The sequence below is a fragment of the Lathyrus oleraceus genome, chromosome 2, assembly GCF_024323335.1.
Source record: "Lathyrus oleraceus cultivar Zhongwan6 chromosome 2, CAAS_Psat_ZW6_1.0, whole genome shotgun sequence".
In the NCBI taxonomy this organism is placed as follows: domain Eukaryota; kingdom Viridiplantae; phylum Streptophyta; class Magnoliopsida; order Fabales; family Fabaceae; genus Lathyrus; species Lathyrus oleraceus.
The window spans coordinates 112295004-112367092 of record NC_066580.1 but is presented as its reverse complement, the minus strand read 5'-3'; the positions used below and the strand labels follow the sequence as shown (position 1 = coordinate 112367092).

The window sequence follows — 72089 nt, the reverse complement described above, 5'->3', positions numbered from 1 at the left end:
GCATATTCTTTTTAAGTGTGATATGTTTTAGGAGCATGGTTCATAATACCATGTCTCTAACATGCATTAACACTAAAATTTCTATTTCCCGATCTCAAATAGTTGTGACTTCTACATAAGTCCAATTACGATTGCTTAACATAACGCTAAATTGTTGACACAAAAGGCATAACATTCTAGTAAGTGAGATTGTAAGTCTCCCCTCTTTCATGGTATTGTGTGGAAACTTGGCCTTTTTTCCTTCCTTTGGAAGATGTCTTGGCTCAAGGATCCATGCTTGTGAATAGTGGGTTGAGTGTTCTCCAAAGAATGACTTAAACAAAATAAAAGCAAAAGCAATACTAACTTCTAATCAACTAACAACTAACATTTAATTTCAAGCCATTTACTTTTATGCACTTTAATTTTTAGTCTTATTTCATTTTCCATTATTCATACCATTCAATTTATTTACTTTTAATGCCATTTTTACTTTGCTCATTTGAGCCATATCTTGTGAATATATTGTGTTTGTTTATACTTGTTTGTGTTGTGGTCTTTTGACCTTAATGTACATAATAACAACAAAAACTCTAAAAAACATTTTGTGTGCACTGTTGGATTTGATCTGAGACATTAGACTTAGAATTAGGCAACACTCCCTATGCAAAGGACTTGGCCAATGCCAACTTTTATGAAACCAAGTGCTTGTGAAGTGAGATTTCATCTGATATAAGTATTCAAGATCCATTTGAGTTCATCTGCAACATATTGAAGTTGTTACTTTGAATTTGTGCCTAATGCATATCTTTGAGTTCATCTGATACATGGGAAATTATGAAGAAGATCATGGAGTTTCTAAGCTTGGATGTGGCTATCTTAATTTGATGCCTTGCTCTTCACCTTGCTATGTGTGTATTACCATTGCTTGATTTTAAAGTCCAAGGAATATTTGGGTTTCTATATGACATTCTTCTCTATTGGATTGCAGCCCATTGGTCAAATCTTTTCAACTCTCAACTTTTAAATTTGTGCTTAGGATTAGTATCTCCATCTCCTCCCCACTTCTTTAATTTCAAATCTCTCCCTCCTTTTAAAATCTTCTTTGTTTGTGATTTCTAAACTTAGACTTTATTTCCCATTAGAAAATTTGGCCTTATGTCATTGCATTTTCAAACTCACTTTCTTAATCAAACTTGTAAATGAATTTAACTATACTTGACTTAAAATTTCAAAAGGCAAAAAGAACTAACACTCATTCAAACCTTTTTAGGCCTCTTGTGCCTTTGTAAAATTCAAAATTTTGTTAAAAGCAACTCATTCACTTTGAAATTTATACCACGAACTACGAGGTTTTGATCCCTCATTTTTATGTTGGTACGTAGGGACAAGTCCGAAGGTCTTGTCAAACACAAAAATAATTAATGAATTCTTTCCTCATCCCCACACTCTATTTATTGCAAACATCATTTTTTACAAAAACACATATGCACACAAAAAAAGGCTCCCTAGGAGTACTTAGGACACTTTGGGTGCTAACACCTTCCCTCTGTGTAACCAACCCCCTTACCTGTAATCTCTGACATTTTATTAGTTTTGATTTGAAAACTTCTTATCTTTGGGCTTTGTTCGTACTTTTCCCTTTTCCCTTGGAAATAATAAAAGCACGGTGGCGACTCTGGTTTAATTGACGTCTAGCTTATCCATAGCTTGATGGTCATGAATTTACCCCTACAACAGTCAACCTCCATAATCATCCAATAATAGCCAACCTTTAAGATCTTCTTCACCATTGTCATACGGTGAACTGGACCTTGTGTGTTTTGCTTTGTAAAGCAAATGTCGCGGTTAGCAAGAGTCGCCACCGACTTTTCTTTTATCCCATAAGGAAAGGTGGAAAAGAACAGGAAAGACCTTAATTAGATTTTGGGTTCGGGAGGTACATTATACAAAGGGAAGGTGTTAGCACCCTTTGTATCCATGGTTATCCATGGGCTCTTAATTGCTTGATCACTTATGTTTGTCTGAAAAAAGTGTTTGTGAATTGTTTAGAAATTGTTTTGAAAAGAGAATTTAACTTTGTAATGATTCTTGTATGAATGTATACAAAGTGGTTATCTCGTTTGGTTTTGAAAGTTGTTTAGAAAAATATAACTCGGTAATGATTCTCGTATGAATGTATACCAAGTGGTGATTTTCTAAAAGATGTTTTGAAAGGTGTGAGGTGTGAAATGTATTTTAAGTCGTGAGTAAGCAATTAAGAGTTATACCTATCCGAGGTCTTTATAAGTATTTCCTATCCTTATGAGGGTAAAACTGTCCTTACTATTGAGAAGTAAGTAGTTTTATCCTTTGGATGTAGAAGGGTCATCGTAGGGTCATCGATTGGTCATTGAAGGCAACAGTTGTAAGGATACCTTAGCATTCGAAGGGACAATCATCATTTAACCGTAGGCTATATCGAAGGGTCATCGAGGGACAAAATCATATATTCGAAGGCAACATCCGAGGGACTATGATTTATTTTATAGGGACATGATGATTTAATCGAAGGGTCTTCGCTAAGGGTATCCCCGCATTCGCGGGACATGACCGTAATATCGTGATACCGGAAGGCAACAAAGAGAGGTCCAAGATCACATATTCAAAGGCAATATTTTACAGTTAATTAGGTAATTAGGATGGATCTCCACATTAAAATCAATTAGGTAATTAGGATGAATTTCCACATTAAAATCGATTAAGTAATTAGGGTGAATCTCCACGAGGGTATCCCACAAATAAAGCGGAATACCTAGCAATCTATCTTTTCCAGGAATATGTGAACCCTTACAACATTCAGCACACAGGTCAGAATACAGAATCAGGGTGCAATCGAGGATTGTACCACAAAAGGGATACAGCAGTGGAGATGTCAGGTAAAATAACACATGGTTAGCATAAGACAGATCAGACAAGCATGAGACAAAACAGAACAAAAAACAGCGACTGTCACGTTCGCTCCTGCCTCGCCTAGCGACGGCTTAGCGAGTGCTCGCCACAGGCTCGCTTAGCGATGTGCTAGCGAGCGGCTACGAGTTTTGAGTTTGACAGCAGTAAGATTTCCGGAACTCCGACCCTATGGCATTCAATTACAGAAATAACATGGTCAAACATTCAGGATATTCAGGCATACTGAAATTCACATGCAAAATCTAATTACATATCCAAAAATTTAATCATGATGCATTATGTATTTTAGAGATTACCGATTGGAAACATAAAATAGTAGTGATGCGCAAACCTGTTTGCAATTGAATTGCAATGTTGAAGGGGCTGATCACTCTTGGTATCGGATTGAGTTGGGCGGAGGTAACTTCTGTGCAGATGAGTTGCCTTCAAGATTTCCTTTAGGGTTACTCTGAATTCTCTGGGTTAGCCTCCAGGGTTTGCTGTCTATGCCAGGGTTTCTGTCCGTCTTCATCTGTCCATTTTCGTGACTGAAGTGTTGGTATTTATAGTGATTGTGGTGACCTAATGGGCTCAGCATGAAGCCCAAAAATTCTGATATTCGCAAGCTTCGCTAGGCGAGCGTGTAGCGAAGAGTTCGCTAGGCGAAGGATTTGCTCGCCTAGCGAGCAAGCCAGTTTGGGCCATTTTCTGGATTGGGCCCCTTGTGAGCTGGGCCTTTGTTCCTTTAAGGTCAATCCCTTGAAAAATGAGTTGGAGTGCTTCGAAAAATGTTTTGCAAGATTAACGGGCAAATTTTAGGGTATGACAACCATAGTATGCCCGCTGGCATGCGTCTCAAAGGAGCCTTCATGGATTTCCATTATGATTTGGTTTGCTTCTTGCTTGTTCACACATCTTAGCAAAACCAAATCATAATTTCTGTTGTACAGTACCCATCCGCTTAAGAAGAACTTAGAAGACAGTTTCCGAAGGTACTTCTTGTCAGTAGTGGATGCGTCCTTTGGATATTCTTGGCATTCTAGGAATCTCATGATGTCATAGAACCAAGGATAATAGTCGACTTCGTCTTCGGCTACCAGACAATAAGCAGGCTCGTCCAAGTAGTTGAGGTGAAAGGATGATGCTTCATTCTTCCACTTGACCTTAAACATGGATGCCAAAGTTGCCAAGGCGTCATCTAGTTAAATCTCCCTTCGAGGGATGTGATGGAATGTGACCTCATCAAAGTAGGGGACTAGTTTCAAGACATGCTCATTGTAAGGGATGAGCTTGTGATCTCTAGTATCACAATATCCTTTGACTTAGCTAATCACTAAGTCTAAATCTCCGTAGACTTCAAGGATTTGATCCTAAGATCAATCGCAGCTTCAATACCGAAAATACAAGCCTCGTATTCCTCCATATTATTTGTACATTCAAAACACAACCTTCCAATGAATGGGGAGGTGAAAACCAGTTAGGGAGGTAATAACTGGCCCAATGCCATTGTCGTGAGCATTAGAAGCTCCATCAAAAACCAAAGTCCAACGAGACCCGAGCTCGGGTCCTTCCTCAAGGCCGTGGATGTTGCAATCCCTAATCAACATGATATCTTCATCGGGGAATTCAAAACGCATAGACTGGTAGTCTTCCAAGGGCTATTGTGCGAGATAGTAGGACAATACACTCCCTTTGATGGCCTTTTGAGTGACCTGTTGGATGTCGTACTCGGTTAATGCCATTTGCCATCAGACTACTCTACCGGTTAGAGCAGGCTTCTCAAAGATGTATTTGAAGGGGTACATCTTAGAGATCAACAGTGTTGTATGAGTGAGCATGTATTGTCTTAAGAGTTTGGTATCCCATACTAGTGCGCATCAAGTCCTTTCAAGCATTGAATATCTACTCTCGCAATCGGTGAACTTCTTGCTTAAGTAGTATATTGTGTGTTCTTTCCTACCAATCTCGTCATGTTGACCAAGGAAGCATCCCATGGATCCCTCTAGGACGGTGAGGTACATAATCAATGGTTTGTCGGGTACATGAGGTATTAAAACAAGAGGTTCTTGCAAGTACTCATTGATCTTCTCAAAATCTCTTTGGCAATCGTCGTTCCAAATGACGGTTTGATCCTTTTGAAGAAGTTTGAAAATCGGCTCACAAGTGGCCGTAAGGTGAGATATGAACCTGACAATGTAGTTCAATCTACCTAGGAATCCTCGGACTTCCTTTTTAGTTTTGGGTGGAGGCATAACTTGTATGACCTTTATTCTCTTAGGATCTACCTCAATGCCATGTTGGCTGACGATAAAACCTAGCAATTTGCTGGATCTTACCCCAAACGTACATTTGTTGGGATTTAGCCTCAGTTTGAACTTCCTTGTCCTCTCAAATAGCTTTTCCAGATTGACAAGGTGTTCCTCCTCGATCTAATATTTGGTTATCATATCGTCAACATAGACCTCGATCCCTCTATGAATCATGTCGTGGAAGAAAGGGATCATGGCTTGTTGGTATGTAGCATAAGCATTCTTTAATCCAAAAGGCATAACCTTGTAGCAGAAGATTCCCCATGGGGTTATGAAAGTGGTTTTCTCCATGTATTCTTGAGTCATGTGAATCTAGTGGTAATCGGAGAAACCATCCATAAAAGAGAAAACAGAGAACTGAGCAGTGTTGTCCACTAACACGTTAATGTGAGGTAGTTGAAAGTCATCTTTAGGACTTGCTCTATTCAAATCTCTATAGTCTACACACATTCTTACTTTTCCATCCTTCTTGGGCATGGGCATAATGTTGGTAATCCATTGAGAATAATTGGAGACCACTAGGAAACCGATGTTGAGCTGTTTTTGTACCTCCTCTTGATTTTCATAGCCATATGGGACGAGTCCTTCGTAGATTTTGCTTTACTAGAGGGAATTCTTCCTTAAGAGGCAGATGGTGGACCATGATGTTAGTATCGAGGCCAGGCATGTCTTGGTATGACCATGCAAACACATCCATATACTCCTTCAAAAGCTTGATCAGTTTTGTCTTCACCTCGTCTTGTAGAGCAGAGCCTGTAAGACCCCAATTTTGACCCTAAGATCCCTCATGCTATCTCATCATATGCATTGGCATTTAGATCACACCTTGGTATCCTCCTTCCCCCTTTGTTCATTGGGTTTTCATTGGGAGAGATAACCAAGCACATTTGATTGTATCATACTTTGTTTTTCATTATTTACTAACCAAAATACCAAAAATATGTATATATATATAGTTTAACTCTTTTGTAGGTAGTGTGTATGCTCACCTATGCTCCATCAAGCTCATATCTAGGGTTTGAGACCCTCAATGCAAGGAGACCAATCAAGAAATGGTTCATAATGGCTCAATACATCATATATGGATCCCCATGGTCTTCACATATCATTTTGATCAAGAATTCATCAAGAGTTTGAAGTTTGTTAGCCTTGGAAACCCTAATTCATCTGGGTGTCTTGTATGACTTCTTCAACAAGTTTCATCAACATTTGATCAAATACTTCAAGGGATACTTCATATTACATCATCCTACACATATATGAACCTCCACGAGTCCCAAAAATCAAGAGAATGTCAAGCTAGCGAGATGGTTCATGGTGGTTGACCAGAGAGAGTCAATTGGTCAAAACCGGGGTTCCCTAGACCCTATCTCCTAAAATATTTGTCATATGAAAATTATTCCAAGAGAAACGTTACTAATAATGCCATTAAAAACAACTTTCATGTTGAAGTCAAGAGCTAGTTTTTCTTGGAAAGTCATTTTTTATGATGAACGATTATATGTCATTTTGTCTAAACCCTAGTTAAGAGGTCAACTTCCCAAGATCATAACTTGCTCAATTTTTATGAGATGAAATCCCTTAAAATTCCATGATCAAATTAAATATATATACTTAGACTTTTATGTTTGGAGGAAGTTCAGATTCAACTTTAAAATGCATGTTCCAAGAGGAAACATTATAGGTTATTTTGGGCCATTACCATTGAACAAGTGATTTTCCTCAACTTCTAAAATGAATAACTCCTTCATTCCAACTCCAAATGGAGTCAAATTTGTGACCAAATTGAAAAGGTTTTAAATAGCTATAACTTTTATGAAATAAGTTTTTCCATTTTAAGTCCATAACAAAAGTTATTCAAGGTGTAAGAAGTCAACATATGGCTTGGTACCTAGAAAATTTTCATATATGTTTGATTTTCCAAACTCCCACCTCAAAATTCATCATGATTTAAGCTTCAAATGAAAACTTGTTCAACATGAAAGTTGTTCCCCTTGATCTCACCTTTCCAAAAAGTCCAAGATCATCTTATTTGGATCAAAATTGAAGGACTTGCACATAGGTGCAATGTGTGGTACCATTTGGAAGATTTTCATGATCAAACTCATTCCAACTTTGTATGGATTAATGCAACACTTTCAGCATGACCTATGCATTATTTTGGACCTTTAAAAATGATTGTTTGGGCTTTGTGCATGCCCATGCTATATCATGAAGAAACTTGCTATTTTGGAACATTTGAATGGAAGTGTGTAAACAACACATGCATTGGCTATAAATAGGAGTGCATTGTGATCAAAACTCCATGAACACCTTGCCCAAGCTTTTCCTGACCAATCCAAACCCTCCATTCCATAGAATTTCTGAAGATTTCTCTTGAAATCGAGCTTGAACTTCATCTTTTGTTTGGAAGTTCAAACTCCAGAAATTCACTTCCCTTTTCATTTCAATTGGCTTCTGCAAGCAAAAGGAAGAGAAAGCAAGCAAATCCAGATCAAGATCAAGTGAATTTGAAGCAACTCGAAGGTAATTTTTTAGAAACTTCACCTCTTCGATTCTCTCTCAATTCTTCACCATTCTTTGTGATTTTTGGTTGTCTGAAGTCCTACCAATGTAGGCAACAAGATTGAGTTGTTTTGAGGTCAAATCGAAGCAACTCAGTTCATGATCCTCAAAATTCAAATCCCTGTATCTTTCTATATACTTGGAATTGGAGAAAATTGAGGCCAGATTCGACCTCTTGAGCATTTCTTCTTTGAATCCATGTCCTTGTTTTTTATTTTAATAATGGTTTATGGTGGACCAGTCCGGTGAGGTCCACCGGAGATGAAGACCGGATCCCTAGCTCCGGTGGTGTATTGTCACGCCTCTTAACCATCAGATCATGTTTGAATGTTCTAATCCTGACCGCTCCTTGTGATTACCACACCTATGACGTGTTGACTGAGGTGTATAGTGTGTAGCGCGCGCTTGGCCATCAGATTTGTCACCTCAATTAATGAGGGAGATCTGATGACCCTTGTTTTTTTGTATTTTCTGATTTTTCATTTAATCCATTTATTTTGATTAATTCATATAAATTTCATTTTTAATCCAAAAAACATGGGACTTTCACCAAAACTCTTTAAATATTTTCCTCTTTCATTTTCTGAATTAAAATTATTTTTTGGATTAATTTTGATATTTTTCATGAATTAATTGTTTTTGTACATATTTTTAATTATTTAAAAATACTTCTGACTTTTCAAAAATCATGAATTTTTTTTGTCTAAGGTCCTTTGACCTTCATTGACCTAAGATAAATCTCTTGGCCATTTATTTGGTGTTTTGAAGAGGTTTTAGGTTTTGGCCAAATTAAATTGAACTTAAATGCATTTTTAATTTGATTTTTAATTGATTAATTGTGTAAAAATTATGTTGAGCCATTTTTATTTACTTGTGATGTTTGACTATGTGTTTGGGCCTTGGTCAAGGTTGATTTGACTTTTGTTGAGTTAAAATCATTGGATTTAGGGGATTGATGAAATGTACATTTCATCTGCCAAAATGAATGGATGATTTTAATTTGATAAAATTCCTTCCATGACCAATTTGTGTTTCTTTTATCTCCCCTCCCTATTCATCTTTAATCCCATTATTTCCCGTCCCTTTCATTGACCAATGAAATCTCAAGATCCTAAGGCTAATTGGTTCATCAATAACCTTGTGTTAGATGAACCAATACAAGTATGGATGAGATATGTCCACCCCTTTTGATCCCTTTTTAGTGTGTGGTATGTTTTAGGAGTTTGGTTCATTATACCAAATCTCTAACATGAATTAGCACCTAAATCTTTATTGCCCAACCTCAAATAGTTGTGACTTCTACATAAGTCCAATTACGATTGCTTAACATAGAGCTAAATTTTGACCCTAAAGGCATAACATTCTAGTAAGTGGGATTGTAAGTCTCCCCCCTTTCATGGTATTATATGGAAACTTGGCCTTTTTTCCTTCCTATAGAAGATGTCTTGGTTCAAGGATCCATCCTTGTAAATAGAGGGTTGAGTGTTCTCCAAATAATAACTTAATCAATTAAAAAGCAAAACTAACTAACATCTAATTAACTTTGACTAACACTAACTATTATTAACTTTGATTTACTTTCAAGTCATTTACTTTATGCAATTTAATTTCAAGTCATTTATCATTCATTGCCATTTCCATTTTATTAAACTTGTTTATGTTTATGCCATTTTCACTTTGCTCATTTGAGCCATATATTGTGATTGTATATATTTGTTTGTGTACCTTGTTTGTGTTTGTGGTCTTAGGACCTTAAAATACTTAATAAACAACAAAAAACCCTAAAAAAATGTTTTGTGGACTGTTGAGTTTGATCTAAACTTTTGGACCTAGGATTAGGCAACATTCCATATGCAAAAGGACTTGGCCAATGCCAATATTCAGAGACTAAGTTATTGTGAACTGAGCCTCCATCTTATGCAAGTCTTAGGAGTTATTTGAGTTCATCTGCTACATTGTCTTGATACCAACTTTTATTTTGATCTTGTGTCTGATACTTTTCTCTGAGTTGATCAAGAAGTATTTCATCTGATACATGAGAAGACAAAAGAAGACTGCTAGCTATGGACTTGCTTGCTTGGATGTGGCCACCTTTATTTGATGCCTTGATCTTCATGATGTCTGATATTGCTAATTGCTAGTGGATAATTCCTTGATTCAAAGTCTAAAGGGAAAGTGTGTTTTCTATATGACATTCTTGTCTATTGGATTGCATCCCATTGATCAGATCTTTTCAACCCTTAACTTTTAAATTTGTGCTTAGGATAGACTCTTCATCTCCTCCCACTTCTTAAATTTCAAAATCTCTCCCCCTTTTTTCAAAAACTTTCTTTGCTTGCGATTTCAAACTTAAACATGTTTCAAGTTAGAAACTTTGGCCTTATGCCAATGGGTTTTCAAACTTTTTCTTAAATCAAATTTGTAAATAAATCTAATCATATTGACTTAAAATTTCAAAAGACAAAAATAACTAACACTCATTCAAACTTTTGGTCCCTTTGTGCCTCTTTTCACTTAACTTTTGATTAAAAGTAATTCACTCATTTTGAAATTGTTACCACGAACTAAGAGGTTTTGATCCCTCATTTTTATGTTGGTATGTAGGCACAAGTCCACAGGACTTGTCAAACACAAAAATATAATCAATGGATTCTTTTCTCATCCCCACACTCTATTTTTCTCAAACATCTTTTATACAAAACACACTTACACACTTAAAAAGGGCTCCCTAGGAGTACCTAGGATACTTTAGGTGCTAACACTTTCCCTCTGTGTAACCAACCCCCTTACCTATAATCTCTGACATTTTATTAGTTTTGATTTGAAAACTTCTTATCTCTGGGTTTTGTTCGTACTTTTCCTTTTTCCTTTGAAAACAATAAAAGCACGGTGGCGACTCTGGTTTTATTGATGTTAAGTTCATTCATTGCTTAATGGTCATGAATTTACCGCTACAGAGCCGACTTGGACTTCTCTTGCTTCCTCGTTTGTTCCAAGGTTAACCACTTCCACTAATTCTTCATCCGGCTAGATGGCCTTTTCCTCTTGCTTGAGCAGTCTTGCCAATTCTTCAAGGAGCTCGACATCTTCCTCATAATCTTCATCCACTTGATTAATCGGGTTATCAAAGTCACGCGAGACTATAATGGAATTGTCAATGGTGGTTGTTGAGGGCGATCTACACGATTTAGGGTTCATGTTTTTATTGATGTAAAAGAAAAAATGATTTAAAAAGAATTTTTTTTTAAAAAATAAAATAGTCATTTTGAAAAGGTGAAATAATAAATGAAAGACAAGGATCGCAAAATTGACTGCGAAACATGGATCTTTTCATTAATAATTAAAGAGGAAATTCAACGGGGCCCTACAAATGGTTCCCCCATGCCTTGGGCTTGACATGGGTTCTTTTTTATTTTGATAAAACGAAGGGAAAAAACATAGGAAATTACATTTAAGTCAAAGTTACTTTCGGTATTTCAATCTCGGTCCACCTGGTGGCACCCCTTCCATCAGTCTTCGTGAAGATTAGTCATATCTTCAACCTTTTCTTCTACAGCACATACACGGTCATCATCAAGGTAACCAACACTTGAGAAATATTAAGATAGTGGGAGCACTGATCCCTTTGTAGCTATCAGCGCAGGCTTCTTCAAGTTCTGAGAGTTGTATCCCATACCAGTACGGTCCTTATTGGCAGGAAGCTCAAGCATCCTTCTCCAACCCAAAGGGTGTCCGTTCCATATGATGGTTAAAGCATCCTGGAGAGAGGCCATTGGAAATTTAGCTTTCTTGGATTCATCCCTTATCGGACAAACCATTTTAACATTAACTACCTTGAACGATTGAAATGGGATTTCCTTTATCTCCCTCTCTCCTTCAATATAGTGGAACGACTCCAGATGACTCACCAGAAAATATTCTTCACATTCCACCACTACCAGCTTGTTATTCAATACAAATTTCAGCCTCTGGTTGAGCGTCAAAGTGACAGCTCCAGCGGAATGAATCCATGATCTTCCTAGTAGGCAACTGTAAGCGGGGTGGATATCCATTACGAAGAAGGTGATAAAGAAGGTATGGGGACCAATCTTATGGGAAGGTCTATCTCACCAATCACGATCCTCCTCGACCCGTCAAACACTCTTACCACCAGTTCACTTGGTTTCATGACAAGTCCTTCAATAGTCATCTTAGTCAAAGAGCCCTTAGGAATCACATCAAGGGAGGAACCAATGTCCACCAATACTCTGGAGAGACTTGTGTCCACACACTTAATGGAGATGCAGAGGGCCTTATTGTGGTTTCTTCCCTCAGTGGGGAGCTCTGTGTCATTAAATCTCAAACTCAAGTCGGTGGCTATATTGTTGACTACACCTTCAAACTGGCAGACCGAGATTTCTTGGGGTACATGGTCAGCCTATAGGAACTTCACCAGAGCATCTATGTGGGCCTCTGAGCACATCAGTAGAGATAACATTAAAATTTTGGAGGGTGTTAGTTGAGTTGCTCGACCATCTGATAGTCACTTCTCTTGATGATACGTAGGAACTCATCTACATCACTGGTTGCCGAAGGTGCCTGCCTTAGTTGGGAATTATCAACTTGCTTGCCCCTGTCCTGGGCTGATGGACCACCATTCTCAATCGGAGGTGGTGTTGGTGCAAATATTCTTCCATTATGGTCATGTCGCTGGCTCCATAAATACTTAATAACGGGTCATCGGATTTGATTGGTTCTGCTTGCACTTTCTGGCCGTGGATGTAGATTGGTGGGTCATACATCCAGGGGACTTCTTTGGTGTCGTTGTACGAAAATAGCGTCAGAACTGTTACAATCATTGGAGTAACAGGCTTTTGTTGAAAGAGTCAATTGAGAAAGATTATATGGTATTTGCAAGGGAGGAACTTCATCGTACAAAATCTCAAGGGTTGAGACATCCTTGATTGTGGAGGTTCGATAAATTATCAATATTCCTTGGTCCATGAGAGTTTTAATAGAAGCCTTCAAAACTTCACATTGTTGCGGGTCCTTTAAACAGTATTCACAAGTCTGGGCACACACGGAGAACGCTTCGCTTCTCAATAAAACATTCTTGATTTCCAAAAGTGGGGTCTTCAAATCATTGATAGAGGTTATCACCTTTCTTCTGTTGTCCAATTCCACCGTGTTTACATTTGTCTTACCATGGGGAGGCATAGGATTATTGTTTACGTTTGGGTCGTTAGGCGCGAACATGATTTCCTTGGAGTCAATCAGATCTTGTACTTTGTATTTAAACGCTTTACAATTTTCAATAGAGTTCCCAGGAGCGCCAGAGTGGAACTCACAACGGGCATTTGCATCATATCCGGGAGGAAGGACTGCTGGTGGGGGTCCTAACTCTCTCAATTGTACAAGCGATCATCTTATAAGGTAAGGCAAAATATATCTATATGGAATTGGTACTGGTTCAAACCTCCTTTCAGGTTTCCTTAATCTTTGTTGTTGTGGTTGATATTGTTGTCGTTGACATTGTTGTTACGGTTGATAACGTTGTTAATTTTGTTGTGGTTGTTGACATGATTGATATTGTTGTTGTTGTAGCTGTTGAATGGGAATAACAAGATTTTATTATTGTTTTAAACGGGATCCAAGATGGCTACTTATTGATAGTTTGGATTTTTGGTTCTGATGAGGGTTGCGACACTAGTCTCGCCTTCTCTCTTTTTACCATAAGGAACAAAGGGTTTCTTCGTTGCACCTGATCCACTTGCAGAATTTTGGATCTTTCCCATCTTGATTATATTTTCAATCCTTTCGCCGGCTAAGACTAGATCAGAGAAACCCGAAGAAGTTCTCTCCACCATTCTGTCAAGATATGGGCCTTGTAGGTTACCCATAAACATGTCTATTAGCTCCTTTTCCAGGAAAGGGGTTGTACCCTAGCCGCTAACTCCTTCCATCATTAGGTATACTCCTTAAACGTTTCCTCATACCTCTGCGTCAGATTTTGCAGCTACTTTTGGTTAGGTACCATATCAGTATTATACTGATAGTGCTTGAGGAATGCCTCGGCCATCTCCCTCCAGTTGCGAATATGAGTGCCCTCGAGCTGCATATACCAATCCAAGGACGCCCCACTAAGGGAATCTTGGAAAAAATGCATTAATAGTCGGTCATCACCAGAATAAGCAGCCATCTTCCGATAGTACGCCCTAATGTGAGTCCTCGGGTCGCTGTTTCCCTTATACTTTTCAAAGTTTGGGACTTTGAACTTAGCTAGAATAATAACACCGGGAACTAGGCACATTTTCGCTGCGTCAAGACCCAACGCGTCCGTACTTTCAATTGCTCTGAGCTTCTCCTCAATAGCCTTCACCTTCTTCTCTACCTCGTTGGTCATCAGACCGAAGGTATCATACTGAGAGGTAGCCCTTAGGCTGAAGAAAGTATCGTGTTGATCGTCTATTCCAACGATGAGAGGATGAAGGTTGACATGTGGAACACCGTCGGGTGCGCCAATGTGGACTGGAGGGTCCACTTGAGGAGGAAGAGGAGGAGGATGAGGAGGAGTCTCAACCATTGGAGGAATATGAGGATTTGTAGCATTAGCTCACTGACTCATTTCTTCGTGCATCTTTTCCATGATCTCTTGACCCCTTGCGACCGCCTGTATAGTCTATATCAGTTGCCCCATTTGGGACCGTACCTGGGATACCTCTTCCTGAAGTGCAAATTGGTTATATTGAAGTTTCTCCATGACTGCTTGCTGGTGTCTTCGTCTATTATACCGGAAAGTCAGATTTAGAATTAGGGTTTTGGTCAGAAAAAAGGGAGGATGGATGAGTTTTTATGTTTTTATGTTTTGAAAAATGCAAATGATGCATGAATTTTATTTTTTATGTTAATGCAAATCTCTTTTAGTTAACCGTGTTTATTCATTGCGAGAATTACTTAACGATTTACATTCACAATCAAAGATAAAGGAAAAACACCATAGAGAGAAACACAAAGCTTTTATTCATCCTTTGAAGGGAAAGATAAGTTACAATACATGGAAGTTGTAGAGTACAAGTAGTGGAAATAAACTAACTAGATGTAAACCCTAAAAGTGACCTCTTGAGACTTGCGGAGAGCCTCAATGTCAGTAATGAGTTCGGCCATCGTCTTCTTGCAGAATTTGACGAAGTGATAGACCTCCCCAGGGGTATCATCTGGGCACATGATCAAATCAACCTCCTTTATCTTGTGGGGAAAGTCTTGAAGGGCATAGTTAGTCAATACCTCCATGTTGGCGTATTTGTCCCTCCATTCATTGTAAAGGGTTTGGAGATTATGGATGATTCCATCCCTCAGAGCAATGGCAGCTTTGGCTCCACGGCAACACTCATCCTAAGCTCTACAGTTGTTCTGCAACTCCACATAGGCTTGGTCATAAATCCCCCTCTTCATGTTCTTGATTTTCTCGCAAGCTCATCCAAGGTTGAACTTCTCACGCAAAAAACTTTGGTGAATCTGCTCTCTCTCTCTCTCTCTCTCTCTCTCTCTCTCTCTCTCTCTCTCTCTCTCTCTAGATGTTCCTTATCTAGGAGATCCTTACACTTCTTGAGAGTGGCCCTCAGCTCGAGGATCTAGGCTTCATAGTCTTCCCTCGCTACTTTCTTCATTGCATTTGACCTCTCGACAGTTTTCTCAAGTTCCCTGATCACTCGGTGAGCTTGATCCAACTTGTCATTACGGAAGTCTAACTCATAATTAGCTCCTTGTAGAGCTCCACCAACCCAAACTCTATGTCTTTCGGCTATTCGGAGCCTCTTCTTATTATCCTCGAATTTTTCACAAACTTGCTTACCCTTATCTTCCAAGACGTGATTACGTTCCTTAACACGATTGAGTTAGACTCGTAATTGAGTGTTCTCCAACTCAAGCTCTTTGATTTGGTTGGTAAGCTTGTCCATGTCTTCTTGTAGGATATGCTCGGGCTCAGTCATCAATAGGAATGATGAAGGATCAAACAGAAACGACATCCTAACAACCCTAGCCCTCTCTTTTACCCACACAAAGTAGGGTTCCTTGGCTAGGATATTTTTCTTACCCCATTCTTGGTCAATACGGACTATGTTTGTCCAAGCTTTCCGCACTCTCTTCACATTTGAATCGAGCTTGTATACGGTATTAATGATGAAAGGAATGAAGTCTCTTTCCTTTAGAGGACTCAACATGGCGTACCCCAGTTGTCTTTTGAGTATAGCAGGGTTGTAGTTGATGCAACCTTGCGTTCCTATTAAGGGTACATTTGAGAACCCTCCGCATCTTGCAATGATGTCTTTCGTATCCCATTCTCTCTTGTACCATAGGATTGAACTAGAGGATATAGATGTGAACTTATGAAGCCATGTTAGATTGCTTTGAGTAAAAGTCCTACGTTGAGGCATGCGGTCCCTCATCCATAGATGCAACATAGGGGCACAACAAAGGAAAGTACATCCCTTCTTTGTATGCCTTGTATGAAAGGTATGATAGAAGTCGGCAAGTAGAAAAGGTACTGGATTCTTTGTTAGAAAGACTTCAACTGCCAAGTGATCCACAAACTTGTCCATATTTGGGAAGAGAACAATTTCGTGAATCAGGAGTGCCAAGGTTGCACTGCAGAATTCAGGTCTTTCTTCCTTTAACATTTCCTAGGCATGGGCTTCGAGGAATTTTTGGGTCAATCCCTTGACTGCACCTTTAATGCCCCAGTTGGCCACTAGCTTGTTGGCGTTGATAACCAAGGCAAGTGAGAGCTCGTCCAAACAGAACCATTCTTCCAGTTTGGGAAAGGGGTTATATTCTTTGATCGATCGGTTGAGGAGCCTCTCAAGGTCTTCCAAAGTTTGAGAGATTTGGAAGTCGGGGAAAGTGAAGCACCTTAAGGGGACATCATATTATTGGGCCATTGTAGTGATAGCACCGTAATCAACCTTCTCAGTCAGAAGATCTATGATGTTTCTAAAATTGGCTATAAACTTGTTATCCTTGAGGGTTGTCACCTTTGAGCTGAGGACCTTCAATGAGCTGATGTCAAGACTCTTGAATTGGAAGGTAGAGGTGTTTTTCCTTGTTGAAGTATCCATGATTATGTCGGAAAAAGGTATTGTAATTCTGCGTTTGAACAAATGAAAATCTTTAAGAACTTTTCTTATTATTTTGATGATGCATGTATGCATGAATGAATGGTTTTTATTTATTTCCACAGGTTTTAGGCATGGGTTCAAGGTTTCAGACCATTGTGACGAAGCATGGAGTTTAATAATGACTGCTTAGAAAACCAAGGTTCCCGCATTGTATGATCTAGGGCTTTTGGAGAATTGGGTGTAAGACACTGCCCCTAGAGTCATAGACTTCCTTGACTGTCAGTCGCTTATGTCAATTTACTTACCAGGAGACTGCTCTATCAAGGTCATATATTCTAAGTGAGATCTTTGTATCAACCCTTACGAGGAAGGCACGTCGGTGGCCTATACTATGTGACCATCGGTCTAGGCTGGCCATGGTTAAAGGTTCTACAAAAAAGGGGTCTTAGGGTCACCGACTCTAGTAAAGGAAAGGATGCTTACACCGAAAGCACGATGGCCATCAATCCCCTTAAGAGAATCTACCACTAAGTGAGGTTCTCGTACGACCCTAACAAGGAAGGAACCGCGCAAACCAATACTACTCAACATCTCCTATCTCAGGAAAGCTCTCAGACTCGGGTGGAGAGTATTTCACACAAGGTTTTCTTTGTAACCATTATTGCTTCCAAAATTTCTTCGTCACAGTACCAAGGATTTGGATCAACACACAAACAAAGAAAAATATGTACATGTTAGCAATAAAAATTAATATATACAGAAAAATAGACGACGGATAAATCTCCACATTCGCAAAATAAAAATAAACCAGACTAGGCTAGACTCGCTTAGGGAAAACCAGTTCTAACTCCCCAGCAGAGTTGTCAATTGTCACTATCGGGGTTTCGGATAACGAGGGAATTGGACGAACTGAACAAAAGATCAGTAGAGTCACCACTGAATTTTATTTTTATTCCTCTGTTGGAGGGGCGAGGGGAAATCATCGATAAAACCCTCAGAGAGATAAGCGCCCAGGAAGCGCTATAAAAGGGATAAGGTATCCGTCTCGCAATCGAGCTTTGGGTTCGGGAGTCGGTTATGCGAGGGGAGGATATTAGCACCCCTCACGTCCATGGTATTTCATGGGAACCATTTGGGTTGTTTTACATACGTGGGGATTTATATGTCATTGTTTTATTTTTCAAAAGAATGTGTGAAAGAAGGGGTGTTTTTGTTATTATAGTGCTCTCCAAGGATTAGGGCCCTTGTGCATACGTATCATTCATTCGAGGATGAGGAATTATAACTCCTAAGTTCGGAGTAGAAAATATTTCTGTGTTGGTTGATTTTACCTTTGAGAAAAGGGTTTTCGGGTTGGTGCCCTAAGGCACACAAAAAAAGGTTTGATGGGTTGTGTTGTTTTTACCTTAAACAGGGGTTTATGAAAAGAGTTTGTGATTAGATTGCACTAAAGTCTATGGACGGAGATGATTATTCTAGATAACAACTCAAGTGTCTTGCATCCAAAATAATTAGAGTGAGGGTAGGAACGCTCCATTCTCACTCATTCTCCACCACTTAAGGCTCGTGGCGCACAATACTTATCGTAGTTATTAAGTATTTTGAACTTGATTAAGAAAAAAAGCCGCTTGACGTTGGATCAAGGGTTTATTTATTTGATTAAGAAATGTGGCTTATGCAACATGAATGCAAAGTGACCAGCAAGGAAATAAAAGGGTCTCATTGTAAGGTAGCCCAAGAGAAAGCATTGTGTGTGCAAAAGTGTGACATATGCTAAACAAATGATAATGGTCTTACAAACATGTCCCCCTAAGGTGGTGCCATGATGTCATTGTTACAACCAGAATGTAAGTTACATATGAAACCCAAGGCTTACAGAGTATCAAAATGGAAATGAAAAAAGTTCCAACCAAAGGTCCTAAATGGAATCCTTTGAGTCCAAGTGATTAAGTGTTTTTGGTCTTTTAATTTTATCATGTTTTGGTTGTTTTTGCATGATGACAACAATAAAAGAAAATAGTAAAGTGTGTATGATGAGTTTGTACAATGATAATGATGATGAACACTTGAATGTAAAATGACATAATAAGTAAATAGCAATGAATAATAACAATAATAATAATAATAACAAAGGTTAGTAATAATCAAAGTTAGGGTTATGGACAACTTTTGAGGATTATCTATCTTTAGGTCATTAGATTTAAAATATGGCGCATCGAGGGATAACTTATCACTGATGCAAAGTAAGGAAGATGATCAATGGATCAACTTACCCTAGATTTGCAACAATGGAAGTTGTTTAACCTCAAGTCCGTCTATCAATAGATTGACAAAAAGAAGACTATACCATCCAAAATTGAATGATTGATTTTAATTGTTTTAGCAAGTTATATTGAGCCAGATGAAATACTAACAAGTTAGGTGGTTAGTATAAACAAGTCAGAATGATAAATAAATAAAGTATAGAAGGGTTAGTGGGCTAGCATAAATCAAATGGAAAGGCAATGTATAAGATGAATCCATAACTTAACAAAATTTGAACTTCAACCACAAGTCAAATGACCAAGTTGCTTGAAAGGGGGCAACCTATCCATACTTCAAAGTACCATGGATAAACTCATGGTCATCTAATGGTAGATTTGAAGTATGGAAGGTTTTTATCAACCCTAAATCAAGCACGTCATGACTTAAGTGATTTTCATGAGTCCTTCATTTCAAGACTTTAAAATTCTATCATAAATGATCCAAACAAAATAAATAAAATCACGATTAAAATCTAGAGGCAAAAATAAGGGGGATTGATGTCCAACATTTTCCAAAATAATAAAAATAAGAGGGTTAAAAAATAAATCAAAAGAGAAAATAAAATTAATAAAATAAAATAAACAAAATAACATAAAAGTGAAAAATGTGGTCAGGGTGCACACACTAGATTTGAACCCCTGACCTTGGGGTCATGAGGGAATCTATTCCCTCACCCACTGGGCCAATGACCCAGTTGTGATATAGAAACACGCTCAGTAAATAAAAAATAAAAATGCAAGGTAAATGAGATATGCGCGTAAAACAACCAATCACAGAGTTCCAACATAAATATTCAAATTCAAAAAACATGGAAACGGTCGTCTTCAACCTCGAACCATCCCAAAATCAAACCTCCAAAACACGTGTATTTAGTCATACTTTTCCATGGAATCATCTTCCCCAATCAAAAATAAACTAACCTCCACTCTCATGAGCCATTGATTGGCTCTGAGTATGGAGTTCTTATGAATAAAACAGATGAAAAACTTTGACCTAATTTAAAAATTAAATGATGGAAATGGAGTAATCAAAGCAACAAGGTTATGGTTAATGATCAGTGAAAGATTTCGAGAAAGAGGTAACTTGTTTGAGTGAAAGATATGAGTATTTCTACCTGGTCATAAACAACTCGGAGAAGGACTCCGACAACTGAGCTTAGCTCAGATGAGGCTTCGGGAGGATGAGTTAGGGATTGAGAAAGCTTGAGTGAAGGTTTCTGGATGGTTATTTGGGATTGAAATAACTGGAAACTCATAAACACGATCTATGTTATGGAGGCTTTGGTTTAAATATGGAATGAGTGTTTAGGGCCTTTTTCATTGTGGTTCTGAAGTGGAACACCTTCCCCTATCTATAGGGAAGGTGATAGAATGGTTTGGAGGGAGAAAAGAGGTGGCTTGCTCAGAAAGCACATGTGACTTGAAGCATGTTTGAAACCAGATTTGAGGGGACATAGAATGGTACACTTTGAGCTAGTTTCCTTCACCAACCACTTGGTTTTAGGTCTTAACATCAATTAGGAACAAACAAGGGCATTGACATGGTCTGCTATGGTTTTTACTTTTTTCCATTTTGAGAAATTTATGATTTTTCACATGGGGCTGGGTTTTATCCTTGGCATGTTTTGGCCTGCAAGTTGACTTCCTACTACATCACACTACCATATGTAACATGTTTGGGGACCATTGGAATCAGATTGAGATGGTTTGGACACTTGGTGCAAGGTTTTTCAAATTCTGACTGACTTGTTCTGGTATGCTGATCAGGATGGACACCCATGTTTGAACCAATGCCAAATAAAATTGGCTCATGCATATTGCTTCAATTTTGGGCAATTTGTTCCTTTATATGAACTTGATTGAATGTAAAAAGAACCAGGTCAAAAGGGCTCGTGGTTTAGAAATGGAAACATGTCAAAGTAGTGGTCATGACATGATTTTAGGGCATGGTAGGCATGTTGGACCAGCTTGGCCAATAGCAAAATTGAACCCCTTACTCAATGAATTAGGTCTTGAACATTGAAACAAAATTGGAGAGGAAGTTATTTAGGAAATTTGACTCGAAGTGAAATTTAAAAATCTTGAAAAATGAAGAAGTTATGGTCTTTGGAACTTCTCATAGGCCATTCTTTGCCAAAATGTGACCAACCAACATGACCTAGTTTTAGGGTTTTTTGATTTCTTGCTTTTAAAACCACAATGATGGATGTTTTGACCTAAAATGATCATATCATGATGGAAAATAAATTTTGGGCCTTTGTGGAATTATTTTAGGTCAAATTGGTGGGTGGATCAAGTCATGAAAAGTTGAAAAACAAGTGTGAACCAACTACTTGCAACATGGATTGAATGGATGTTTAAATGGTTGATTTGGATTGTAATGGAAATGAAATGATGTTGAATTAATGGTAGGGTTATTTGATGGCAAATAATGATCAAGCTCAATGGTCAAGAAGCCCCTAAATTAGGGATTTTTGAGCCACAAGTTTCATCAAGAACCATGGTCAGATGAATTAGGGTTTGAGTTGTAGGGATCCAATTGAGATGTTTAAAGGTCACGGGGCATGAAAAAACTTTGGATTTGAGGGTTCCTTAATGGAATGGTCAATATCCATGGTGAATCATGACTTGTACAAGCCAAAAGGTAGGTCTGGAGTCAGGGTTTGGTCCTTGGGTGACCAGATGAATCTTGAAGCTTCTTCAAAGGGGACTCACCACCTAAATTGGTCTTGGGGAGTGAGTGATATGTCTTGAATGATCCTCCAAACTATGTGGGATTATTGAGGATGATATTAGGGTTAAGGTGGCTTGGGCATACCTCAACATGACTAGAGGATCCTAGGGCTTTCCAGATGAATCTCATGCCTCGGGCTTGTGGATTTTTGTGACCATTAAGTATATATGCATATGAGATGATGTGTATGGAATGCATGCTTGGGTTTTAAGGCTTAATAAGATGATATGACGTAGGGTAAATTTAAGGGTATGAAAAGAAGAAGTAGGAGATATAAGCATTCTTGGATCGATGGTGATTCAGGAGACCACAGAGAAGATAAGAGTAATCTAGGAAAAGTTGAAATAGGCTTAAGAATGATAAAATATTTATGCCAATCAAATAAGAAGACCATTGGAGTTTGAAGATGGAGACCAAATGTTCTTGAAGGTTACTTATAGACTTGAACTAAAAGGACCTTTCAAGACCAAGAAGTTAAGCCCGAGATACATTTGTCTTTATCAGATCATGAGTTGATTAGGAAATGTGGCATATCAGTTAGAATTACCATATTCTTTATATGAACTTCATGAATTCTTTTGTGTATCTCAACTCCATAAGTTTGTATCGGATCCTTTTCAAACCATTCTTCCCGAGACAGTTGAAATTTTCGCAGATCTTACCTTTTATCCCCAACATATCCATATCATGGATTATACGATTAAGACACTTCAGAAGAAGGAGATACCTTTAGTGAAGGTGATTTGGGCGGAGTCACATCCAAGTGAGGCTACTTAGGAGCTAGAGCCCGAGATGCGGGAGAATTGTTCTCATCTTTTTAGGTATATTTTAAATTCAGGGATGAATTTCAACTTAAAGGGGAGGATGTAATGCTTCAAGTAATTCTAAGAGCTTAATGTTCACTAATTAAATGGAATTAATCAGTAACATGATAACTAGAATCGAAATTTGGAAGTTAGTAGTATTATAGGTGATAAAGGGTAGAATTGGAATTTGTGGTTTTAAATAGGGAACAATTTAGTAGTTTTCTAATTAAGGCCTTACTAGTTATTTGTTTCCTTTCCCTTTCATTTTAATTTTTCCAAAATCAGAAAGTAAAAGGAACATAATGGAAGGGAGGTGAAGGAAACACGGAAAGGGGAGGAAAGAAGAAAATGGAACTTTTTCATTTTCAAATTTTGAAGCTTCTCATCATCAATCACCATCATCACCTCAAGATTCATTTTCGAGGTTCTTTAATTAATACGAGGTTCTTATATTTAGTAGGGTTCAAACTAATTTGGGCTTGATGCATGTTGAAGAAACTTTTGGGTTTCATGAGTGTGGTTATTTTTCTTATGAATTGCATGTTTGCTTGTTTGAATCCATGCCTTTTGAAATTGTTATGATGTTGTGTTGATGTAACTTTTGTTTTATAACATGTATGATTGCTGGAATTTATGGTTGGTACATTGGAGTGGAATTATGGTGTTTTGGGGTTGTTACGTTGTTGTTTTTGTATATTTTTTAGACATGGACGTCGTGACAAGATGACCACATGCTCCAATGCCCTTGACGGGTTGACCATCATCCTGCAAGGCCCATGATGGTCGTCAACTAGCGCTGATGAGTGACTCCCTTAACCGTTTCTAGGTGACAACCGTCACGGCCATGACGGCCTGACTGTCATCCTTAATCTTCTAGCCCTCAATTTTAGTGATTTTGACCCCTTTTTAGTGGATTAGTTCCTCCGATGATTAGTACACTATATCTGGACGTGTATTCGGATGATTTATGAATAATACTAATCATGGTGAGAATCACACTGTAAATCCCAAAAGTAACAAGGCATGTAAATTAGTAAGACCAATCCTTAAGAGATTATTTTTGAAAAGTAGACCAACAGATAAACCCGAAAGACCTAACATTGATGATAGTGTTATAATAAAGATGACTAAGAGGATTATACCCCAAAAGTAGGAAGGTAGTGTCGCGGCTAGGCATGGCAACATAACCCATACCCGTGGGTACCCACCCGAACCCGCCCCGAAGTTGACGGGGAAAATCCGCTTTGACTGGGTTTGGGTTCAGGTTTGGGTTTTCCCCGATTATAAAATATGGGGACGGGTCGGGTAATGGGGACACTAGTACCCACCCCGAACCCACCCCGTTTATTTTATTATGTACATTATTATTATTTTTTGATAATTTAGAATATTAAATATGTGGTTAAAGTTTTGATATTTTAATTTTAATTTATTATTTAAAATATTTGAAATGTATGTATGAAATTTTTTTAGATTGTTTTATTTTATTATTTGTAATATAATTTTATTTTGGAAAAAACAAATATTTCTATTAAAAAAATTGATTTCATTAAATGAATGGTGGCTGGGCGGGGATACCCGAACCCGTTTGGGACGGGTTTGGATTTTGATTCTCCATCCCCGTTTGGGTTTGGGGCGGGGAACGGGGATTGTTTTGGGATTTGGGTTTGGGTTTGGGGGAGGTAAAAACCGTCCCCGACCCGCCCCGTTGCCATGCTTAGTCGCGGCGTGAAAAAAAGGAAAGGGAAAATATCGATAAAACTGTTAAAAGATGAAAAAGATATGGTCATCATAACTAAATCATGTTCGGGAGTCAATTATGCAAGGGAAATGTCTTAGCACCCCTCACATTCGTTGTACTCAACGGGAACCATTTAGTTAGTTTTGCATATAAGTATTAGCTTAAAAATGTTTACGTTCCTCAAAAGTTTGACAAAAAAAGAATAGGACAAAAAGGTAAGTTTTTTATTAGGGTGTCTGACGAGACTATGAATCTCGTTCCTACGTATCTCTAGGTGCGATTGAGAACTCAAGGCTACGTAGTTCTGAGTGGAAAATGTTCGTTTCTTTGTTGATTTTAGCGAAAGTTATTTTTTCGCAATTGAACGCAAAACATTGCTTACCCAAAATAATGGAGAAGGGGATGTTTGCATCATGGCACAATGGATTGAGAAATCAACATTCGCGGGAAAACGTCTCTAGCTTACTTACACATATGAGGATGAAACGTTGTTTTGCATTGTCTCGAGACGAAACATTTTTCGTTTAAAAAGAGTTTGAATTTTAAGCAAAAAGGCAAAAGGTTTGAATGTGTTGGATTTTTTTTAATGGATGGCGAATGCTCAGATGGTCAAGCTATACAACTCATATCCAACATTTGGGGATAACGTGATATACACCATGTTCCTTTTCATCTTATTTGTGAAAGGGTTAGATATAGTTAGGTATTTTTGGGTTAAAGACGAACATTCGAATGGTCGAGATATACACATTTTATCCAAACACTCGGGGAAAAGCGTGATATACACCACGTTCCTTTTTTGCCGAATTTATTATAAAAATGAGAATGGTATCAATCGGGTTAGGAGTTTTTTAAAAGGATGACGAGCGCTCTGATGGTCGAGATATACACCTCATATCCAAACTCCCAGAGAAAGTGTGATATACACCATGTTCCTTTTTCATCTTTATTTTTGAAAAGATATTTGATAATAATTAAATATTTTTGTTTTTGATATAGGAAAATGCACTTGATGTTGATCGAGGTTTGATTTGCATTGCGAAATAATTTATTTTTGTTTTGAAATGATGGTGAAATTGGTTTTAAAAATGATTTATTAAGATTGAAATTTATTATTTAAATTGAAATTGGTTAAGTTAATACTTGATTTTTTTTAAGTGGAATGAAAATTTAATTAGGGAAAAATCATTATTTTGAAAATGTGGCAAGTTCTTTTTTTTTTAGTTTGAGTGAAATGAGGTTAATTTGGGAAAAAGATTAATATTTACAAATAAAAATGAGATTGATTTTGTTTTAATAAATTAGGGTTCAAGAGAAAATTCTTTTTGATTTGTAATTTGTCATGATTTATATAACCTAAAAATAAATATTACATTTTTTTTAAATATATGAAATAAAGATTAATATCTACAATCAAATATGCACAAGAAAGAAAACAATAAAAAAATACAATATAATATTAAATAAAATATTATTATCATTTTACAAATAACAGTTGAAATAAATAAAATAAAAAAATAAAATAAAAACAAAATAAAAAAAATAATAAAACAAATGGAACAAGTAAACATAGGCTAAAAGTGTTAGATGATGACAACGATCTAAAGGGGGATGAATAGATTGCAAATAAAAAAAATCGATTAAAAAAATATGTTTTAAAAATTATTTACTATGACAAGCGAAAGCAATTCCGTATCGACACTCGTTTATCCCGAACTGTTAATAGAAGAATCAGATATATGTATAAACCGTAACAAAACGTAAAAAAAAATGAGAAACAAATAAATATATTTTCTAAAATAACTTTTGAACAATTAATACTTTCTAATCAATTTCCAATGAATTAGGAAACAAAAAAAAACTAAAGCAATTTATCAAACACTTGGTGTGCAATAAACACCAAGCTGATTTTTCTTTGTGTTAAAGATATGAAAAACCAATTGCAATTATTTAGATTACAATTATCTTACAAAATAGTTTGAATTACTTCAACACAAACAAAATTACCAGTATATCAAATTTCATACTAAGGGAATCATTAAAATGTAAAGTGTGTGTGTGTGTGTGTGTGTGTGTGTGCGTATGTGTGTGTGTGTGCACATATGTGTATGTGTGTTTGTGTGTGTGAGTGTGTATATGTGCGTGTGCATGTGTGTGTGTGTGAGAAAGAAAGAAAGAGAGAGAGAGAGAGAGAGAGAGAGAGAACACAATGATTTGTTTAGGCAATTCCCTAATTGTTCTCACTATAGGTATGCCTTCCCTCAATTCCAAATAGAATTGAGATATGCAATTAACCTTTGCAAGAGTTGTATACAAGAGAAAAAGTAGCAATTTAAACCCCTAAATCCTATGTTTGATGTTGATCCTAAATTCTTCTCTCCCTTTTATCTTATCAAGATCAAGTGACCCAAAACTTCCAACTCAATCTTTCGATTACCGCTACTCATTTGACAGAAACTCATTTCTTCAAAGTTTTCACTCACCTCAATCCTCGTTGTAAAATCTTGTGCAAAAACCCCCAAATCAACCTTGATCTTGGAGGAAAATTCCTAACTGGTTTTACCAAAGAAATCTCAAAAAAATTCACAACCCAATTTGATTACAACAATCTTAAATTGGATGTTATCAATCTTGTCTATATGGTACCCAACAAAAATGATTATGTGCAATTGTCGTGTGTATGCATATAAGAAGATTGAAGATGACGAGCAATGCTTTGTATATTCTTGGTTTCAATGTTGAGAAATTATGCATGAATGCATATATATATATATATATATATATATATATATATATATATATATATATATATATATATATATATATATATATATATATATATATATATATTCTCCCCAAGCAGAGGTTACTCTAAAAGGTCTCTTATGAGCTTTTCCCCTGCAGAGCATTTCTAGTAAATCTTCTCCAAAAGGAGTCTTTTTTGAATTATTTCCCCCAACAGACGAACATTTGAGATATTGCTTCATTTATTTGAAGAGTCTCACTTGTTCTTAGAGATACTGCTCTAGTATCCTCGAATAGTCTTAGATTCAATTAGATTTTGCTTCGTTGACACAGAGAATCTCATTCATCTGTTTGAGATACTGCTTCATTAATTTGAAAAATCTCATTTGTTTTAGAGATACTGCTCTAGTATCCTCGAAGAGTCTTAGATTCAATTAAGGTATCATTCCTTTGTTAATTCAGAGAATCTCATTTATCTATTTGAGATACTGCTTCATTGATATGAAGAATCTCGTTTTTTTAGAGATACTCCCATGTTGGAATATCTTAATTATATCTTAATTATACACACATATTGTTAGAATTAATAAAATAATTAATTTATACAAGGCATACTTAAATCCGAATATCAAATCTATAATCATAATTTAAGGCGAAAACAAAACAAAGATATAAGTATGCATACAAATAACCTTATGATCTACGGTATATTGATTTATTAAGAAGTATAGGAATACCTTGACGGATACAAGAAGAAAGATTTATAGGCATTGATAATGATAATCCTAAAATGTAAAAAATGTAGAGACAAATGACTAACATTTGTTGGTTTGTGGATCTTCCTCAACTGATACTCCTAATGTCTCAAACCCTCTTCAGATGGGGAGAAGAGATAATATGCTTGTGTACGGTATATTGGGGTTCATGGCCTATATATAAGATGATGGCCAATTAAGGTTCCCATTATTTCGAAATGAGTCATTCTGACATCCACTCATATTTTAGCTCATATCCAATTAATTAATTAATTAATTACTAAATAGAAATCTAATTAGCCTTTTAAATTTATTTGACCACTTAATCAACTAAGGTTCTAAAGTTGATAAATAACTAATATAATTAAAATATATATGCTCACATAATATTTATTGGAATATAATAATTAAATATTATTTAAATTATAAAATATTCCAACAATCTCCCACTTGGGCAATATAATTTTAATAATTATATCACAATTCTTTAGGTGTGCATCCGAATGCTATTTATCTTTAGATTTCAACTTTACAATCTGGTCCACCTCATACATTAATAATGGGACCACCACGGTTGTTGCCACTGACGTATAACATGACAGAACCCCGACGACCACCACATCAATGTACTTGATGACATAGATCAATATGGATTAGTGGGATGGAAATTTCATGTAATTTGATCTCTGAGTCATGCATATTTCCAACTGGTCAAACTAAATTCTTTATTGAGATCAAACTGAAGTTTGCAAATTCAATATTTGCATAAATGATACAGAACTGGTTGTCACAATAATAACATCATAAACTTTATTTCTGCAGAAAATCATAACAAAATTTGTTTATGTATCAAACACAAAAATAGAACATAAAAGAAGATAAACTCCCACTAATATAAGACATCTTTAGTGACAACAACCATATTAAAGACCTTAGTTGTCAAATCTTTCATTAGTAAGTCAGCTAGCATGAAGTTTCTATTTATATGTTCTATCCTTCAACAAGAACAACGTATAAGTCAATGAACTTTATAAAAGAGTTGTTGAAATATTATTTGACGGACTTATTTCACAATATAGCTCGAGTTGTCTTTCAATTTTTTTTACTATATACAACCAAGTGATATAAATACTTATAGTCATTTAGGATGTCAATTAGATATAGACATCCAAAAGGATCAGAGTCGAACATTCTAATGATATCCAAATTATTCAATCTCTAATATGTGAGCACAAGTTATTTTGTTCTCTATAACAATCTCTATGGTTGCCTCATTTCAACAATTTAACTTTTGAATTTTCGTATCTGTCAGATCTCATTATATATACTCTTATTCCGGATGCATATACATAAGATAATACATAAAATTCCCCAAACCGAAAAAGTATAAAAAACTTAATTTTCTAAATTTCTAGATTCTTTTATTTTGGACAATGATAGAGACTCAATAGTCTCCTTTGATAATTGAGACATACCCTAGTTTATTATCTTTCATGTCAGATATTTATCGAGTGATACCTTGAGAATACTCTTTAAGTATCTAAATATATAATACAAAAGAGACATGCCCAAGATCTTTCATCGCTAAACTTTTGTTAGAGATTTGTCGGTTTCACACAACAATCATATATCATTGTTGACTAAATAAAATAAAATCGACTCATTAAACTAGGAACATAAATTTACTCTCACTGGATTTGTAAAACCCAATAATATTTCATAATAGACATCTCAAAATGAAACGAGACAATTACCATATGAAATATTGTGGTATCACTAATGAGACAATTTCATTAACTCATAAATGAAATTTATATATTTGCAAAACATAAACTTTGTATATATTTACACAAAATTTTCTCGCATTGCAGCATATTGTATTTCTTAATATCGCCATTAAGAAACACTAATTTGATATTCATCTTATGAAGATCCAAAATTATAACAAGTAACAAGTGTCAGAACTATCATAATAGAGTCTTTCAATCATATCGAAGAGAATTTCTCTATTAAGTCAATTCTTTATGACACTTGATGCTCTAGTTCTTGAGGATGTTGAGTTTGATCTTCAAGAATTAATTTCTTAATTTAATTGAGAGAAAAAAACAATAATATTCGTACGAGGGTCCAAATTTGCTATATAAATAACAACTATATGAATTGAGCTAGAACAAATTATTTTCCACTCATTTTCGTTATCTGACCATATCTCTCCCCTAAATTCAATATTCTCAAGACACGTTACAATATTTGTCTCAAAATATTCTTTAACTTGGAACTAAAGTTTATATTTCTCAAACTTTTCAACAATTCTAGATTATCACAAATCATAACTGAATTAACTATAATAATATTTGAACTTAAAAGACAAATTGAATCCATTATTTAAAAAAATTATAATATTAAAACAAAACTTTATTAATTCACCAAACTATCTTTTAAATACAAATTTAAGCTTATAATGACAATCTAAAATAATTAAAAATAAATAAGTAAAATATCAATCTTCACTAAATTTGTCCTTTTTAAATTGACGTATCTTTCAACACCATTGAACATTTGTCAGTTCAAATTATATTTTCTTATTATTCTTTATTCGCCCTTATCCTTTGAGGTATTTACGAATGAACACTACTTTATTTTCTCTTTGTTCAATCTTTTCTTTATTGCACACTTTATGAAATTATTCTATTAAAGAATAATTTCTAACTTTAATAGTTATAAACTTAATTATGCAAAGAAAATATCATATGCTAAATTTTCTTGTCACCTACTTGACGAAACTATAGCGCTTTAGTAAGATTAAATAGTTTCATAATGTGCTTCTGATATTTTCTTTGCTTAATAATCTTAATGAAAAGTCATCACTCCAATGAAAGTTAACTTTTCTCTTTATTAATTTAGAAGCACTAGAATTTAAGCAAAGATAATATGACAAAATTTATCTCATCTTAAATAACACTTCTAATGTCTCTAGATTGCAAAACTTTAAGATCATAGAACTGTGTAATTTGGAGTGTATTCACTTTTAAACTTGAGTCTCACTTTAAATATACTAAATTGTGAGATAATTTGAGTTTCTCCATGATTATGTAAGACCTATATCCAAAAATATAATGTTCATATTTTATTCCTAAAAATTATAATATTTGAGAATCAAAATCTAACATATTTTGCAGATATATAAACTATATTAGTTTATAGAGAACAAAAAAAAAGTACTAATCAAAATACCAATTGCATCATTCATGTCAATTCTTTAGATAATAATATCAATTTCTAGTGAAATTTTGTTACAACGATCAAACATTGACAATTAATATTGATAAACAATAGATTCTTACAATTGTCACATGTTTACCTTATATGTGTGAGTGCAATCAAATAAACACTTGAAATGTTTACACTTATACAGCATCATTACTTATAAATTAAAAGACTCAAACAAGATACCAAACAAACCATTAATTCTCAATCTTTGATTGCAAAAATTAACTATAAACGGTACTCTCACACAATGATCAAACATTAGTAATAAGTCCAGTTAGATAATCGATGTCTTTGACATCAATCATTACACACATGTATAAAATTAATAATTACTATATATTTACCATCACATGTATGCAATTTTCCAGTCAAACTGTGTCTTCCTTTTGGTCGACCATAACAGTTCGCATGAACAATTACACACCACATCTTTTGTAAATTTGATTGAATAAAGTTTACACAACAGACGTTACTTTTGTAACTTATTGTATTAACCAACTCAATCAAAATTATAAGATATTTTAATAAATTAAATGGGAAAAATCTTAAATTTATAAGACACTACTCACAAATGTAGATTATAATTATTTAGGATTCTCTCAATAATAATAATAATATTTATTGACAATCCAGTATGAAAACAAAATCACAATAAAATATAAATTTATGGATTTATACAAATTGCATTAAAACAAAAATAATATTATTCTATAAAATTTAGTAACAAAGAAACTCAAATAATGTAATCATGCTAAATGTATGATTTCAAATTAGACAAATACGAATATCAAATATATAATCATAATTTAAGGCGAAAGCAAAACAAACGTATAAACATGCATACACAAAACCTTATGATCTACGACATATTGATTTATTAAGGAGTATAGGAATACCTTAACGGATCCGAGAAGAAAGCTTTATAGGTATTGATAAAGATAATCCTAAAATGTAAAAACTACAGAGACAAGTGACTAACACTTGTTGGCTTGTGGATCTTCCTCAATCGATACTCCTAATTAGGCCCGACCTTTACCATGAGCAAGAAGTGCTATAGCACTCAGCCCCAAATTTTGAGGGGCCTACATATTTTTTAATTACTACAAATATATATTTTACACCTATTATTTTAAAAATAGGTGTTAAATCATAATGTTTTCAAAATCTATTTTACATCTGTTTGTTAAAAATAGGTGTAAAATAAATATATATATATATATATTTTTAAAATTTATGATTTTGTACAGTTTTTTTCAAAAAATCGATATAAACTCATTCTTTTATGCCAATTTTTTAAATTAGATCGGGGCTCCCGGATTGATTGGGCCGATCCTGCTCGTAATGCCTCAAACACTCTTCAGATGGGGAGAAGAGATAATATGCTTGTGTATGATATGTTGGGGACCATAGCATATATATAAGATGATTCTGACATCCACTATTTTAAAATAGGTCATTCTGACATCCACTCATATTTTAGCCCATATCCAATTAATTAATTAACTAATTATTAAATAGAAATCTAATTAGCCTTTTAAATTTATTTGACCACTTAATCAACTAAGGCTCTTAATTTGATAAATAACTAATATAATTAAAATATATATGCACATATAATATTTATTGGAATATAATAATTAAATATTATTTAAATTATAAAATATTCCAACACATAAATTGTGTGTGTAAGAGGGAAAAATGACAGAAAACAATTTTTTAGCAAAAATTATAAGTTTATAAAAATTGGAACTGAATGTATTGACTCCAAATGAGTGGGAGTCGACCTATAGAAGTATATCAACTTCTATGAGTCGATACAAGACTCTTATGAGTCAAACTAAACAAGGCAGAGCCTTTTGGCTTGCCAATGCTTCAGCTGGAGTCGACCCCAACCAGTCATGTGTCGACTCACCCGAGCTTTGTGTCGACCCAGGGGCCTAATGTGTCAACACATACAAGGCATCACCTTTTCTTTTCAAATTTCTTTAGCATGTGTCGGCCCATAACACGTTTGTGTCGACCCATAACAATATTTTTCACATAAAACTTAATTTTTAAATTGTAAAGATGTTTCTAACCTGTTTTTAAATGTCCTAAGATGAAAATGCATATCTAGACATAAAGAGGAAGGTCCAATGTACACAAATACTAAGTTAGTTTTGACATCATTCAAAATATTTCAAAGAGGATAATGCACTCACATACGCCCCCTTTTTGATGATGACAAAACTTATGAAGTATTTGTTGTCTTGATCATAGCTCCCTATGAATATGTATATTAGACTTTGTTCTTGCATGAACCTGTCCCCCTTTGACAACATCAAAAAGAGACAAAGCCATAACCCGTGATAAGCATCATGAAAAATATACACCAACATATATAACACGCAGAAGAATTGCAAAGATAAATTGTTCAGCGATAATATGCACTCACATAGAATAACGATAAAGTGAAGAATGCATAAACATAAATAAACATTCAATTCAGACAAAAGGATATGAAATTCATTACAAATTTATCATAATAAAGTCATAATATAACAACATAATAATGCAAAATAAGAACATAAAAATAGAAGCATGCAAAAGAGACTTGGTCCACAATGAAACTCAACTAATGCCCACGATCTCTACGACACTAGTTTATGGTCTCCTACCCTGGTGCCAAGCCACGCCGTCGTTTCCATACTCAACATCCAAAAAATCACACATCTCCCTATAAAATTGTTGATAATGATGGTGGTTGTCATTTTGACAATGAATCATGTTATTGATGTTGGTTTGAGTGACACCATAGTTGAATGCCATGCTTTAACGAAATTCATTAAACTGATTCGTAGCATACGTGGCAAAATTGTTAAAATTTTCGTCTTGGGTAGTCATATGTTCATGAACCAATCTGAAGCGCTTCTCTTGAGCAGCTTCAAACCCGTAACACGTACATGACTTTTCTTGGTGGCGCTCATGTTGCTCAATATGCATTTTTTCTAGCAAGGTGATAATACAATATTTATTACCACTTGAGCCAACTCTAGAGTTGTGTCCATAAGGCGTGCCATGTTAGGTCCAAGAATTTTGTTGCCACTGACCACCCCCTGTGGGTCTTCATGTTTCTCTTCACCATGCATCCATGTTTTATTATCCTAGTCATGAGTATAATCCATTTCTGTATCCACGTGGTGATGTGTGTCTTCAATAGGTTGTCCTTCCATAATAACAAGACCAGATTCAACAGGATCATCATAGTTGTAAATAACCTTACCATACCCCTTCATGCGATAAACGTAAACTTTGAGAGTATCATCTCAATGGTACCCCATGTTTGACATTGTGCTCTTGTTAAACTCTTGATCCTGACCGAGTGGGATGCATTAAAGATTTTGCACACCAATGCAAAAGTGCTTAAGAATCTTTGCAATCATCGAAGCGTAACACAATCTGTTACAATCTCTAATAGCAAACATCCTTGAAATAAAATATTTTGGCCAATTAATATGAAATTTATTCTGAAGCATATACATGAGATGTATCGCATCCTGATCAATCCGAGAATGACCTCCTTTCCTTGGATGCAACACATGAGTGATGGTCAAATAAAGAATATGAGGATCTCTCTCTTCAAAGAGCTCGTTGACAATTTATCAAAGTTGTCATCTGGCCTTGGCGCTTTTAGATAAGAGTTCAAGTGACTTATGGTTCATTGCATTTAGATGGTCGAACATGGTTATGTTTCTGACTTGGATTGCTTTGACTGATAGTTCATGGTTATGTTTTGTTAGCATTATGTTTACATGACTTTGTTAGATGTATGGTTGTATGGTATGCTTGTGAATCTCTTGGTTCTTTTGTAGGATGGTGCAAACAATGGACATATCTTACACTTGAAAAAATCAAAAAGAATTCAAGAACATGGAAGCATGGTAGATCACAAAGGGTTAAGAACAAGAAATTAAGGTTTGAGGTGTAGGATAGGTCAGTTGACTTTGGTCAACTGGTTGACCAAAAAGTCAACAGTTGACCAAAAGTCAACTTAGGTAGAAAATGGTCAAATCTTTGTAATTTTTCCAATGTATAGATATTTTGATGATTGTAATTGATATTTGTTTATTAATAAATGGAAAGAATTAAATTGAAATGAATTGAATGTATGAAATATATTGAATTGTATGGAAATGTATGAATGAACCAATCACATAATCAAACCTAAATCCCTTGAAATCAACCCTTGAATGGATGATGGAGTGAAAGATGCATGATAAGACTTAGATGAATCATGTTAGCATGGACCAATGGACAACAACTATGACCTAGACAATGGTTGTGAAATGGATGTGGATGATACAAGACTTAGATGAATCACCTTAGGCCTTTGCATGAACCAATGGGCAATGAGATCGAATGGACCAATGGACACATCATGAACAAACCATGAGAGAACTATGCACTAGAAATGAACATAAACGAACCATGAACAAGCTATGGGCTAGGAATGAGGGAATGACCAGATGACATGTCATAAATGAATTGAATCAAGTGGCAGTTATGATACCATGGAAATGGACTTGAACTAATGAATACCATCAAACAAAAAATGAACATGTAAGGCCATGAAGTGAAAGCTAACCAAAACCCAATAAACCTCCATAATGGACCATGAACAAGCGAGCCTTGAATGAATCATGGCCAAGCAAGTGAAGAATACACAATGGATGATAATGAATTAGATGGGACTAGGGTTAGGTGAACACACAATGAATGATATCCACAATTAGGGTTTGACCTAATCATCAACAACTAGAGACCCCAAACTAGGGTTTTGCTTCACCAAGAAGCCACAATTGAGTCTTCAATGATGGGCACAATGCATAAGCATCAAGAGCTACCTCCACTTAGGGTTTGATTGATTGAGCCACCTTGAGTTGTAGAGAAAAACCTAGTTCCCACTAGGTACCAGCACAAAGCTTGGAATCCAAGATACATGCTCTTTTGTATTGGACCCTGATTATGCAGATGAAATGAATTATCATAAGGATATGCATATGATTAAGGTTAGTGGCCTAGATGAACTTTGTGAAGGGTAGAGTGAACTTTGGGGTATGACAACTACTAAACAACTATACTTTTGATTTTAAAAAATTATCCAATTACATATCCTCTAATCATGTCAAATTCTTATACAGTTTATCTAGAGGGTGTATATAGGTCTTGATCATCAGTTTAACCATGATGAACTGCAGTTTGGACGACAAAAACACCAATCATCCGGTTCACTACTGTGGAGATGCACCAGAGTGAGCGTGTAAAACTGCAGTTCGACATGTAACAACAAATTCTAGAATATCCGACGTGTTTGGGAGATTGGCATCAACAAAGAGTCGATAGGCAATGGGATTATTCCGATTGGAGAGACTTTGCAAAAGAGATGTGTCGTCATTGGAGGAATCGACGTTAACACATCTTAAATGAACCAATCATACATGGTGCTAGACCAACTCAACATTATATGACATGGTTTAGGTCGGTTACAACGCCACAGTTTGTGTCTGAGCCAAGGTATTTAATTTATTCACGCCAATAAGCCTCGTCATCAAACGCCCAAGAACAATGGTAACCCACCCAAACCCAACAACCAACCTCACACAATCGCCCTACCATATACACCCAACCACCAAACACTCAACCTCGCAACCAATTCATGTCACACACCCAAACTCAAAACTAGGAACCAAACCTTAACCACCAACAACCATACGCAACCACCACATCTTCCTATAACATAGATGATTCATACGATTCAACCTCATGCCATCATAAACCCCCACTTATGAACACCCGAACATTGTTTGCCACAACACCCAATCATTGTTTGAATTTATTACACCACAAGAACCATTACTTCATTTCCAAAACAATTCAATGTCCCAATTCGGCCAACCATACCGTCCACAAGCAGCCCAACCACAACACCCAACTACGACAACATGAGCATCAAACTCAATTACGGCATCACCGTTGGCGGCAACACCCCTAGCTATTGGGAAGAAATGATGACAAATTTATCAAATACCGCTGGACCTTCCCCCGAACCTTCACACCAGCCACCATTGCATCGTGTAAGTACTCAAAGACCCCAAACACCTCAAGAAAATCGTGAGAGACCTCGAAGGCAGGCTAACGCATCAAGATGTGGAACATAGGTGCGTTTCAATCGGGCGGATCATTGATTTTCTTGTCAATTGTTATGTACTTTAATGTTATACCATAATATTAATAATTATTTTTTATTTATATATATATATATATATATATATATATATATATATATATATATATATATATATATATATATATATATATATATATATATATATATATATATAATTGAAATACACTGACAGTGTAAAAGAATTTTACACAGTCACTTAATCGTAGACGTTGGAAAATTAAATAAGTTTGACTTTTATTTTTAAAACTTATAAAGTAATGCAAACGGGTGATGGTGATGAGTCGACAGTGTAAAACTTTTTACACTGACAGTTTATAGTAATTAATATATCTCTCTCTCTCTCTCTCTCTCTCTCTATATATATATATATATATATATAGATAGATAGATAGATAGATAGATAGATAGATATATATATATATATAGAGAGAGAGAGAGTATGCGCCACATGCAATGACGGGGTATGCATGAAACATGATTATATCGATAAATAATTTGAAATAGTGATTATTTTGGAAATTAAATTGAAATATTTAATTATTTTAAAAAAAATCTATTAAGTGATAAGACATGCATGATTTTAAAACTTGAAAACTTAATATTTTTTTGTCATGACATGTAGAAATTAGCATTATTATGTGATAAGACAATAAATATATCTGAATATAGATGTATGATGAAATAGACTTATGAAACACTTTTATTTCTTAAATCTGACCGTAAATGTATCTATCTACTGTGTCATCCAACATCTTCTGCAACTTTTTAAAATTGGATTGAAAATGAGGTGAATCTAAAGAATTAATTGAAGTTTTAGTTAAATATCCTTTTATATATATATATATATATATATATATATATATATATATATATATATATATATATATATATATATATATATATATATATATATATATATATATATATATATATATATCAAATTTATTTGATAAATTACATAAATAAACTTCAAACTAAATTTAGTTATTTGAAGTGTGTTGAGTACAAAATTTATCATCCTCAACATTAATTATTTTCGAGTAATACATTTAAAAAATTTGAACAAGCTCTTGAATTTTGTTTGAGAGTTTGAAAGAGAAAAGTAGAGAACACTTTCGAAAATAAATTTAAAATAAAATAGAAAAAAATATTTTTTAAAATAATAATTTTGTATGAAATAATTTTAAATTTTTTTTACCATTATTATATTTTTAACTTTTAAAAATTATAAAAACATAAAATATATTTGAAAAATATATAGAAGCCCTTCAAAACTCTTCTAAAATACAAATTTTAAATTCTTCAAATTAAAAAGATTTTGTGTTAAAAATAAAAATCAACCTTTCAAAATCCACCTCCTTAAATTTCTCTATTTTTTACTCCAGTCATCCCTTTTTTTAAAGTCTTCTCTTCCTTTCTCTTCCAAACTTTCAAATAAAACCTTAAATACCTAACTTGACTCATTCATAATTTTATGCTTTATTTTTTTAATAAATAGACCCTCTTACTAAAATAAAGATACATCTATATCACGAGCATAGTCTGAATCAACATATCCTCCAACGGAAGGATCGTCCTTTCCACTTCTAAACATGATACCATGATCTATTGTACCTTTCAAGCACCTGAAAATCCACTTGAGGGCTTCTAAATGACGGTTTACCAATTTGGATACAACTTACAAACTTGACTTGAGTTTGTGTCAAACCTAATCTAGTATATACCATAACATACATTAAACAATCAACAACACTAACCTAAGGAACCTTTAATATATACTCAGCTTCTGCATTTGTCTTTAGACATTGATCCAATGGGAGCTTAAAGTCATTCACCAATAGAGTATTCACAACCTTCAAATTACTCATGTTAAACTTATCTAACATCTTTTAAGCATAACTTTTATGAGAAAGCTTTAATTTTCTATCACTTTTATCTCTGTGAATTTTATACTAAGAATCTTCTTATCAACACCTATTTTTATTTCCTTTACGTCGTGTAAATAATTAGCGGCAATCAACATATCAACAATATACAATAACATGAAAATAAAATAGCATCATTAAGACTCCTAACATAAACATAACAACTCACACCTTATATAGCAAATCTAAAGCACGTATGATTTAAACCATACAAATACCTATTCAATTTACAAATTAGTCTTCCATGTCTAGTTTTATTGAATTTCTCTGTTTCTCTATGTAAATTTGCTCATCTAAATTATCGTGAAGAAATACTATCTTCACATCTATCCATCTGCTTTAAATGTATGTTCCGGTTGACATTTTCTCTTAGGAAGTTAAACATGCTCTAATGTCTGATTTTTCCTCAAAAACTTCATCTCTTCCACCACTATAGTCTCCTAAAAGGTGGAAGCTTATGTACTAAGAAGTGCATAGATGATCAAGTGTTGATATCCAAATTATTTGTAGAAGAACAAAATAAATATGTAATTAGTAATTAAAAGGTAAATGTATATTAAAAGATACACTTTTATCGTTTATATTTAACTATTTAAGGATATGATATAATTTAATAAGGAAGAAGGTAGTAATAATTTTAATTTTCAAGTTGGGTGCCCCTCGAATATGTATAAAATGCGATCCCACACGCCGGTATAGAGCAGAGAAAGAAATCCAAGTGCGGTTTCTTTCTTTCATATATCTCCATCAAAATCGTCATCCCTTTCCTTTTTTCACTCACATCATAAACCTATCCACAAACAGAATCAGTACCATACCTTAAGAATCATTCACACTTCTCGTGACAATTTTTTCAAATCTTTCTCGTGATTCCTTTCCATTTCCACTTCCACACACTTCTTTTCATTTCCCATTTTCATCTTTCTTATCCAACCACCATTAACACCATTGCCATAATTATCTCTCTGTTATACACATTAATACAATCATCAACAACGCGACCTTTATCAGTTTTATCCTAGATTCATCCAGATTCGGAAACAGAAACTTATTAACCGTTTAAATTTTTTGAAAATTTTGCTTAGATTGATATGGTCGATAAGAAGGAGATGAAGGAAGAGGTTCAAGAAGAGAGAAACATGAACAAGCAAACGGCGACATGTTCACGATCTTCTTCTTTTACACGTTCATCTTTTTCATATGAAGGAGAATACGAAGTTCATGAAGTTCGAGATGGACTGAAAGCATCACGAGGAAGCAGATTCAATCTGATAGAGAAAGAGTTAGGGTTAAAAATTGGGTGGAGAAAGTTCAGTCGGCAAGCTCTTTTTCATGAATTCGTTATTGATCCTGATAACAGGTTAGTTACTTTAATTTTAACTTCTTTAGAAGTTATTAATCAAAATCTCTAATAATTTATAGATTGATTCAGTGGTGATTGATGCTGAATTTGATAAAAAAAATTTAAAATTACTGGCATCCAATAAATTAGATATTAACGGTGAAAAAAATAGAATAAAATCTATATTAACGGCCCATAATAATTATTGGCTGAGGTGAAATTTAAATGATGCTAGTTTTGTTTAGTTACTTAATTAGGTTAATTAGGGGAGAGTAATGGTAGGGTCAGGAGATTATGCTGTCTGATTAGTGTTGTTGTGTTTTGTGGACTAAAATGGCGGTAAGTTCAAATCATTATAATTGGGGTCATAACTTGGTTACGTGGAGGTGCTGTTTTTCTTTGGCTTTCTCCATAATTCATGTGATGTGAGTTTTGCGTTATTCTCCATCGCTCCTAGATGAGTCATAGGCTTTTTAAATGTATCTTACTGTAATGAATAATGAATAATGATGATCTTAGGTTACATTTTTAATTGTTATTTATAGTCACAGGTCAAGTAATGCCAATCACGTCATCACATGGCATGAATTTATATATTCGAAAGTGAAGTGAAAACTTTAATTTTTAATCTTTCCATGAGTGACGGTTAACAAACTTTACATGTAGAATTTCCAATTTTAATGGATATAATTCATCTTTCCTGTAAAAATATGAAAACAATAGAATTTGTAGAAGTGGATTCTTGTAACTTTTATATAACAATTTGATTCTGAATTCTGAAAGATCACTTAAGAAGTTTTTAAAATACTTGTTATCCTATCTATATTTTTCTTGTTAAAGTTATCCTCTCTATTTTGAAGTCCTTTTTCTTTGACATTTTTACATTTATTTAGGCACATAATAAAAATGATTAGAAAAGTTCATTTAAAAAAATATTTATAATAAGAGAGGATTTTTTTTTTATCAACTATACTAATGGAGGAATGTTGCAACACTTTTTTAATTCTTTTATTTATTTATCCATTTTTTAAAAAATAAAAATAAATTAACTCCCTCTATGAATAATCAAACACCCTCTTTGTGACAAAAATCTTGATTTTGTCTAAATAGTAAATACTATGATAATCAAAATCGAATCAAATCGACCGATTTAATTGAGCACCAAAATCCTAATCAATTTGTTTGGATTTGAAATTTGACTTAAAAAAATTAAGATTTAAATCAAAAAATTGATCATAAATCAAAAATCAAGGATTTAGATGACTTTTAAAGACAAATAATAGGGTTTTGTGTTAAATCCAAATATTATTAAATTTAATTTTTTTCTTTCTTCTCTAATCACTTTTGTACATTTAACATTGATAAAAAAATTAAAGTAAAAGTTATTCTCAATTTTTTTTATTCTCTATTTATTTCATAATTAAAAATGAAATTTATATAATAGCATTACATATTAAATTAATATTATTATTATTATTATTATTATTATTATTATTATTATTATTATTATTATTATTATTATTATTATTATTAAATAAGTCTTGGGTCTACCTAGCTTATAGTCCATTGTTTTTAGTACTAATAAATTACAATTACTTTTAGGCTAAATTTAGTAATTAATTTTGAACAATAATAATAATAAAGTAAAGTGTAAATTTACACTGTCCATTATAAGAGATAATAAAATGCTACTATATTCTTATATCTGAACAACTGTTTTACAGCATCACCATTAAACCTATAATAATATTTAAGAAAACTATAATAATATTTAAGAAAACAGGAAAAGAGGATCATGTCATGGGAGCACGTGAGAGAAGATTCACAATAGTAGCCCCTGCACACGGCTGAACGAGGCCGTAGGAGGAGGCACACAATGAAGAAACGCCACCGGTGGACCAATACAAAGGCACGGAATTTCTCCGTTGTGTGCGTCGGCGGGATGCGTTCAGGCGTTCTGGCGGCGAGATGTATGTCTGGCCATGAAGATGACTGTTAACCGGAGATGGTGGATGGGCTATCGGCCGCGAGTTGGTTCCGTCAATTAAATCCACAAACGCAACCTGGACAAAAATTGACCCGTTTTTAGTCGGTACTGTGCGTTTTTCCAGCAGTTTAATTTCAAATTAGTACTATTGCGTGCGCATATAAAGGAAATTCACAAGACGAAAAAAGAGAGCTGAAAACCTAATCTCTGATAAACTCACAAAGATATAAATAAAAGTCTGCAAATTCAAGCACAGATGAGTGCTCCTATTTATACCATAGGATTGGAGACAAAGAAACAGATAGAACAACTCCACTTAAAGACTAATTAATCCTAACTTAACAAAGATGATTTCATCCTAATTTGATTACAATGAGAGAATCATAACATATCACAACATCTACCGTTCACTCTATAGCTTATGCCCCTCGAGTATTGATAAACGCTTTGCCTCAATTAATGGAAGACTAAATTGTTTGAGGCTGATATTGATGAGCAATGCAGGTGGTATCGGGCATGGATCAAGTTCATATTATTATGGGCAGTATACTCATCATTCTTCACCCCAATGGAGTTTGGATTTTTTCGTGGCCTGCAAGAGAATCTCTTTATACTGGACATCATAGGACAAATAGCTTTTCTTCTGGACATTGTTTTGCAGTTCTTTGTCGCTTATAGAGACAGCCAGACCTATCACATGGTCTACCGGCGTACTCCTATTGCTCTGCGGTAAATTTACACCTCATGATGTTCTTCTTATTGCCATGATCTTAATGCTTTGTTATTGTATATGTGTTTAGAGTCACATGTCGGATGATATATGGTCATAAAACCGTGTTTATAGGTGGGAGATATCCGTCGCTTTACATGTCTATCTTTAGAGTTGAGTTACATACTACCTAAATTTTAAGATGGTATCAGGGCTTATCAGAGATTATTGGGCCTCCTAGGTCATGCTCCAGATTTTGATCTTCTCTGGCCCCTACACCCCAAGTCTTCAGGTGTTAGATTAATGGCATGACTGCTCTTTTGTTTAAGAGGTAGAAGGACTGCATAGAATCCAATTGTGTATGACCATGGCTTTAATATAAACTTCGTGAAAGCTTTAGATCATTTAATTATCTTTGATATTTAATAGCTGATACCTGCTGAAATGCGACAGTGGTCAGCGTATCTTTGATATTTGATAGATGATACCTGCGGAAATGAGATAGTGGTCAGCGTATTGGGTTGTTTTTAATTGATTCATGCCTTCCTTTTTCTTTTCTTTTCTGCAGGTATCTAAAATCTAGTTTTGTCATTGATCTTCTTGGATGTATGCCCTGGGACCTCATCTACAAGGTTTTATTTCTTCTGGATAAACCTTAATTTCCTATGTACTTGCAATGCTTACCTGAGGATTGTGTTGGCCTCTTTAATATATTATCATTCTAAATGTTGTTTCAAAAATGTTTTATATAATTCCTGTTCACATTTCGCAGTGGTTCTAGGCATTTAGTTTTTTTTTTTCCAGTCTGCAATAAAATGTCAGTTGCCAGAAATAGAGGAACCTTTATCATCATTTTACTTTTTCTTGAACTTTCCTTGGAGCCATGGAGGTTTTATTGGGATTTGATTAAATCATTATAATATCTAGACAAACTTAGCGAGTCAAATGCCTAGTTCATCTTGGCAACTATTAGTTGGTTAATCAGGGAGGAAAAGACATAAATTGCTTAATATCTTGATAGATTGTCTCAATACTTGGAATTGAAAAACAAAAAACATTTTTATGTTGGGGTGATGATGCATTTAGAGCATTTCATTTATGTCATATAGCAATGGCGCATTGTGCTTCTTTTTCGTATCTAAGCATCATGCTACTTAATTACATTATTAGAATGCCTCGTTGGTTCACAAATTTGCGGACTTTATAATGTATATTAGTCATTAGTCATGTTGCTTACAGCATTATGTTGCACTTGCGAGACTCTCTGCAACTTATTTAGCTAAACACAAGTTAAGGTTAATGTTGGCTGTGTGGTTTTACGACATGGCCTGTGAAAACGAAGAACGGAACTTGTTATACTAACATATTAAAGGCTTTTGTTATTTATGACTTCTGGTTTTGTAGCAAGTTCTTTATTATTGAAAGTTTTCAGTTCACCAATGTTGCTCTAAGCACCAAGATAACCTTTAATGAACACCTTTAATGAACAGGCTTGTGGACGGAGAGAGGAATTGAGGTTCCTATTGTGGATCAGATTATATAGGGCGCAGAGAGTCGTGCAATTTTTCAGGAATTTGGAAAAAGACATACGTATCAATTACATTATTGCTCGGATTGTGAAACTTTTAGTTGTTGAACTCTACTGCACCCACACAGCAGCTTGCATTTTCTATTATTTGGCTACTACACTACCTGAATCGCAAGAGGGATACACATGGATAGGAAGTTTGAAACTGGGTGACTATAGTTATTCAAAGTTCAGAGAAATTGATCTTTGGAAGCGCTACACGACATCAATGTATTTTGCTATTGTTACGATGGCTACTGTCGGTAGGTTTCTTCCTTTAAAATTTAATTCACAATGCAGAATGATTTTCATGTTGTCTAGCATTAGTTATCTCCACCCAGCCCATGTAGTGGTCTGCTTCCAGTATTTAAATAGCTGGTCACATAAGCCTAGATAAAAGAAGAGAGGTGTGCTGGCAATTGGTTGCTAGCTAATTGTAGAACTTTGACATCCATAAAATGCTGGATAAAGATGAAAGAAATTCCTAAAAAGGATTAAAGGTAGTCTATAGAAAATTGTAAGAGAAAGAAACCATTTAAAAAGACTTTACGGTAAATTTAATGGATTTAGGGTTGTATGATTTAATCCTGTAACCAACTACACTAGGTAGTTTAAGTCTTGATTGTAGCTGTTGGTCATTAGTATTCACAGAATTCTACTGATAAGCATGTCAATGATGTGATGTCATAGTAGCTCATGTTTCAGTGCTTTGAAAAATAAAGCAGCAGAAACTCAGCCAGTGTTTTCTCACTTACTAAATCTCAAAACAACCAGATTGTATGAAATTACTGGCCTGGTGAGCCATATCAGCACAAATTGAAATGTGAACCTTAATTCATATCTGACACAGCTGTTGTTCCTTGTCTGCATCAGCTGGAGCTTTTCTAGGTTAAATGAATGAACTGCCAGTTATCAGAACCTCTTCTATGGGTTTCTAGATCCATGTATTATTTGCATTGATCTCAGTAATTTTAGTGTCCAAATTGTATACTATCTTATCTCTCTTAGAAAGTTATTCCGAATGAATCATGTTGCAAATTTCTTTTTTCCACAGGCTATGGTGATATACATGCTGTAAATATGAGGGAGATGATATTCATAATGGTTTATGTTTCATTCGACATGGTTCTTGGTGCTTATTTGATCGGTAACATGACAGCTTTAATAGTCAAAGGATCAAAGACTGAAAAGTTTAGGGACAGGATGACAGATTTGATGAAATATATGAATAGAAATAAACTTGGTAGGGATATCCGTGAACAAATAAAGGGTCATGTTCGCTTGCAGTTTGAGAGCAGCTACACCGACGCTGCTGTCCTTCAGGACATTCCCATTTCTATTCGAGCTAAGGTAATAAGAGAAAGAAGAGGGCTTTAAACATCATTTATGGTTAGTTTGAAGTTTGAACATCATTTATGGTTAGTAACAGAAACCATTGTCGTCATTTTTCCTATTTATTTCACTTTCTATAATATCTTGCTTTGCCTTATGCTTTCAATGCTTGTTGATATTTGTTCTCAATTTGTTTAACGGAATCAAGTTTTGTTGGTTTTACTTGTGGAATTTCCCTATGTTTTATCTCTATTGATTATAACTTTCAAATTTATGATGAATTCACTTATTGTTGGTAATTTGTAAGGAAAGTGCATGATAAATATGCAATAATTGATACTATTTGAAAGTATAGAATTTGCTAAGTATTCATATATAAAAGAAATTTCAGTTAAATACTCTCAAAAATGATTTATCACTACATTGAATTCCTATTGATGCTTATTAGAAACATCTCCATACATCTTTTCTCAACGTAGGTAAAATAAAATTTTAGGTTTTAAAGGGACGACATGTTATACTGTTTTTTTTACAGTAGTGTATTTTTTTACATTCACTATTCAATTGAAAATTGTGATAGATTAAACTTTTAGACTAAAATGAACTGATACGTGTATATTGTATATTTGTCTTGATATTCACTAATGAACTATTTTAATTTGAACCATCATATTATTGGCTAGATTCACTTTTCTGTTCAATCTTCTTTTTTTAAACATTCATATTTTTCTGTTTATTTCCTACTCCACCCTGTTCCAACAAATTTTCTGCTGGAATAGTGGGCCATCATCTGTTCACTTTTTCCTTAAGCATCTGGTTTGTAGGCTTTTGTGTAACAGGCTAATTACTTTGTGCAGATATCCCAATCGTTGTATTTGCCATACATTGAAAACATTCCTCTTTTTAAAGAATGCTCTTCAGAATTCGTCAACCAGATTGTAAGTAACGTTTTCCCCATTGCCTAGCATATATCATGATAAAGTTACATCTGTATTATCTGAATTTTTGGTGAATAAAGCTGAATGCTCTCTTTAGATTTTTGGACTTAATCTACAATCTACAATATATTGATATTGCCACTTTTACATTCAAGGTTGAACTTTGTAGTGATAATAAAACTTGCTAGTATGGGCGTCTTCTCCAGATTGAATAAGATTAGTGGCACCTTTGTTTAATGAGAGTTTCTAAATAGTCTGTTAGCATTTCCTGCACGTGCAATGTCAAGTGATAATAATTTATGTTCCTTTATCTTTCAGGTTACTAGGCTCCATGAGGAATTCTTTCTTCCAGGAGAAGTTATAATGCAACAAGGACACGCTGTTGATCAACTATATTTTGTCTGTGATGGTGTGCTGGTAAGATTTTATATTTCCAGAATCACTTCTGCATTCTATCTTTTCTCATCTTCCATGTATCAGAAATTTTTAGTCAGAAGTCATAGAGACAATACCAGTACACCTACAATACTCGAGGCACTTTTTTCTTCTCATTATTCCATTTCGAGTGAAATTTCTAGGTTTTTTTATATATTAATATAATACTATTTATTTATTTTAGTTTCTTTGTTGTTGTAACTTACCACAATTTTTTACCTTTTAAACTTATGATGTTTTGCTTTGAATTGAACAATTTAGTTTCTTTTTATATAACAAAATAAAAATATCTCGTTTTTTATCGATGTATCCATAACTTGATTCTTTTTGAAAGTCCGTATCCCATATGCATACTTGTACCTGTACCTATGCGCCATAGTTATTCATACCTTTTTATACCCAAGCATTGCTTTATAATGCTGAATTTTCTTACTTATTTATATTTATAGAAATATTTATGGGAATAGCGGCTTTGAGAATCGAACGAATGTGCTTTATCATATATCCAGTAGGTTATCAAAGAGGAAAGAAGTTTAATATGATTTTTAGGACTAATTCTTTGAAAAATTTCAACAGAAGACGAATTTGAATTTATGTTTATTGAATGCCCAAAACTATTTCAATGCAGGAGGAAGTAGGCACAGCTGAAGATGGGTCCGAAGAAACTGTTTCACTTTTAGAGCGCAACAGTTCATTTGGAGAAATATCTATTCTTTGCAACATTCCTCAGCCATATACTGTCCGTGTTTGTGAACTGTGTAGGGTCCTGCGGCTTGATAAACGATCGTTTTCAAATATCTTAGATATATACTTTTATGATGGGAAGAAAGTATTAGACAACCTTGTAGAGGTAACCATGTCATATATATTTGTTTTGATATCATTTTCCCTTTAATAGAGTCTCTGACATGAGTTAAAAATATATTCTGCTGCTCTCTAGACTCTAGTTGAACATGGCAGGGATGTACCGATTTACTCATTTTTGGATTATACAATTTAATTATTTTCTGATTGTGAGACAGCTAAATATCTCATTTTTATAGGGAAAAGAGTCTATTAGAGGTAAGCAATTGGAGTCAGACATCACATTTCATATTGGAAAGCTAGAATCTGAACTTGCTTTGAAGGTCAATAGAGCAGCTTTTGATGGTGATATGTATCAGCTAAAAAGTTTGATTCGAGCTGGAGCTGATCCTAAGAAGACAGATTATGACGGAAGGGCACCTTTGGTAATGAGCTTGAAACTTTTTACTATGATGTCATTTTATCTATCAATTTCCTCCGTTTCATCTATGACGCAGTGGTTAATTAACTGCCACTTACAAACACTGTTATAAAAGTTCATGCCTGATACGGACCTTTGTTGTTTTTCCAATAGCATCTTGCAGCATGCAGAGGATATGAAGATATCACACTTTTCCTTATTCATGAAGGTGTAGACATCAACATCAAAGGTAACTTATGTAACTTAAAGATATTCCTCTAGGATCAAACTTAAATTTAAGGTAATGCAAACATCACTAATGTGGTACCTCCATAGATAACTTCGGGAACACGCCACTACTTGAAGCAGTTAAGAATGGACACGATCCGATTGCTTCTTTACTTGTTAGAGAAGGGGCCTCTATGAAGATAGATGATGGTGGTAGTTTTTTATGCACAGCAGTTGCCAGAGGAGATTCGGATTATCTTATATTGTAATTGTATCTCTGTGTCTAATATGATCACACATGGTGTATATTTATATGCAAATAGGGAATATACAATAGGAAATAATATCAATTACAGTTATGACTAATTGAATATCAATCAATACTAATTGATTGATAACATATTCTTAACACTCCCCCTCAAGCCGGATCGTATATATTGTATGATCCGAGCTTGTTACAAATATAATTCACTCGAGAACCCTTGAGAGACTTGGTAAACATATCAGCCAATTGATCTTCAGATTTTACGAATTCCGTGGTTATTTCTCCCGACAGTACCTTGTCTCTTACATAGTGACAATCTATTTCTATGTGCTTGGTCCGTTCATGGAAAACCGGATTGGACGCAATGTGGAGTGCCGCTTGATTGTCGCATATGAGTTTTGTGTTCTGAAGGTCACCGAACCTAAGTTCTGAGAGCAAATTCTTAAGCCAAGCAAGTTCTTTTGAGGCTGCTGCCATAGCCCGATATTCAGCTTCAGCACTAGATAATGCAACTGTGTTTTGTTTCTTGCTTCTCCATGAGATCATATTTCCTCCAATAAGAACACAATATCCAGAAGTGGATCTCCTATCCGACGGTGATCCTGCCCAATCTGCATCTGAGTAACAAGTGATTTTAGCATCACCCTTATCTTCATATAATAGGCCTTTTCCTGGTGCATTCTTTATATATCTGAGAATCCGAATAACGGCATTCCAATGAGTATCACAAGGAGCATTAAGGAATTGACTCACAATACTCACTGCAAAAGTAATATCTGGTCTGGTGACGGTAAGATAATTGAGTCTACCCACTAGACGTCGATATCTTCCCGGGTCTTTCAACAACTCCCCCTGACCCGGAAGAAGCTTGACATTGGGATCCATAGGAGTATCAATCGGACGACAGTCAAGCATACCAGTTTCAGTTAGGATGTCTAATGCATACTTACGTTGGTTAATTGCAATGCCTGATGAGGACTGTGCAACCTCAATACCTAAGAAGTATCTGAGTGGACCCAAATCTTTTGTCTGAAAGTTTTTGAAAAGATGAGTTTTGAGTCGCTGAATACCGTCTGTATCGTCTCCAGTGATAACAATGTCATCAACATAAACCACAAGAAAGATGTGTTGTCCGTTGGAAGAGTGAAGGAAGAAAACAGAATGATCAGCTTCACATCTAGTCATACCAAACTGTATCAAGGCAGAGCTGAAGCGACCAAACCAAGCACGTGGAGATTGTTTTAGCCCATAAAGAGATCGATTGAGCCGACAAACAAATCTCGAATTACCAGGAATAGTAAAACCTGGAGGTTGATCCATATACACTTCCTCCTCCAATTCTCCGTGTAAGAATGCATTTTTAATATCCAACTGATGAAGCGACCAATGATTAATAGCAGCCAATACAAGGAAGAGACGGACTGAACTAATCTTGGCCACTGGAGAAAAGGTGTCACCATAATCAAGGCCAAATATTTGTGTGTATCCCTTGGCTACCAAACGAGCTTTAAAACGATCAATCTGACCATCTAGTCCAATTTTCACTGTATAAACCCATCGACAGCCCACTGTAGTTTTGTCTGGAGGTAAAGGAACAATGTCCCAAGTGTTATTTGAATGCAATGCAGCCATTTCTTCCACCATCGCCTGACGCCAATTGGGGTCAGTCATAGCTTCACCTGTAGACTTAGGAATAGACACGGAATCCAAAGCAGACACAAAAGAAACATAGGAAGTAGATAGACGGTCATAATTTAAAGCGCAGACATATTTAGGATTTGGATTATGAGATCGAATACCTTTTCGTAATGCTATTGGAAGGTCAAGTTCAGGTGACGTAGCTGGAGAAACAATTGGAGTAGGAGATGGTGTTGGTGGATCAATATCATCTCTAACTGCCGATGGACGCGTTGTGCGTCGCTGATATACCTGCAAAGGAGGTTTAATGGGTGTGGGGATGACAGAAGGGATATCTTGATCATCTAAATTACAAATCTCCTGGGAGGACGAAGAGGCAGAGAAAAAAGGAGAACCTTCAAAAAATGTTACATCGGAAGAGACAATGTACCGTTGAAGTTGAGGACAAAAACAACGATATCCCTTTTGTATACGTGAGTAGCCTAGAAAAATGCATTTGAGAGATTTAGCGGAAAGTTTGTCTTTACCTGGATTAAGATCATGAACAAAGCATGTGCAACCAAACACACGAAGGGGAATGGGGTAGAGATCGTGTTCCGGATTCAAGATAGAGTATGGAATCTGATCTTGAAGGACCGAGGAAGGCATTCGGTTGATAAGGTGACATGCGGTGAGGAGAGCATCACCCCAAAAACGAGAGGGTACATTGTGGTGAAGAAGAAGAGTCCGTGCAGTTTCAACTAAATGACGATTCTTCCGTTCAGCAACACCGTTCTGTTGTGGTGTATGAGCACATGATGATTGGTGAATAATTCCCTGTAATGTTAAAAAAGATTGAAACTGGGATGACATATATTCACGAGCATTATCTGTGCGTAAAATTTTAATGGTAGTATTAAACTGATTTTTAATTTCAGCATAAAACTCTTGGAATATACGGAAAACATCTGAACGATTTTTCATTAGAAATAACCAAGTGCATCGTGAGTAATCGTCGATGAACGTGACAAAGTAATAGTATCCTAAAGTAGACTTCACACGACTAGGACCCCAAATATCAGAGTGAACTAAAGCAAAAGGTGATGCAACACTTTTATTTACTCGTTGACAATAAGTACTACGAGTATGTTTGCCTAATTGACAGGACTGACACTCAAAAGAAGAAAGCTTAGAAAGACTAGGAACTAAAAGACGCATTTTATTGTGACTAGGGTGACCCAAACGTTGATGTGTGAGTTCTTGAGAAGCAATAGAAGCACAGGCCACCGGTGGAGAAAGATGATATAATCCTCCAGCTTCACTCCCTGCTCCAATCGTCCGTCCTGTACGTCGATCCTGGATATGAACAGAATTAGCATTAAAAAGAACTGAACAATCAAGAGTACGAATAAGCTTGTGAACAGATATTAGATTAAAGGGACAACCAGGAATGTAAAGGACAGACTCTAAAGACAAGTTTGGAAGTGGATGTGCCTGACCAAGGCCTTGAACTTTGGCTTTAGAACCATCCGCCACAGTGACAGAAGGCAAAGAATCAGAATAAGACAAATTAGATAAAAGAGATTTATTACCAGTCATATGATCAGATGCACCAGAGTCAAGGACCCAAGGACCAAGTGAAGGTGTAGAGACAAAAGCTACAGGATTACCCGACTGAGCAGCAGCGGCAGATGATGATTGTTGATGGGCTGCTTTGTATTGGAGGAAATCATTGTAATCAGCGGCGGGAATAGTGACATCTTTAGTGAACATGATGGAATCGGTATCTCCCATGATATTTGATGGCTCGGAATGAAAAACCGAGAGCAGATCTGGAAAAACGGCGACGGCTGGGGGCAGCGGATGCGCGGCTGATTGTCCGGCGCGTGAGATTCACGCGCGATGAAGGAGGAGAGACGTGTGCGGCGGCGGAAGGCAGTGAATCTGGCCGATCTGTAGGAGACGATTCCGGCGTATAGGAATCTCGCCGAAAAGTCGACAGGAACGGCGGAGACGGCGGCGGCGCTGTGGGTGGCCGGAAAAAAAGAAAAAAAAAAAAAATATATTTTTATTTTGTGGAAGACAGTAGGTCAACCAGCTCTAGATACCATATTGTAATTGTATCTCTGTGTCTAATATGATCACACATGGTGTATATTTATATGCAAATAGGGAATATACAATAGGAAATAATATCAATTACAGTTATGACTAATTGAATATCAATCAATACTAATTGATTGATAACATATTCTTAACATCTTAAAAGGCTTTTATCTAATGGAATGGATCCTAATTTGAAAGATTATGACTATCGAACCCCTCTACATGTTGCTGCATCTGAAGGTTTAATCTTCATGGCAAAGTTACTATTAGAAGCTGGAGCTAGTGTTTTTACTAAAGATAGGTACTGTTCACTTCACTGATTCTTATTTTACATGTTCAAACTAGCACGACTAGTGTTTCAAGTAGGGAACCATTCAATAGTTGTTTTCACTTGAAAAATAAAAAGGGACATGCTTATTTGAAGCTAGCCTAGTTTAGTAGTTCGCCAGGCTTCTGTTTTCTAGAATTCATCCGCCAAAACCGTATAATTATGGTTTGCAAACATTGCATTAATATCATACTCTGGACATATCTGGACTTCAGCGTTGGTATTAACAGTATTGTGTTGTGACTTGTGAGTTCTTAATGGTGTTTATAGACATTACTAGTGTTTCTTCCACCAAAATTGTCTATTATAGGTGAAATATGACTTTCTCTTTTTCCTCCTCCATATTTCCCCTAATTTCAAACACTTAGCTGAACTGTTTATTTAGAATATACTATACCTTTGCTGTTTCTTTCCTTTTCATTGTTAGCATAACCAAAACTTGTTCTTTTTCATTTCACTACAAAACAGGTGGGGAAATACTCCGCTTGATGAAGCTCGGATGAGTGGAAACAAGAATCTGATAAAGATGCTGGAAGATGCAAAATCTGCTCAGTTGACAGAATTCCCTTTTCCCCAAGAAATTACAGGTACTGATATGTTCTGTTAGCCTTCTTTTATTCTAAGAGGTTCTAAGAAGTTCGATAGAATACACTATGTAACAATTTAAAGAGATTACGTCTCTGTTTCGGAGTTTGGATGGGAGGGGTTTGTGTGTGGGGTGGGGGAGCAGAAAAGACCTCGATAACAATAATGGAACCTGTGATCTCCTTTTGCTGTCAAACATGCCACTACCATAAGCTATAACTGTCTATGCTAGACAAAATTGAACTGTTCCATCTCCTTTAAGTTTCATCTAAAGCACTTGCTCTATAGCCAAGTCTTCCTTTCACATACTGACGCAATCAGACTATACTAGCCAAACTCTTGAACCATTCCTGCTCATTAGTGATCTCATCAGTAATGCAAAAACAAAACTACCTTTAAGAACAAAGCCAACAACAAAAAAACAATGTCCAACGGTTAAACCCTCAAGACATGTAAGAGGGTTGTTCAACCATTGTTCCAAACCATACCTCAAAATATGAAGTGTAGGTTAATATTAACTCTTGAATGATCCATCACATGTTGCCTCTTAAATAAATATTTTGCCTCTAGTTCCACCCTTTATGATAGGAATGAATCGGACCCCACAAGTGATGATGGGGATGTGTTAGTTAACAAATATAATTTTGGACCTAAACAGTGGAGGGTATATGTGAGAAAGAATAAGAAAGGCCCAGTTAATTAGTATTCTCTAAATAAATAGGAGTCTCGTTTAATTTGTTAGTATTTTCCAAATAAATAGGAGTCTCATTTAATTTGTTAGTATTTCCAAATAAATAGAAGTTAGTTTAGTATTCCCCATATAAATAGGAGTGTATGGGGCAGTAGCTAGGTATGCTATTATTTTCTATTTTTCATATTAGGGTTTGGGCAGTGAGAGAATTGTTTTCTCTAATTGAGGAGCAGTAGCTCTGGAACTTCTTTTTTGTTTTCATATTCATTAATAAAATAATTTTCTCCATTCTATTCTACCTTTCCTCTGTTCTATCAATTGGTCCGACCTACCGGATTCATGCAAACCAGAATGGCAGAGTAAATTACTGCAGTTGAGGAACGCTTGGGACGTGTGGAAACTAGTATTGAGGATTTGCGTACTTTCATTGCTGTGGAGATTCAACGGGCGATGGTGAATCGTGAATCACCTCAGTCAAGCGGTACAACGGTTACCTCACCGTTGGATGAGTTTAGTTTGTCCGCAAAGAAGGTGGAGTTGCCAGCATTTACCGGCGACGATCCGGTGGCGTGGTTCACTCGTGCTGAGACATACTTTGAAGTACAACGAATCTCTCAGGATGTTCGTATTCAGTTGACAAGTTAAGTATGGAAGGCCTTACTATCCATTGGTTTAACCTATGGCGTGATTCAACAGAGGAATTGTCATGGGAGAACCTCTGTGAAGCAATGATGGCGAGATTTGGAGGAGGGCGTTTGGAGAACCCCTTCGAAGAACTCAAGGATTTGAAGCAATCTGAGACGGTGGAGAATTACATCGCCGAATTTGAATTGTGTTCATCTCATTGTGGAAGGTTACCAGAACAACAATTTCTGGGCTATTTTATTGGTGGTTTACGTCACGACATCCGTTCTCGGGTAAGAACATTCAAGCCACACAACCGGTATGTGGCGATGCAATTGGCACGTGATGTGGAACGTGAATTTGCTGAAAATTCAGGTCATGGATCTGGTTCACGTTACAAACCGGGTCATGGCTCTTGGACAAAATCTCAAAAACCTAATTGGGCTTTTCGCGAAGGGGAAGGAAAGGGATCTGCAATTCAGACCCAGACTAATAACTATTTGGGCAAAACGCGTACTGGTTCGGGTTCGGGATCTCAAACCGGGTCAACACGCCCTACTAATTCTACAGCATCTTCTCGCCCAAATTTAGGGGACAATTTGCGCCGTCATTCTCGTGGTGTCCGCCATCTACCAAGTGCAGAGGTTAATGAGCGTCGTGCGAAAGGACTCTGTTTTCGTTGCAACGAACGATGGGATCCTCTCCATCAATGTGCAACAAAACAGTTACGATTGATTATCTTGGGGGATGATGAAATTGTCAACGATGAAGGAGAGATTATCGTGTTAGAGGCTGAGTCGGAAGAAGAGCTCACACAAGAGGAATTAGAATGTAAAACTATGGGACTGTTTGGTGTATCCACTAATCTAAACCAGGTCCGGATGATGAAATTGGAGGGATGTTTACAAGGTGCATCTATTCTGGTTCTTATTGACAGTGGAACCACACATAATTTCATATCCCCTAAGGTGGTGGAAACCCTCGGATTGCCTATGGTGCCTTCTAATCCCTTGGGTGTTAAGTTAGGAGATGGTCATCGTGTCCTAACTAGGGGTAGATGCAATGGAATTCAGCTGAACGTGGGAGCGGTGCAGATTTGTTTTGATGCTTATGTACTGGAGTTAGGAGGTGTGGATTTGATTTTGGGAGTTGTGTGGCTGGAAACTTTGGGGAAGGTGACCATGGATTGGAAAGAAATGTCTATGGTGTTCAACCATAAGGGCAGTATGGTGAAATTACTTGGTCAAGCTGTAGATGATATGATGGCTACATTCCAAAGCGTTATCACTCCTTCTCGAATGATAGCAGGCTGTGAATGGCCTACCTTGATGGAGGTGCTAGGTTCACCGGTGTCACGTGTCTCTGGTCATCAAACTAAGGAGTTGGGAGGATTGTTGGATCGTTTTGTTATCGTGTTTAAAGAAATTCAGGGTCTTCCTCCGCCAAGAAACACTAGCCATTCAATTCAACTTTTACATGGTGCTGGTCTGGTAAGTGTGCGGCCTTATAGATATCCTCATTTACACAAGGATGAAATTGAAAAACAAATTCAGAGCCTAATGCAACAAGGGGTGGTGAGAAACAGCACCAACGCTTTCTCTAGTCCCGTCATTTTGGTCAAGAAGAAGGATCAATCTTGGCGGATATGTGTAGATTATCGGGCACTCAACAAGGTAACAATTCAAGACAAGTACCCTATTCCTGTTGTAGATGAATTGTTAGATGAGTTACATGGTTGTAGTTATTTCTCTAAGCTCGATCTTAAATCTGGTTATCATCAAATCCGTATGAAGAAAGAGGATATTCATAAAACGGCTTTTCGGACTCATGAGGGTCACTATGAGTTTTTGGTAATGCCGTTTGGCCTCACCAATGCTCCCGCAACCTTTCAATCGGTGATGAATGCAATTTTCAAGCCTTTTCTAAGGAAGTTTGTCCTGGTTTTTTTTTATGATATCCTTGTATACATTAGTAGTTGGGCTGATCATTTGCAACACTTGGAGGTGGTTCTTAATATTTTGAAGCAGCATCAGTTTGTGGCAAATCGGAAGAAATGTACCTTCGGTCAGCACCAAGTGGAATATTTGGGCCATGTCATTTCCAAAGCAGGGGTTGTTGTTGATCCTGCCAAGGTTAGCAGTGTGTTACAATGGCCGATTCCTAAGAATGTTAAAGGAGTGCGAGGGTTTTTGAGGTTAACTGGTTATTACAGAAAGTTTATAGCCAACTATGGAAAAATTGTTAAACCCTTGACAAAATTGACAAAGAAGGATGGTTTTAGCTGAAATGCGGCAGCGGCTGAAGCTTTTGAGAAATTAAAAGTAGCTGTTACAACTGCCCCAGTTTTAGCCCTGCCTAATTTCAAGGTTCCATTTGAAATTGAATGTGATGCCTCAGGAAAAGGAGTTGGTGCAGTGCTGTTGCAATCAAAACATCCCATTGCATATTTTAGCAAGGCTTTTGCATCATCGAGGTTATCCAAATCTGCCTATGATAAGGAGTTAATGGCTTTAGTGTTAGCTATTCAGCACTGAAGACATTATTTGTTAGGAAGGAGGTTTGTGGTTTATTCTGATCAAAAGAGCCTAAAACACTTGTTGGAACAACGTATTACTACGACAAATCAGCAAGAATGGATGGCTAAGTTGTTGGGTTTTGACTTTGAGGTGGTGTACAAGGTGGGAGTGGAAAATAAGGTGGCTGATGCTTTATCTAGACAATACGAGGATGCAGAGTTGCAAACTATTAAATCCTACCCTATTTGGCAGCAGAGCAGCCAACTGCAACAAGAAGTATCAAATGATCCTTTGCTTAAAAATATTGTGGAGGCTATTCAAAAGGATCCTAATGCTAAACCTGGTTTTGCTTTAAAAGGCGGCATATTATTCTACAAAAATAGGTTAGTAATACCTGCTAGCTCACCACTTATCGAGGAGTTACTCAAAGATTTTCATTCGTCTCCAAGTGGGGGTCACTCCGGCTACCTACGCACTTATAGGAGAATGGCAGGAACTTTATATTGGCAAGGGATGATGCGGAGGGTGCAAGATTTTGTGAAAGCTTGTGATACTTGTCAACGACAAAAATATGCGGCAACTACTCCTAATGGATTACTACAACCTCTTCCTATTCCAGTTTTGGTATGGAGTGAGATATCTATGGATTTCATTACTTGTTTGCCAAAAAGTATGTTAAGAGTCCCACATCGGACAATATATGGCCTGAACATGACTTTATAAGTGGGGACAACCCTCACTCTACCAACCGGTTTAAACCGGTTTTGTAGGGTTGAGTTAGGTTAAACCACACATTCTTAACAAAGTAATGGATTTGAAGCTATATTAGTTGTTGTGGACCGTCTCTCCAAATACAGCCATTTCATTCCTCTTAAACATCCATTTACTGCTATTTTTGTGAAGGAAGTGGTGAGATTACATGGAATTCCGGAGTCTATTCTTAGTGATCGTGACCCCTTGTTTGTGAGTATCTTTTGGAAAGAGTTGTTCAAGTTAGTTGGCACGGTGCTTAAAATGTCCTCGGCATACCACCCACAAACGGATGGCCAAACAGAAGTGATTAATCGTTGCTTAGAGGCCTATCTACGTTGTTTTATTGCAGATCAACCTAAGACATGGGCACACTGGATTCCGTGGGCAAAACTGTGGTACAATACCACATTCCATGTGTCTACAGGGTTCTCCCCTTTCGAGGTGGTGTATGGCAGAAAGCCTCCAGTGTTGGTGCATTTTTTAGAGGGCGAAACCAGAGTAGAAGCTGTAGCGCAGGAGTTAAGGGACAGAGATGAGGCGTTGCGTCAATTGAAAACTTATTTACTCAAAGCCCAGGAGCACATGAAATACCAAGCTGACAAGAGACACAAGGAAGTGCAATTTGAGGTTGGTGATTAGGTTTTCCTCAAATTACGTCCTCATCGACAACACTCGGTTGTGCAAAGAATCCATCAAAAACTGGCCCCTAGATTTTTCGGACCTTATCAAATCATGAAGAAGATAGGACAAGTTGCTTATAAGTTAAAGTTACCACCAACATCTAAAATACATCCTACCTTTCACGTGTCGCAATTGAAGAAAGCGGAGGGAAACTATACTACTACTACTACTCAGCTACCTATCAGTTTAGAGTCAGAAAAAGGGGACATTACTCCGGCCAAGGTTTTGTCTTGGAGGGATAAGTTCGATGGTGGACAGCACAAGAGAGAATGGCTGATTCAATGGGAAGGGATGGATGTTGGAGATGCTACCTGGGAAGAGGAACTGTTATTGAAGAGTCAATTCCCTGATTTGCGCCTTGAGGACAAGGCTAAAGTTGTAGGTGGGGGTGATGATAGGAATGAATCGGACCCCACAAGTGATGATGGGGATGTGTTAGTTAACAAAGATAATTTTGGACCTAAACAGTGGAGGGTATATGTGAGAAAGAATAAGAAAGACCCGGTTAATTAGTATTCTCCAAATAAATAGGAGTCTTATTTAATTTGTTAGTATTTTTCAAATAAATAGGAGTCTCAGTTAGTTTGTTAGTATTTCCAAATAAATAGGAGTTAGTTTAGTATTCCCCACATAAATAGGAGTGTATGGGGCAGTAACTAGGTATGCTATTATTTTCTGTTTTTCATATTAGGGTTTGGGCAGTGAGAGAATTGTTTTCTCTAACTGAGGAGCAGTAGTTCTGGAACTTCTTTTTTATTTTTATATTCATTAATAAAATAATTTTCTCCATTCTATTCTACCGTTCCTCTGTTCTATCACTTTACATCTAGTTCCAATTATATATGTATTTCCTTTTGTTATGTCTGTTAATCTCATTTTTCTTGAATCTTGATCCCGTGTTGCTGTAAACTCAAACATTAAATGTATCTTCCATTTTTCCAGATAAAGTACATCCAAAGAAGTGCACAGTGTTCCCTTTCCACCCATGGGATCCAAAAGAGTGTAGAAGAAATGGTATAGTATTATGGGTTCCACACACCATTGAAGAGCTAATCAAAACAGCAGCAGAACAGATAGGATTTTCTAGTGACTCTTGTATTTTATCAGAAGATGCTGGTAAAATTATTGATGTGGCCATGATTAAGGACGATCAGAAACTGTATTTAGTCCTTGAAACACATTAGGCAATTATATTATGGTTCTTTTACAATCATATAATAATGTGTCCTCCTTGTAATGTGCTGTAATCTAGAAATAAGCGCAATGTATGATCTTATTAATGTAATGCAGTTAATTTACAGTAAATGTCCTATGCAGTTAAAATCCACCCTAGTAATTAAGATCAAATAATTGCTTATGAGCTTGTGCTTTCATGGCAGTGTCTAAAATTGCTGATGCTCTACTAGAGTACTCTCCCTAAAAGAATAAAATCCATTCAAAAACATTCTTCAGACAGCTCTTTCAGAAATTGTAGAAAAGCAAATTTCTTCTCTCTTTATTGTGGAGTAACAATAAAAGAAGCAGCAAGCTATTAACAATGCCACCACAACTTTTAATGAAAAAAAACTCTCTTTAATGAGACAATTGAAGCCGCGGGATCTAGTCAAGTAAGAAAACTGGCTGTTATTGCTTTAATTTACATGAAATTATGAGTGGTTAGAGTGCTAAGTTTAAGAATAAAAGCAGTAAAGACCCATCTTATGTATTTTGTATTTTATATACTGATCATCATGTACTTGTGTTACTAATTATAGTGAATTAGAGAGGTCTCTCTTCATTATAGTAGATCGGACCGAGTAAACAACTTCTGTTTGGCAGATTAAATTTTGCTTGATGTGCTTAGTTGTGATTACATCACTTACATTCTCACTTGTTTCTGAAATTCAGCACTACTTCGTACTGGTTTTTTTTATACTCTCCAAAAGCCAATATACTTAATATATTGCAAGAACCACACACATTTCAGTCAATTTGAGGTTGAAATACAGTTGCTAAACTAAGAACTTCCCCCCCAAAACTTCCAAAAATTTAACAAGATTATATATGATTCTTAAATACCATATATTGCCCCAAAAATGTTAATTAAATAACGAGAATTTCTTTTCCCACCTTATGGTGTGGCTCCACATTTGAAAATTCAAAATTGCTCTCGGGTGTTTTCGAAGATATATCTACGGACGCATTTTAAAACACCATATTATTTGTAAATCAAGTACTCATCCTATTTTTTTTTCTAAACTTTGTCTGGAGATACGTCTACGAAACTTTCTGGGACGTATTCAGAGATGCATCTCCGAAAACACCACTCAATGCATTTTAAGCTATTTAAACAACCTTATTTTAGATATGCATCTCCGAAAACTTACATGCATGCATCTTGGCAGAAACATTGTCCTAAATTTGTTTTTTTGAATCAAAAATCATTTTAATCCAACTAACAGTGCATAATTTGATTCAAACATTATAGAACCAAGTCATGTGCAGTAGGAGCTTCCTCCCGGTCTTTGTGCACGGGAGAGACGCGCCCTTGGGATGAGGACCCATGTGACAGGCGGCTCTTGGAAGTCGGTGCTTTCCCGTCATGAGGCCTAGGGACGATTCTCCGCCTAACTCTGACCTGCTCATTCTGAAGTCTAGCCCTCTCACGTGGAACAAACGCGTGCTGAGTTTCACGACCGAGTCTCGATCTCTCATTGTTGTTTGCAACAATTTTTCTTGAAAACAAAAAGAGAAAATGAAAAAAATCATAACATTTTTAGATATGTATCCCAGAAAACCATCAAGACATAATTCGGAGATACATCTCCAAATAAGCTCGTGTATCTCAACAATGGAAAAAACTCATATCAGTTTTGCCCTAACAACCCAAAGCGCAACCAAATAAAAATACATGTCTTTAACAAGTACTTATTCGAATGTGATCACTATCTAATGCATTTAAAATAATTTATTTTACCTAATACATAAATTTAAACTAAAAAAATGAAATGATAAACTTATTTTAAAAAGCGTTTGACGATGAAAATGTTGAATGTAGTAAGGAGAGTGAGTTAGGATTGGAAAGCTTGAAATAGAGGTAATGATGATTCTTAAAAACACCTCTGGAAGAATGTTGCTCACTGTCGTACCTCGGAAAAAAGAATATGACACTCGCGAAGCGCAATTGCACACTCGTGGATTAACTAAACTGAGTCGTCACCGAACTTTATTTGACCTAAAGGATGAGCATTTGGGATTACCAAGAGACTTAGGGCATTTGATCAAGATAAAGAGTTGGATAAAATTTTGTAAACAACTACAATCCTATAACGTCTAACTCGTGAAAGAATTCACCAATCTAATTTACACAACCAACAAGAAAGCATAAGTGAAAGTGCGTGGAGTAAAGGTGTCTTACTCTGAAGAGACACTCAATTTTGTGTTTGGGTTAACTAATGTTGAAGATACCTACTATAACCTATTGGAAAAGTCTAATGACCAAGATTTCAATGTTTACATGGAGTATTTTTGTAACCCTGGAACTAAGTGGGTTGAAGCTGGTGGTGAGAAAACAATTAGGAGAATGGATATGCGTCCTGAATGCAAGGTGTGGTATCCGTTTTTCAAATACTCTTTGCTCCCTACCACGCATAATGAAACTGTAAGCAAGGCTAGTTTGGTGCTACTCCACTGCATAACTTCATTCAATGAAGTGAATGTGGCTAAGATAATTGTCCAAGAAATACAAGTTTGTTCTAAGAAGAAAGAAGGGATGTTACATTTTCCCTCCCTAATCACTGCTCTCTACAAGAGGCATGACATGCCTTAAAAGGCCACTAATAAGGTCTGCCATCCTCAGGCTGCTTTTGACAAAGCATCCATACAAACTTTAATGAAACCAAAAGGTTGGAAAAGATAACCAGAGTGTCATACTTCAAAATTTTCCCTCATTCAATAATTTAATACATACATCATGACATTTGCACCATCTGCATATCATAACATGCATTTCTTCTTGCATAATGCCTAAAATGTCAACTAGAATAAATTCTCGGATCTATAGATATACCAGTCAAACTGATCCTCAAATGCACATGAAATTAGCAGGCAAAAAATTTGAAAATCGAGCTTGCAGACATCAATTTTATTAACCTACTGTTCACATAGTTTAACCTGGCATGCTCGTTTTATTTTTCGACTACTTTTTCGGCTGCATTTTGATTAGCCCGAGTCTTTTAACCGATCAATTTTTATTTCAGAACCTATATGTTTTTGAGAAGTTTATTTCGATCTTATCATTTTGATGCATTCAGTTTATTTTTTGAACACTTTTGCGTCCATTTTTTTTATTTAATTTTGGTCCTTTTATTTTTATTTTCGTGTCAAAATAATCGTAATAACTAATTAGAATTTTCTATAATCTTATTTTAACTTTACTTTGACTATTTGAATTATTTTTAATTATATTTGAAATATTATTTTCTAACTATTTTTGCCTTTAAAATAAATAACAAGGCCAATGTTGACATTAAGAAAAAACATGTAACCCCAGGAACGACATATATAATGCATTGCATGGAAGAAGGCCAATGGACACAGACCAAACGTCGCTCCTTTTAATATTTCTCTCTCTGTTTTCATTTCATTCAAAGAAAAACCAATTTTTTAAAGAAAGCTGCACCGTTGAGGTTCACGTTCTTCTCCACTATGACCAACATAAAACTCACCTTTTCAATATACTTCTTGCTAACTTCATGCCTTCGCCCTCCTTCTCCCTACTATTATCCTCTTCATTAACTCAACCTCATGCATAAATCCTCTCATCTCTAATACCGACATATCTCCCTCACCATAACTTAAAAAGAAGCACAATATTGTTTCTCATCTTCTTCACCCCTTCTCAAAACCACCCTAACCTATACTCTCTCCCTCACAAACTTTATGAAAAAAGAATTTTCTCTTGTTGAATCTCTTTATTTTTTCCTCAACCATCATCATGTTTTTCTTATATATGACCTTGCTAGACTTCTTTCTGAAAGCACACAAAAACTTGTACTGCAGTGTACTATTCCATCATCACATTGAGCCAACACCAACGAAAACCTTCCTCTCTCCCTCTCCCTCAATCATCATTATTACAATAACTCTTCCGCACTAAACCACCAAGACATTTACCTTTATATTCATACTCACACATTTTTATTCTACATCACCATGAACACAACAACCTGCACAAGTATTTCCTTTCTTCTTCAACCATCCCAAACTACAATAAAATGTTTATATCATCATCTCAACTCATATCAACATAAAACTCACATGTTAGACGATAGACCTAAACCTAGAGCAGGGTGAATAGATCCCAAGTTAAAAAACTATTTGAAACTTTGATTTAGAATTTTTTTTGGCACGGAAGCAAGTTTCAAATATTCCCCGGATTTAAAATCGTCTAACCGAACCTTCTATTAAAAATCCCGAATATGCGTAATAGTACCAATACAACGATAATAATTCACAATTCGATGAACAACTATTAAGCACAACTAATTGAATACTCTACAATAGTAAAAGTATATCTCCAACGCTATTCACAAAAAAAACTAAGTCAAACAATTTGTCGAACACTTGGTGTGCAAAAAACAAAGTTTGAAATTTTATATGGTGTTTGTTGTTCTAAGAAATCCAATCACAACCAAATGGTTAATGATCAATATAATAAACACAAGATTTAAAAAATAATCAAAATTATGATCAAAACTATATTGATCTGGTGACCAAAACAATCGACAATTTACAAATCAAAAAAAAAAATTATATATATATATATATATATATATATATATATATATATATATATATATATATATATATATATATATATATATATATATATATATATATATATATATATATATATATATATATATATAGAGAGAGAGAGAGAGAGAGAGAGAGAGAGAGAGAGAGAGAGAGAGAGAGAGAGAGAGAGAGAGAGAGAGAGAGAGAGAGAGAGAGAGAGAGAGAGAGAGAGAGAGAGAGAGATTTGTTTAGGCAATTCCCTAATCGGCCTTGCTATGGATGCGTCTGCCCTCAATTCGAATTCAAATTGAGATATTAATATAATAAATCTTACTTTTCAAATGTATGGATACAAGAGATGAGAAATCAAATCCCACAAACCCTAAGTTTGTTCTTGACTCTAGCACCTCCAAAACCCTTGATCAAAGATTGATCAAGTCACCAACAATGTCGCTTCAATTCACATGTTGTTGCTAATTCCTTGCACGACCTCCTTGTCTCAAGGCTTTCACCCATCTGAATTAATCCCAAACGCACATTTGTTGAACCTAAGATTTGTCAATACGATCTACCATTTCACGTTACTCCCTTGCCGACACACCTAGTCTCAAGGCTTTCACACAGTTAGATCCGAATTTAACAATCTTGTCCAAAACCTTCAAACCCTAAAGATATTGAAGGAAGCCCCCACCTCGATTTTCTTATTTGAATCCCTCAAAGATCACAACCCAATATTCTTGTTACAACAAACCTAATTGGACGTTATCAATCCTAATCTAGATGACACTAAATCAAAAAATGATTATAGATTAAATTGAAGATGATGAGATACTTTGTAATCCTGGATTCATGTAGATTTTACTCACTCTAGAAACCTTACTAGAGAATGATGCATGTATGAAGTATTTATATGCATGAGTGATTTAGGGAAAAAGCAAATGCAAATAACTTGGAGAAAATATGAATTTTTTTAAAAAATTATCGTATAGGTCAACCTATAAGATCTATGCGTCGACCTGTAAACAACATGCGTCGACCTGTAACAATTATGTGATTCCTTTGTGTCGACCTGAGGAGTCAGCACATGAAACAAAAGCTACAGGCTTTAATAATCTAACATACACGTCGATTTATAGAATGCATGTGTCGACCTATAGTAGTAAAAATGTTTCTATAGGTCAACCTGCAGACAATATGCGTCAACCTGTAGACAGCATGTGTCAACCTATAGACAACATGTATCAACCTATAACGCAATTTTTTCACAAAAACTTATTTTTCATGCATTTTTCACAAAAACTTATTTTTCATGCACTTTTGATGAAAACTTATTTTTCATGCATTTTTTATGCATGAGGCATTTTCCAAGTTGTTTTCAAATTCTTTTATGCTTTATAATTCTAAGATGTACATAGAGAATCAGAGGATACCGTCCAATATACATTAACGCTAAAGTATCCTAGTTTTGACATCATACAAAATACATCTAAACGAAGTTACACTCACAACACTAACCTCACTAAACCTACAAAACATAAAAAACCACAAACCTCCATGGATCTACCATTAAACCCAACGAAACGCGTGACCTCTACCATTCACGAAACCAACCATTCCTCACTTCCTTCATCTTCAACGTTAAACAAAACCATACCACCATTGTAACTCCATAACATACTCCTTATTCCACACCACAACCCCTCTACTTCATCGACCACCACCCAAATCGCGGCCAAGAACCACCTCACAATCATCACCATCAACTTCATCGCAACCCAACCATTCCCCGCCACAACCAACATTCCATCATATTTGTTGTACATCCACAAAACACCCTTTCGTGAAACTCATCTCACTACATCACACAACTACAACCACTACAAAAAAGTCTGCTCCACCACATGCATTCGCCGTGATAACCTGGTTTCCTTTGTCATCGTTTTTTATTCGATATATCACCCTTTCGCTCTTTTTTTAACGTTTTGTTATCTATTAGTTTCATTTCCGGATCTAAGAGAACCTGCGATTTATGTTGTTTGATTTGCTGTATTTTTTAGGAAAAAGTAAGTGAGTATATCCTTTATTATGGTGTTTGTTTTTTCACAGCAAAAGAGGGGTTTTCTTGCTTTGTATGTGAGAGGCGAACAAGAAAGAGGAAAAATTGGGTTTTGTTTTTTTTTTCTATTTTTCTTTCGTCGCCACGTGGTGATTCATGAGTGGATGTTTTTTTGAATTTTGAAAAAGGAGTGGGTTGCCTTGTTGAAGAATGCAACGCTCCCTTGCATATTGCATATCTTTATTTATTTATTTTTCTTCATTTTTTTAAATATTTATTTTTATTATTATTTTATTTTTATTTTTATTAATATTATTTATTTTCATTTTATTTTCTATCAGTTAGGTTTAAGTTGTGGATTTGGGCTTTAGGCCCATGATGTTTTTCATCTTTAATAATTAATTAATTAATTATTTAGTTGATTAAATTTTAATTACTTAATTATTTTCTTTTCTAATTACTAAAATAAATTATTTGATTATTTATTTATTCGATTTCGATTTGTTTAGTCACTTGATTAGATAATCTCTTTCAAATGTTCATATCACATATGTAAATAATCATACTAATATTTTGTGCAATTTCAATTCAATTTCACTAACATTTCACCACAATTTTAATCAAATAAAGCCCAAACCATTCTCCAAACCAAATTAACGTAATATTAAAACTTTTTTCTAAACAAACACGAAAGAAGAGGATTGTTGGAATCTAGCATTCTAGTAGAACCCTCAAATGATCGGTCCCGAGGCACGCGTTTTGGTCTAGCCGTTCATTCTTTCTTTAGCTCATAAAATAATTAATAAACTTGGATTACAAAGGACCATTAGGGTCTAGCATTCTAATGTTACCCTTGAACAATTGATTCTAAGGCACGCGTCTTGTTCTTATCAAGTGTTCATTGTCTATTAAATAAATTTTCTTAAAACTCCGAATGAAAAAGGACCATTGGAGTCTAGCATTTCGGTGGAACCCCGAATGATTGATCCCGAGGATTATGTCTCATTCTCACCAAACATTTTCCATTCACCTAAAATACTCAACCAATCAAACATCTTGTTCTCGCCGCCATGCGATTGATTTTCAAAACCTTTTCATAAATGAAAGGTATTTTGTCTCGAGATGATGCAAAGCAATGCTTCACCCATAACCGTTGAGTTGAGGTAAGTGATATTTTCCCATGAATGTTGATATAAAGAAATCCATTCAATGTGATGCACACGCCCACTCCTCACCTGGTTTTGGTAAAACAATATTTTCTGTCGATTGCGACAAAATAGCTTTCGCTAAAATCGACCAACAAACAAATATTTTCTACCCAGAACTACGTATGCCTTGAGTTCTCTATTACATCCGGAGATACGAAGGAGTAAGCCCCGCAATCTTGTCAGGCACATTAATAAAAAAAACTTTTCGCGACCCATTTATTTTTCTCTTTTCTCTTTTAATAACTTGAAGAAAATAATTAACATAAGCTAACATTCAAATTGTAAGTTTAACTAAAAGGTTCCCGTTTAGTACAACGGACGTGAGGGGTTCTAATATCTTCCCCTTGCGTAATCGACTCCCGAACCCAAATATGGTTGCGACAACCATGTTCTTTTCAAAGGTTTTATCTATATTTTCCTATTCCTTCATTGGAATAAATAAAGTTCGGTGGCGACTCTATTCGAACACATTTTTTCAGCGAGCGTGCGATGCGCTTCACGAAGGATCGTATTTTTCAAGGTGTCATACCCCAAAATTTGCCTGTTAATTTTTATACTTTCAACATTCAAATGGGGTCTATTCATTTTCAAAAATCTCAAAGGAACAGAGATCCAGCGCACAGGCTACCAAATCCAGAAGATGACCTGAATTGTCATGCTCGCTAGGCTAGCAAAACCTTCGCCAGGCGAAGCCCACGCTTCCTCCTTCGCTCCAGCGAACCTTGTTGATCTTGCTACTGGAATGCTCGCTACCTGCTCGCTAGCTGCTCGCCTAGCGAGTAAGTACTAGCTATGCTTTTATCCAAGTCTGGGAGCATTCGCTGGAACACTCGCTGAGTGTTCGCCTAGCGAACCCTTCGCTAGCTCACTCGCCTAGCGAAGCTTGCGGATATACAAAAATTTTGGGCCTGGATTGCCTTCAGTCTGAACCCACCCAGCCACAAAAATCAACTATAAATTCCAGAACTTCATTTGAAAAAGGGGGCAGAAAACCAACGGGAAAAACCCTAGAAGCTAATTCAGAGAACTCATCGGCACAAAGGTTACCTCCGTCAACCCTATCAGGCATAAACCCTAAGATTGCTCTGCAAACCCAAGGGTGTAACTCAACTTCGTTCGATCCCTCCAGTCAGGTTTGCCCTATCCCCACTACTCTATGCTCCCAATTTGAAATTTCTAAATGTATGAGGCATTATGGTTGAATTTGGAAAGGCGAATATCGTTAGGTTTTGCATGTGGGTTTAGATGTGCATAAATATGTAAAACGATAATTTGAATATTCGATCATGTAATTTCTGTAATGGATGCCATAGGGTTTGGGGTTTCCGAAATCGCACCAGTATCAAAGGAGAACCCAGAACCCACAGTCATTCGCTAGCACCTCGCTAAGCGAACCTGTAGCGAGGGTTCGCCAGGCCCTCGCTAGGCGAGGCAGTAGCGAACATGACAGTAGTTGTTTTTTTTTCCTGTTTGCATTCTGATCTGTTTTATATTTGTTTGATATGTTTTCTATTGCGTTTACACGCTGTTTGCCTGACACTATTATTGCTATGATTCTTTTGTTCGGTGCAACTCTTGATCGCACCCCATCCCGTTATTCTAACATGTTTGCTGAGTTTTCGTAAGGGCTCCCACGATTCTTGAAGAGATGGCTCGGTATTCCACTTTATTTGTGGGATACCAGTGTGGAGATTTATTCTGTTTACTTGGCTAATTACATTGCTTTCGAATACGTGATCTTACCCCTCTGTTTATTGCCTTACGATATTACGGTCATGTCCCGCGAATGTGGGGATACCCTTAGCAAAGACCCTTTCGATTAAATCATCATCATCCCTAAACAGATAAGTCATAGTCCCTTCGATTAAAAGGTCAATGTCCCCACAAGATAAATCATAGTCCCTCGAACGTTGCCTTCGAATATATGACCTTGTCCTTCGAACGTTGCCTTCGAATATATGACTTTGTCCCTCGATGACCCTTCGTTGTAGCCTACGATTAAATGATGATCGTCCCTTCGAATGCTAAGGTATCCTTACAAATGTTGCCTTCAATGACCAATCGACGACCCCACGATGTCCCTCTACATCCAAAGGATAAGACTACTTACTTCTCAATAGTAAGGACAGTTTTACCCTCCTAAGGATAGGAAATACCTATAAAGACCTTGGTTAGGTATAACTCTTAAATGCTTGCTCACAACTTAAAATACTTTTCCCACCTCACACTTTTCAAAACATCTTTTAGAAAATCACCACTTGGTATACATTCGCAACAGAATCATCGTCGAGTTATATTTTTCTAAACATCTTTCAAAATCAAACGAGATGAACACTTTGTATACATTCGTACAAGAATCATTACAAAGTTAAACTCTCCTTTCAAAATATTTTCTAAACACACCACATTTCTCAAACACTTTCTCAAACAAGGAAAACATAAGTGAGTTAAGCAATTAAGAGCCCATGGATAACCTTGCATACAAAGGGTGCTAACACCTTCCCTTTGTATAATGTACCTCCCGAACTCAAAATCTAATCAAGGTCTTTCCTGTTCTTTTTCGCCTTTCCTTATTGGATAAAAGAAAAGTCGGTGGCGACTCTTGCTATCCGTAACATTGCTTTTCAAAGAAAAAACATAAAGTCAGTTCACCGTATCACAGAACTGGTGACTCTGCTGGGGAATCTTAAAAAGAGAGGTTACCTTAAAGATAAGATCACTTATGTTTTCGAATTGTTTCTTTGTCTGATTTACTTTTAAGGGATTGTTTGGGTATTCTATGCTTGAGTGAAAGATCCTACACCCTGATCTAGTGTACCTTAGGTAAGTAGCAAGAGATCATCGCGACTGTCCGGCGTATACTGGAATGGTTAAAATGATGGCTACGGTTAATGTGACACTTTGGATGTCCTGATGTTCCTCATGTTTACTTGAGGAAAAATTTGGCGTCTGCGTGGTGTCATCAAAGCATTAACCAGACCTTTAGAACCCTAATTGACTCATCCTAGCCATTAGAAAGTAGTGAGATAACTGACTTCGGTTCCGACTGGGGTTGGTTGATACTCGATACTACACTCTTTGAGATTGGACTTTAGGGAAATTTTGGTCAACCGCTTGGTGTTGCACTGAAGTGGACTTAAGGAAAGGTCAATGATTTGAGATCCTTCTAGAACCCGGTTACTATTCTAGGACAGGTTGAACCAACCAAACTTCAGTGGGGAGGGTACTTACCTATGGAACTCATGCAAGCCTTAAAACCTAGGAATGATTGTGGTGTGACTTGTTTGTACTTGTTACTTACTTGACATCATAACATCATAACATCATGACATCATGGCATTGTACTAACCATTTTGAGGACTTAGGGATTTAACTTTGCTCTGTTTTGTAGGGCTATGGCTTCCAGGAAGACCATCCGGATCAATTTTGTAGCGACCTCTCCTCAACTCAAGGATTTAGTGTCAGAACTTCCCGATCATGCTCAGTTCATCAAGAAACATGGTTATCTCCTCAATTTAGTTACCACCGGTTTCAAGGAAGATATGATGAGAGTTCTATTCCATTTCTTCGATCCTTAACATCATTGCTTCACCTTCCCAGATTATCAGTTGGTACCCACATTAGAAGAATTTTCCAGGTTGCTTGGGATACCTATCCTTGATCAAACACCTTTCAGTGGTTTAGAAAAGATTCTGAGGTCTGAAGAGGTTGCCGCGGCTTTACACATGACAAAGCCCGACATTGAAACTAATTGG

The 72089-nt window shown here is 35.8% G+C and overlaps 2 protein-coding genes across 4 annotated transcripts; both read left to right on the top strand.

Annotated features, from left to right (window-relative positions):
* The first annotated feature begins 40032 nt into the window (after positions 1-40032).
* Positions 40033-60743, top strand: LOC127118367 (potassium channel SKOR). 3 transcript variants are annotated; one of them, XM_051048551.1, is made up of 14 exons: positions 40034-40744; positions 43218-43442; positions 43991-44054; positions 44913-45252; positions 46044-46339; positions 47179-47259; positions 47578-47676; positions 48323-48544; positions 48738-48923; positions 49073-49148; positions 49235-49387; positions 53274-53415; positions 53911-54029; positions 60235-60743. In XM_051048551.1, the coding sequence occupies exons 1-14, from the start codon at positions 40476-40478 to the stop codon at positions 60474-60476; spliced, it is 2514 nt and encodes an 837-aa protein (XP_050904508.1). In that variant the 5' UTR covers positions 40034-40475; the 3' UTR covers positions 60477-60743. The 3 variants fall into 3 exon arrangements, with proteins under 3 accessions (XP_050904509.1, XP_050904508.1, XP_050904510.1); XM_051048553.1 differs by lacking the exon at positions 40034-40744 and adding an exon at positions 42517-42818; XM_051048552.1 differs by lacking the exon at positions 43218-43442 and having other exon boundaries at positions 40033-40744.
* LOC127118368 (uncharacterized) lies at positions 54775-57630 on the top strand. The gene has a single exon (XM_051048554.1). It carries the CDS (start codon positions 55366-55368, stop codon positions 57625-57627), a length of 2262 nt encoding a protein of 753 aa, XP_050904511.1. The 5' UTR covers positions 54775-55365; the 3' UTR covers positions 57628-57630.
* Positions 60744-72089: the final 11346 nt, after the last annotated feature.

Coding starts and splice junctions, on each gene's coding strand:
- LOC127118367 (XM_051048551.1), top strand. CDS start 40,476: ATGGTCGATAAGAAGGAGATGAAGGAAGAGGTTCAAGAAGAGAGAAAC. Junction 43,443..43,990: donor CGTACTCCTATTGCTCTGCG/GTAAATTTACAC, acceptor TCTTTTCTGCAG/GTATCTAAAATCTAGTTTTG. Junction 53,416..53,910: donor AGTGTTTTTACTAAAGATAG/GTACTGTTCACT, acceptor ACTACAAAACAG/GTGGGGAAATACTCCGCTTG.
- LOC127118368 (XM_051048554.1), top strand. CDS start 55,366: ATGGAAGGCCTTACTATCCATTGGTTTAACCTATGGCGTGATTCAACA.